Source organism: Garra rufa, chromosome 1 (genome assembly GCF_049309525.1).
Source record: "Garra rufa chromosome 1, GarRuf1.0, whole genome shotgun sequence".
NCBI classification, from domain to species: domain Eukaryota; kingdom Metazoa; phylum Chordata; class Actinopteri; order Cypriniformes; family Cyprinidae; genus Garra; species Garra rufa.
The window spans coordinates 42,892,460-42,964,548 of record NC_133361.1 but is presented as its reverse complement, the minus strand read 5'-3'; the positions used below and the strand labels follow the sequence as shown (position 1 = coordinate 42,964,548).

General features: G+C 37.9%; 1 protein-coding gene across 1 annotated transcript; it reads right to left on the bottom strand.

The window, feature by feature from the left end:
- Positions 1-31,553: 31,553 nt before the first annotated feature.
- Positions 31,554-51,974, bottom strand: gsg1l (gsg1-like). The gene is made up of 5 exons (XM_073832712.1): positions 51,425-51,974; positions 45,737-45,784; positions 40,819-40,971; positions 38,269-38,380; positions 31,554-32,648 (listed from the first exon to the last, which is right to left on the bottom strand). The coding sequence occupies exons 1-5, from the start codon at positions 51,711-51,713 to the stop codon at positions 32,336-32,338; spliced, it is 915 nt and encodes a 304-aa protein (XP_073688813.1). The 5' UTR covers positions 51,714-51,974; the 3' UTR covers positions 31,554-32,335.
- Between the last annotated feature and the right edge of the window lie 20,115 nt (positions 51,975-72,089).

Here is a 72,089-nt window from a genome sequence, read left to right as displayed (position 1 = left end):
AGGAATCAGACTACACTGGTTGAGCTGTATGGTTTTTATTCACTAATAAGAATGTGTTTAAGAGAGTCATTCATTTTGGTGTCGGACTTCACTGGTTGCCCTATATAGGTTTTTAATTCACTAAAACGCACCAGTTAGAGAATCATACATCCAGGTGTCCAACGACTGTGCACATGTTTAGGGGAGAGTGGGGTAAGTTGAGCCAGTGGGTAAGTTGACCCACCCCCTGTATGTTGACAACTGTACACTTTATTGTCATGTGGCCATGTATTTTGGAACCTCCCAGCATTTCTGCCAGACTGTGAAAAGGAGAAACACATGGGAGGAGTGGAAGGCATTTAGTTTAAAAAACATTTTTTGGCTTGTCAAAGTAAAATTTTAACATAACAGATGTAATAACTGTTACATCAAAGGAAATATATCCAGATCTAAAAATATGTATGATGCATATAGGTGATTTAGCAACATATAAAGCCAAGCCAATAAATATTAGCATGAATGTTTGAGCTAGCTATTTTTTCCCAAAATGGCAGCTATGGGGCAAAGTAAGCCAAATGCTTTGGGGTAAATTGAGCCAGCACTTTACCCCACCAAAAGGCACTGAAGTTAAATTAAATCTCTGAAGTAAACTTGTATTTTAATGTGATATTACACAACTTGTTTATCATATATTTACACATTATTCGTAGTTTATTTGATAGGGACAGTGTACATGTACACCAAATCCTTCTTTGATAAAAACCAGAAGATACTTTTCATCACATTATAATCAGATATATCTTTCCACCTGCAGTTCCTAATGGTCTGTTCGACATTGCAGAAAAGCTACCATGTCAAGAATCTTTTAACTAAAATGTTTATTAGTTTTAGTGACATTTATTCCTTCATCATAATTCCTTTTTATTTAATTTTACTCAACAAACTCTCTGTTTAGTCTTTTTTTAGGAAGGTTACAACTTTAGTGTTCAACATATTGTTTCAGCTAAAACCAGTCAACCAGCCTGAGTCCATTGAAAGAACCGACTCCTAAGGCCTGTTCACACCATGGACGATAACTATAAAAAGAATGATAAAGATATTTCCAAAAATCGTTTTTAGTTTTGAAGAATAGCAGAGTCTACACCACAGCTATAACGATAAAGACACAGAGAAATGATCATTGGAATCACTTTCAGAACTATTTTTTCCTGCTGATGAACAATCAAAACATTGACACCCAATCAGAATCTTTATAGTTATCATTCTCGTTGTGAAAAGGCTTTTTTTAAAAGAATCAATCGTTCTATAATCGGACTAAACTAGTTGAGTAATATGTTTTTGATTCACTAAAAAGAACAGGCTCATATGAACCATTTGTTTATTAAAAGCATATTGTATTTTAAAAGCACCCTAAAAAAGTATCAGGGACAAATAATTATATTTGACTAAGAAACAAACACTTGCACTCCTGAGATGAGGTAGAATGTCTATTACTAGAATTGGAGAAACTACGTGAATAATTTTCCTCACACCTACAGATTCTAGATTTATATTTTGCAACCCACTCATGTTGAAGAAAAACAGACATGTGTATAGCTATCTGAGTCCTCCTTGTGGTTGTTATAGTGGTACTACATCAAGGGCTCCTAGATAGCAGATACTGCATGTGTCTAACATCTGATTTTCTGTTGTGTCACTGGTATGCTACTCAAACACCACAGTAATTTAGAGAAACTCAGTAATTCATTCACTTTTTATTCAATAGAATGATACTAAGGCTAGATAGTAATGCTATATTACTTTTGAATACATTTTATCATAGAACCATATTCATGTACCATTTTATTTACATGCTACTTATTCATTACTCAGTGGCTCACTTTAGAACTAGCATGTAATAGCAAATAGTTGTTATATTTCCATTTTATTTTCATGCTATACATTTATTTATTTATTTGCTAAACATTCATCACCCATTGGGGTTTAATTTAATTATACTACTAAAACGTAGCATATTTTTTAAGAAATACCTAGCAAACCCTGTCCCTAAATGCTTTACGGACCTAATGTAACCCTGCTCTCCCTTATGTAAGTGATGTAATGATTTTATATGGACTGTTTCTTTTATTACTCTGAACAGTAGATGGCAGCAGAGCTTTCTTTTTGAATATTTGAACATATTTATTTGCCGGTTACAATGGGCTGTTCAGAAATTTTACATTTACAATTTTTAATTTTTATACAATATAATATTATATTTTATATTTGTATACAAAATGTTTATCATTATTTTCCCTTGCTGTCTCAATCAGAACAAGTTTCGGCCCATCTGTTGAGAACTGCTTTAACATTTCATGCCAGTTTATTAGCTCACTGATGAAAGTTGAGGAACGTTACCACTCCAGCAAGTCTTTTCCCAAATGCAAAAAAGTACCAGATCCATTCCTGTCAGCACTCCCAACAGGATGCTATAGTTCCTCCAGAGGGCAGAATAGTGCAGATGAAGCAAGTCGTGATTTATTGTTTATATAAACCGCCTTAAAGAATATACAGCTTTGAGCCCGAGAGCCTTTTGAGAATGTGATGGTTTGTGTGCAATATGGATCAATGGATGTTTTGGTGTCAGCTTGTGACAGAATCCCTTGTGAGAGTTCAGCATCAAACAAGAGGCTCTTCAAAGGGATGTTTGTTCTGTCATCTCCCAATACTCTGCTCTGTAAACCAAGATCCATCTTCTGAAGCATAGAGAAGAATTAAGGTGACAGGAAATGGTATGAGGTTTACAACAAAAGTGGTTGGTGTAAATGGGCGTTTATCATACTGTGTGGTCTAAACAGTGAGTGTCCACACTAATATAGCTGTCTGTGAATGTATAAATATCTAATGAAAGGAAAAAGAATACACCACAACACAAGAGGCATATGGTTAATGACAGTAAAAGAAAAAAGATGAACCCACAGGAGTGCTCTTCCTGCTGGATATTGAGCACATTCATTACACTGCCCAGCTGTTGCTGAACCGTCTATATCATCATCATGACATTAGCTGTCTCTGAGGGAATATGGAAATCTGAGATCGCTGAAAAAAGGTGTGAAACTAAATTAGTTTAATTGTTGCTGTTCTTATCCTTCATAAACCCAAATATGTTTGCTCTTTAGTTCTTAAAGGAGAAGTTCACTTCCAGAATAAAACTTTCCTGTTGGTTTACTCACCCCCATCTAAATGTTCATGTCTTCCTGTCTTCAGTTGAAAACAAATTAAAGTTTTTTTCAGGAAATAATTCTAGGATTCCTGTTCCATATAGTGGACTTTAATGGAGTTTATTTATAAAATGACTGATGAGTTTCACTATATTAGACCCTTATTCCTTGGCTGGGATCGTGTAGAGCCCTTTGAAGCTGCATTGAAACTACAATTTGGAATTTCAACCATTTGGCCATTATATGGAGAAAATATGAAGAAATATCCTGGAATGTTTTCCTCAAAAACCTTCATTTCTTTTTGACTGGAGTAAACTCATCCCCATCAGGAAATTTTTATTCTGTAAGTGAACTTCTCTTTTAAGTTGTTAGGCTGTTCAGTTTGTAGATAATTATGTTTTTTTTTTTCCTCTGGAGCTTCTGCTTATGAATAAATTAATTACTAATGCTCTTTAAAAAGAAGTTTCTTTTTAAGTAAAAATAAGTCATACATAAAATATGAGTTTAACTTTACATGCTTGATGACCAAGGAAACCATTATAGCAACTTAAGTTTTTTAAAACACAGTGGTTTTACAATTTTCCAAAAAAGTTCACTTTCAGAACAGAAATTTACAGGTAATTTACTCATCCCCTTGTTATCCAAGATGTTCATATCTTTCTTTCTTCAGTCGTAAAGAAACTATGTTTTTTGAGGAAAACATTTCAGGATTTCTCTCTATATAGTGGACTTATATGGTGCCTGTAAGTTTGAACTTCTAAAATGCAGTTTAAATGCAACTTCAAAGGGCTCTAAATGACGCCAGCCGAGGAAAAAGGGTCTTATCTAGCGAAACGATTGGTTATTTTCTAAAAAAAAATTGACAATTTATATAATTCTTAACCTAAAATTCTCATCTTGTCTAGCTCTGCATGTGCTCTGTGTATTCCAGTTCAAGCCAGTTAGGGTATGTCTAAAAACTCTGATCTCATTTTCTCCTCCAACTTCAAAATCGCCCTACATTGCTGCAGAAGTACCGTATTTTAAAGTTGGAGAAGAAAATGAGATGAGAGTTCCCCTTCGGGAACGTCGAGCTGCGTCGAACGCTTTGGGAACGCCTTCAGTGTCTCCTACGCTCTGAATACATGTGAAATCAGTCCAAAGAGAAGCGCGTGTGACGTCACGGGCGGGTGACGTCAGGAACCAGGAAGCTATATAAGCATGTGCGGTGAGCGCGTTCGGCAGCTTCTGTCTTTCAGTCGTGCTCTGTGTGTGTCTTGTATTCCCTGTTTTTCGTGCCAGTTTGCACGGCTTTCTTTTGAGGGAATATGTCCAAAACAAAATAAGCAGGCAATTTAGAAAGTGTGTTCCCCGTTTCCTCGTCTTTTTACGAGCAGGGATTCACGTGATCTCTGTTTTGTCTGTCTGGGAGTGAAGCACAGGAGTCAGTTCTCGAGGGAGCTGACTGCCTATAGTGTTTTCCCCGCGGCTCGGTCCCGTTTTGCTGAGGCAGGACGGGCGCTGTGTTTGCGGGGGTTACACGTCCCCAAATATTGCACGTTCTGTTTCAGGGTCCCGAAGCCCGCATTAAAAGAGGCGGTACTTCGTCCTTTGATTCAGAGCGCGCAGCTTCACTCCCGAGCGCGCTCTCTCTCTCTCTAGTGAGAATTCGCGCTGCTGCAGCTGTCCTTCTCCGAGGAGATTGACGCTGTATGCATATGAGCAGACTATGTATTGATCGTTTGTTTCTCCCTGCTCTCGCCTCTTAAAATGGAGGGCGGGGATTCACGCGATTGATGCGTAGTTTGCTGGGGAGCTGAGCGCTCACAGCCGTTCTTGAGAGAGCGGCTGCGTTCATTCATAAATATGTTCATTCACAAATGTGTTCATTCATAAATGTGTTCATTCAAAATCAATGTCACAAACTTTTTCACTTAAATGTGTGAAGTTGAATGTGTAGCTCTGCTCCCATAGTTTTAATTCTGAGGAATTAAAACTATTTTAGGCTGCTGGTTGGAGCAGCCTCTGCTTTGGCCATTTATTGCACTCTCACCCTACCCTGGAAATCCAGAGGTCTCGCGAGAGCACAATTTGAATTGTCTCTGCAAGACACTCTGGCATCGAGCAATGATGCAGGTTACTGCAATACGTAAGCAATTGTGGGAACCAATCAAATCGGTGTATCTGATGTAGGCGGGCCAGAGGCGAGCTAAGCTGATGATGACAGCACTGCAACGTCCGAATCATATAGTAAACTTTGAAAGATCGCTGTCGCTACAGATGAACAACAAGTTGTTTGAAACGGCTTTGGCCGCTACAATGAACGAGTTAGACTTGGCTTTCCATATAAAAGAGGAACAGAATACCGAAAACTCGAATCGTTCCTCTCCAAGAAGGACGTTTTTGCTGTTTTGCTGACTGGATACGGCAAGAGTTTAATCTATCAGTTCACGAGTTCACGCTTACATATAATTAGCCGGAGAATAATAGCGCATGTTTGGCGTGCTGTCCGGTGAAGGGCTCCAAACTCGGGAGTGGCCCGAACCCAGAGTACGTTACCCCCCAATAAAAGTAGTGAGAATTCGGAGTGATGAGTTGGGGTGGTGGAGGTTTACTGATAAACCATCGAGTGAATTGAGGTGAGTCAGCTGTATTTAAACCTATGGCGCTGATTGACTTGTGATGTTTACGCTAAGCATCTGACGCGCTTCTCCCGAACTTTGTTAATGAAACATCATTTAGCTCTGCTGGTAGCTAAGCGTGTATTGTTGTGATTGGTCGTGGTGTTATCCAATTGCGTGCAGTTAGAGTTTCAAATGCATGTTTGGTGCCGCCCCTCGAGTTAGGCAGTTTTCATTGCTCGATCCCAGACCCATAATCTTAATAGATTAGGGTCTGGATTTTTCCAGGCTACTCTCACCCTGCACTTTCCTATAAGTTTGTGGATGCTTCTCTGGCTCCTTTGTGATTCCAGGGCATCCATATACTTAATTATAATAATTATAATAACTTTTATTTTGCTCTTTCTGAGCATGTGGCAATTCAGCATCGAGATGTTGTTTTTGTCCACATGGAAAGTTGGGGTTAAGACCATAAATACCTAGGGAAGTGTGCTTCCTCCATTACTGAGGACCACTTATCTGGGTGCAATGTGGGATTTGACCACGAAGCAGGCACATTTGTCTCCTGCTCGATTTGAATCGGTCCCCATGGCAGTCGAGAGAGTGAGATAAGGCCAGTCACTCACGGTTATACAGTTTCTAAGTAAACTGTTGGGTCTGGTGGCAGCTGCGTCCAACGTACACCCTTTGGCCCACTGTACATGAGACTCTCCCAGTGGTGACTCAGGACCAATGGTTTTCCCCGAGGGGCAACCTATTTCACATGCTCAAGGTCACGCGGCGAGCCTTTCGGGCCTTAGACATGTGGAAGAAACTATGGTTCCGGTCCAAAACGCTGTGTTGAGGACTCTTGGTCGTCGCATAAGCTAACGACGAGTGCCTCCATCACAACATAAGGGGTGGTCATGAGTGACCACTTCGACTAGTATCCTGGAGCCTGTTATCCAGGAACCTGAAGAAGTCGGGGGCTCCCAAGCCTAAGGTCGGCCTGAGGGTCGTTCTGCAGGCGGAGAAGTCCTTGACGAAGAGGCCCTGACAGATTCAGGGCTTCTGAGGGCAGGCCCCCCAGGGCAGTTCAATTTACCCCGGTGCCCTCCAGAGACTGGCCTGCTAGCCCTGCCACCGCGGTGCTTCAGGGCGCAGCAGTCTCTCACGAGCCTCTCTCATTACATCCGCCCGTTTTACGTAGCGGCACGGAGGGGCTCGCCTCTTCTTATTGCATCAGAGGTCAGCCTCGAGAGACTGATCTCCTTAGTAGAACATTTTGGCAGTGTGAAACTTCTGTCAAATGTGTCAATGTGGGTCCTGCGTAAAAAAAAAAAACCCTGCAGGTTGTGATTTTGCAATAAGAAGTGAAACTCTCTTGAAGTAGGCGGCCATCGAGGTGGCTCCTCTTCTTTTTCAGAGAATTCGCCTTTCTAGTGTTCACTTTTGGGGCAAAAGCATACCTTATGCCAGCCTAGGGGGAATCTGACTACAATGCAGGCACATCTGTCTCCTTCTTGGTTCGGTCATTCCTCACCTCAGTCGAGAGTCAAAATAGGCTAGCAGTGAAACACCGTCGGCTCAGGACCAAAGGGTTCTCCCCGAGGGACAAACCCACTCCACATGGTCAGGGTCTCAAGGCGCTGCTCCGCCCCCTAGACTTGTGGAGAAAAACTTTGGTTCCTGTTCTGGGCCTGGTCATGAGTGACCGTTTTGGCCCTGGGTCTATGCGACACATGCCATCCTATTGGCATTTTTATCGCCTGGAGACTAGGCCGTGTTTCTGCTTGTGAAACATTTCCCTTGACCCGATAAGCCCACTTAGGGTGAAATACTATTGGGTCTGTTATCAGCTGCATCCAACATAATATTTTTGGCCTGCTGTACAGCAGTTCCCTGTAGTGGTCCTCTACGAGGAAAAGCGTACACCGGGAAGCGAAACATGTTTGTTCGTTAGTGCAACTGCACCCAGTTCACTGCCCAATAGGTTCAGTGCTGGAATTACGGCCGGTAACGCACACTTTACGCTGAAGGGCTACGAGGTGGCAGTCGTTGCTTTCCATGCCCCCTTCGGTACTATCTCCCTTAGGAGACTTCCCCCGGTGTCATCCTTCCCCTGGAAGGTAACAGGATTAAGTGGTTCTCCCCGAGGGGCGAACCCGCTCCACATGATCAGGGTCTCAAGGCGCTGTTCCCGCCCCCTAGACATGTGGAAAGATCTTAATTCCTGTTTGGGGCCCGATCATGAGTGATCGCGCGGCCCTGGGTCTATGGAGCACATACCACACAAACACTCTCTCCCAGACCCCATAGACTGCCATGTGTTGTTGTGCACCACATCACAGTGAGCAGTCTCCGACCCTCAAGGAGCTCTGCGGTCGCGCCCCTCATACGAGCGGCACACCAGACCCTTGTGTGGTTCCAGGTCACACTCCTCTGAAAAGAGAGCAGTTTATATCCTGGACATCTCATATGGGAGCAGTCGTCCTGTTGAGACAGGGGCTGAGACCCGGGAACTCTTGGACCTATGGTCTTGTTGGTCGTCCAGCTCCTCTGGGACTGGGGACCATGCTGCAGACACGGTCGAGACCCTCTCTGTATGCCAATCTCTCCCCGATCGCTCTGCTCCAGGGAGTTCTGAAGAGAGTGCGCCGGGACGGAATCCGCTTCCTATTAATAGGCCCCGTTCTGGCCGGATCTTTTATATCTGATGCCTCTCCTAGACGGCCCTTCCTTGGGAATTACCGTCAGGAGGGATCTCCTCTCACAAGTAGAGGGTGCCATCCTGCGCCCTCATCTGGAGTTATGAAAGTTATGGGTTTGGTCCCTGAGGGGGCACAATTCCTAGCTTTCGGTCTCTCAACCGAGGTTGCTGAGACCATCCTCCAACTCAGAGCTCCCTCTATGAGGAAAGTGTACACCGGGAAGTGGAACTAGTTTGTTCTTTAAGTGCATACAGCACCCGGTTCAGTGCTGGACTTCCTGCAAGCCCGCCTCACGGCCAGTAAGGCACACTTATTGCCGAAGGGCTACGTGGCAGCCTTCGTTGCTTTCCATACTCCCTTCGGTACTATCTCCCTCAGGAGACTTCCCCCGGTGTCATACTTCCTCTATGGTGCGCTGAGGCTGGGGCCTTTGGTGCACTCACCTGGCTACGGTGCTGTATATCCTTTTCGAGCCTCCGAGGAGGTTTCGAACAGGCCATGACCTTTTCTTTTGCCTTGATTGATCAAGCAGTTTGCACCAAATATTAGGGTACTTACCCTAGGTGCCCTTTACAGCACCACAGCCCGTAGTGCGCCAGGCCTTCTGTCCTCTCTCTAGGAACCGGAACACTAGAAGTTATTTGTATAAGTGTCCAAGTGTGAGCACTGGATGCATACGACCACAGATTTGCTGTGGAGGAAGACAGTTTCTTGTAAGGTTGGTCCCCTTACAAAAGTCTTCCAGCTTCTAGGTAAGCCTAAGCGGTGATTGTGGATGCCATTTTTTCTTTCTCTGAGTCCTCTGGTATTCCCTTGCTGATGGGACCCAAGGCTCTAAGTTCTTCTGACAGAGACACCTCTGCAGGTTACTTCAAACGCTGGGAATGATCCACGCCTTTGTTTCTGGGCGCCCTGCGCCTCTTTTTTATCTCGGGCTACTTTCGCCCTTCTATACGGGTGGGCTGAGGCCCCCCTCGCTATTCTGCCTAACCAGCAGTTATCTAGCTACTTTCGCCCCCTTTCCAAGAGTGGGCTGAGGCCGCTCTTTCTACTCGGCGGGCTACTTTCGCCCTTTACACGAGCTGGCTGAGGCCGCTCGTTCCTGCCTGTACGGCATTATCTACTCATGGGCTACTTCCGCCCTTCTACCCAGGTGGGCTGAGGCCCCCTCTCTTACCACGGGCTACTTTCGCCCTTTACACGAGCTGGCCGAGGCCGCTCGTTCCTGCCTGTACGGCATTATCTACTCATGGGCTACTTTCGCCCTTCTACCCAGGTGGGCTGAGACCCCCTCTCTTACCACGGGCTACTTTCGCCCTTCATGCGAGCAGGCTGAGGCCGCTTGTTCCTGCCTGACCAGCAGTGACAGTCTTGGGCTACTTTCGCCCCATTTTGCCTCTCGGCACCCATTTTGGCATCTTGCCCTTTTTTCTACCTGCTTCACACATTGCAGGGCTTTGGAATTCTGGCGGCGTGGGTATATCGTTCCCAAAGCGTTCGACGCAGCTCGACGTTCCCGAAGGGGAACGCCTCGGGTTTCGTATGAAACCCTAGTTCCTCGAGGGAACGAGACGCTGCGTCGCCTACCACAATCCCGGCATCCCTGCAAGCGCGCTTGGTGGCAGAAGCTGCCGAACGCACTCACCGCACGTGCTTATATAGCTTCCTGGTTCCTGACGTCACCCGCCCGTGACGTCACACGCGCTTCTCTTTGGACTGATTTCACATGTATTCAGAGCGTAGGAGACACTGAAGGCGTTCCCAAAGCGTTCGACGCAGCGTCTTGTTCCCTCGAGGAACTAGGGTTTCATACGAAACCCGAGGCGTTTTTCAACATACTCTAAATGTCTTGAACTGGAATACACAGAAAATACACAAAGCTAGACAAGATGAGCATTTGAGGTTAAAAAATATATACATTGTTTTTTTGTTTTTAGAAAATAACAAATCGTTTTGCTAGACCCTTCTTCCTTGATTTAGAGCCCTTTGAAGCTGCATTTAAACTGCATTTTGAAAGTACAAACTCGTGGGCACCATAGAAGTCCACTATATGGAGAAAAATCCTGAAATGTTTTCCTCAAAAAAAACAATTCCTTTACGACTGAAGAAAAAAAAGACATGAACATCTTGGATGACAAGGTGGTGAGTAAATTATCTGTACATTTTTGTTCTGGAAGTGAACTTCTCCTTTAAGTTTTCATTTAATTTTGTTTTAGAAGTCTCTTTATGTAATGTCACAGGCCTTGATAATTCCACAGGAAGTTCTACCAGAGAGACTCTGAGGCGATAGAAATTTGAACAAATTTATTTGAATGAATGAATAAGACAGAAGGGTTAATGGTTTCTTTTGGCGTGGGCTCCATCCTTAATCTGTGACTGAGGTAGACTGCATTTCCTGCCTGAAGATGAAGGCAGGGGAGAGCCTTCCCCCACGTGGTATGGATGGTAGCCAACCTGGTGGTGGTGGGGAGGATGGAGGGGAACTTCGGGTACGACACCTAGGGGCAGCAGGATGGAAGAGTAAGTTTGGTCTTTTATTCAAGGCGTCAAGCTGCTATTGGTTGTCGAGATAATCATGAATTAGAGTCATCCTGGTAGAACTTTACGCTAAAGCTTTCATTTCTACCAGAGAGACTCTGAGGCGATAGAAATTTGAACAAATTTATTTGAATGAATGAATAAGACAGAAGGGTTAATGGTTTCTTTTGGCGTGGGCTCCATCCTTAATCTGTGACTGAGGTAGACTGCATTTCCTGCCTGAAGATGAAGGCAGGGGAGAGCCTTCCCCCAAAGAAAAAGAGCCCGAAGTACGAGTGATAATGGAAGGGTTAAGATTGTGTGAAAGGGGAAGCCTTGTAATTTAAATTAAGAAGCCATGGTTGGCTTCTAATAATAGCCACGATAGGCTATGCAGGGATGTCTTTAAGGGGAGGAAGGCAATCTGCGACGGGTTAAAAGCCACGATTGGCTTATTTTAAAGATCTGATTCATTAAACAATATTGATAATAATTAGTAATGATATAGTTGTTCTTAGTAAAAGTAATATGGGCACGATTGACTTTGCTAGCTGAAGCCACGATAGGCTCTCACGGTTAAGCCACGACTGGCCGTTCGAGCAAGTTCCGAACTTTTAAAGCCACGACTGGCCGTATAGCCTCGATTGGCTTGGTGTGAGGGACCACGTTAGGTCTTGGGAAAATAAGCGTGCCACGATAGGCAATGAGTGTAAGCCGGGACGGGCGTCGAGCCTCGGTATTGAAGGCTTATCGTGGATAATAAAATAATCCAATGACATATATAAGAGTGTGTTATTGATAATAAGAGCTAATAATAATTAAGACGATGGTAAAAGCCACGACTGACTTTCGGTAAATGCCACGACTGGCCGTTTAAGCCGCGCAGGCTTGAGTTAGGACCATGCTAGGTCGAATAAATTAGTAAAGATAAACATAAAGGAGCGGACGGCTTCGAGCCGTTATTGCCGCTGGCGTTATATTGAAGGCTTATCGTGCATAATATAATAATCCAATGACATATTGTAAGAGTGAGTTATTGATAATAAAGCTTATAATAATTAAGACGATGGTAAAAGCCACGACTGACTTTCGGTAAATGCCACGACTGGCCGTTTAAGCCGCGCAGGCTTGAGGAAGGACCATGCTAGGTCGAATAAATTAGTAAAGATAAACATAAAGGAGCGAACGGCTTCGAGTCGTTATTGCCGCTGACGTTAGGTTGCTGATTATAGTGTAGGCTTAGTCTATGAGATTACGAACGTTAGTATGATAAAGAAAATGCAAAGACGTCATATTAGTTGTAGGCTATAACGACGACGATAAGTAAAAGCATGATTGACTTTTGGTAACTTTAACCACCATAAGTAACATAAAAGAATTCGACGTAAAACCACCACCAGTAGCTAGCGAATTCAACGTACCTTTATGATGTGAGAGACTGCTGTGCATTCAGGACCTTATGAAATTCTGATCTGATATACGTTTCGTATGCCGAAGAAGACCATCTTCCGAGCTGTTTGTTGGTAGACTCTGGAACCCCTCGTTCAGCTGCCGTAGTGGCAGCGCCGATGCGGAAAGAGTGGCTAGTATAAATATCGGGTGAAGGACCGGCGGCTGTCAAGGTGGTTGACGAATGAATTCTAAACCACCGTTTATTAATGGGTAACCCGCTTAAGAGAAAGAAAAGAGGTGAGATACCAGAAGTGCGCGGCCGTATTTTGAGAAAGTTGAGCATAGAAGCGAAAGGGCATAGAGAGTAGCCAAATTTATTTTGAAATTGAAATTGTGACACCAGACCCGAGGAATCTGATTTTGAGAGTTTAATCAACAGTGAAAAGTAATTAGGTGAAAAGTGTAAATCTTGAAATAAATCTTTTGTTGGATCGAAACGATTACTATCGGAAGTAAACTCACCAATGCGCGAGAAACCAAAGAATGCCGTTTAAAACGTAGCTTCGAGCAGAGCGTTGGAATAGTTGTCAAGTAAGCCGTTACGAAGTTTTGAGACTAAGGTCTGAAGTATGCGGAGTGTGATAGGCTGAAGTTTAGCTTCGAACACAGATTTTGACATACCCTGGAGAAGTAATCACATGCAAGGGGACGAAAATAATCTGGGGCAATTAGGGATATTATACCTTGCGTGGAATGGAACACCAGCCGGAATTTTACATATAGTTGAAATATTAAGTTGGCATGATTCAAAACAGTACGTGAGGAAAGCACACGGTCGAAATTAAAATGGGAAATAACGGAATTTGATAGGTGAAGCAAAACATGATGAACCGGGACCAAGCCGAGTTGTATGCTTTGAGAGTTGACAGTGCTACAGTGCTTCTGATTTGGCAGAATTTAAAAGGTTGTTAAAATCCAAAGGCCTGTTTAATTCAAGAGAATTTGTTGCAGCGTGGGCACGGCGTCGGATCCTTGTTGGCCGCTGGGTAAAGTCGTCGGAATACCTGCAAACGAGAGCGAGAGAGAGCGTCAGCTTAGGCATTAAAACGACCTCGAATGTGTTCGGCTTTGATGATAAAATTGTGCGTCATGGATTGCCAAGTTAGACGTCTTAAAATAGACATAATAGCCGGGCAATGCTAACGACCTTTGTTAATGATGTGGACAGTGGCTTCGTTGTCGCAAAACAAGGTAATACGTTTCCGTAGCCGAGCTGAGCCCCAGAGAACGCTAGCAACCGCGATAGGGTAGATTTCATAGAGAGCGGACGAGGTGGATTTTGAATGAAATAGACAAATCGTGAGGCCACTTTTCTGCGAACCACTGCCCTTGGAAGAATCCCCCAAAATCAATAGACGGGGTTGCGTTGGTAGATAGTTCAGAGCGTTGGATGATTCGGAAACGTCGTTATAGAAGGAAATGCCATTCCAGTTGTTTAGAAGAGACCAAAACCTAAGGTCTGAAAAACAACCGTCATCTAGGAGAAGCGAGTCGCTTAAATTTGCAACTGAATGAGCCAAATGCAGCATGCGAGATATGAAAGAACGACCTTGTTGAATGATTCGCATTGCGAGTTGAGACTGCCGAGAAGAGAAAGCAAGTCACGTTTGGAAGTTAAGCGAGACATGAGGAACGATTCCATAACAGACCTGATTCGGACAAATTTTAGGTGTGGAAGAGAAGCTTGCATCTTAATAGTATCCAGAATTATGCGAGAAATTCGAGACGTATGACGGGACCGATTGTTTTTTTTTTTTTGTTTTTTTTTTTGACGAAGGAACACCTAAGTCGCAAAAAGACTTGTTTTAGAGTATCGAGCACGAAGCTTCAGAAGGAGGAAGGTCGATTAACAGAAAATCGTCAAGCAAATGTAACGCGAAAGGCAGCTTGCAAATATTTAAAATAAGAACAAACAGATTCATTAAAGTTATTGCACAGAGGTATACCATTGAATTCATAATTGGACGGCCTTATATGGCGAGCGCGGGGTTTGCGGGATCAGCACCATGGAGAGCGCCCGGAGCACGGCAAGCATGAACTTTAGGGCAGAGAGAAGCGGAGTGACCGTGGGAGCTACAGACGGCTCAAGTCAGAATTTTTTTTTTTTTTTGGCCTCCGAAAAGGCGAATAAGCAAGTCAGAGTCAACCAACGAAGGCAACAGGAGAAGCAGCTTTTGCTGAAAAAGACTTGTGAGACTCGTAAAATAAGGTCCCACCATATCTTAGATTAAAGTCTGCCATCATGGCTAGATAAAGTTCTAATTCCTCTCTGCGATTGGGGAAAACTAAAAGCAATGACGAATTCGGTAAAAGGCAGGTTTCGTTGTAGCCTGGAATCTGAAGTTAAGTAGGACTGCCACGTCGCAACAGTCAATCGTCTGCCTGTCAATCATGGGTCGTGGTAACAGCAGTGCAGCAGGTTAATGTCTTTACCTGAGATGATGTCAGATCTTATTTTGGGAGACACTGAAGCAGCAGCGGGTGGAACGAATGGTCTACCGAAAACCTGGGCCGTCAGAGCCGTTGAGAGATTGAACGCTGCAGGAGGAAATGACGTAGCGGCGTTTTGTAGCGGAGTCTGAACTGGAGATGTTGCGAAAGTCGACGTGGCAGGAAAAGTGGAGAGTGCAGCAGAGGAAATTGGATCGATGACTGAAGGGGAGACTGAGACGGAGGCGGAAGACGTCGCGGGAATATATGGTTCGGGTGCGCGCGAAGCGAAGGCTGACTGGAAGAAGCCCGACTGGAAGAAGCCCAGACTAGTTTCGAAACATTTGACGGTTTCGGTGAGCTGGAGTAAAGCCTTTAAGAGTTGCGCGTTTGCGCTGCCCGAATCCGGGCTTGGCGGAGGAGAGGAGGATTTAGCCGAGCGTTTTCGTCCTGTTTGAGGGGCTGGGCTGCGGTGCCATGGTCGCCTTGGACACGTCGGATGATGAAGCCGGAAGGCTACCCAGCGTGTTGGAAGCAAGGAGGATGAGGTCATCGTGGGTCAAGTCATTGCTGACGAGGATGCCGGAATCCAGTAAGGTGGCCGCGATATTCTCGGGAGGCCACTGGACCCAGGGAGATTCCTTAGAATGCGCATACTCCGATGCAGGGAGGCGGGCGAAAGAGGAACGGAGTCTTCGTCAGAGATTGCAAGATCAACGAGCGGTTTTTGAAACATCTTGAGCTGCTAGAGGAATCGACCAGACGGAACTTCGGGTACGACACCTAGGGGCAGCAGGATGGAAGAGTAAGTTTTGGTCTTTTATTCAAGGCGTCAAGCTGCTATTGGTTGTCGAGATAATCATGAATTAGAGTCATCCTGGTAGAACTTTACGCTAAAGCTTTCATTTCCCATTGTCAATATAATATTTCTGTAACTAACTGACATCATCACTGAATTAATTATTGTTTATGTTTTGCAGACTTTCACTGACACCTAGTGGCATATGTGCAGCATTAGACACCACTGACTAGTCATGGGATCTCAACATGGGCCCTGTCCCAAATGGCACCCTAAACCCTCACAGTCCTCACAGTCTGCACTTTAGTGACTTTTGTATTGAGGGCGCATTTTTATAAAATATTTTAAAATGTAATTTCTGTGATGCCAAAGCTGAATGTTCAGCATCATTACTTCGGTCTTCAGTGTCACATGATTCTTATTAAGATTTATTCTGTTCATCACACATTCAAATATCATGTCTTGGCTATCACTAAGTGTCAGTGTGCTTGGTCTCTAGATCAAGCCAGTGGTTTAGTTAAAAGCTCCTCTGATGGATTTGATGTCCCAGCCAAGGTAATTGAACGGTAATTAAGGTGGACGTGTTTCGCGGTGGGCCTGGCCTCACCTGGCAAACTAGGTCATTAGAGAGGACAATATGGCACGGCAGATGTTTCACCTGTCACAGGGGTTCAGTCTATGCCAGACTCCCAAACAGCCCTGTAAAAGGTGAGAGAAATATCTCAGACTGGCAGTGAGTAAAATCCATTATGTTTGTCTGCCCTCCATAGCTCAGAGCAACAGAGCTTAATGAGAATTGACCAATGTGAATTGATTGATATCGTTGTGGAGACCCCACATTATTTATTAAGCTGTAATCAACCTCCCCATATGCACAATTTGATTATCGCTAATCACATAAGTGAGTGTTTCTCTTTTTTATATGGAGACCCGTGGACTGCTTCTATTAGTTCTTTGGAAAATCACAGTGCTTTACTAAAAAAATTAACTCTTTGGTAAGCAGATTGCTTGAAAAATGTTTATATAATGGCTTATGAGAAGACTGAAGGAATGGGAAAGAACAATTGAATGTGGACAGTTAACCATCATTCAAGAAGAATTAAAAGTATTGTTCATAGAGTTTTATTTGCAAACACACATTGCACATGTATCACAGAATGACATATATCATGTGATTTGTACTGGTAGCATGATGATAAAATGATCACAAAAAGGTTTAAAATGTTCTGGAAATATTCAGTCCTGACAAATGACTTCTACCATTTGCATTGGTATATAGAACATTGCAGGGAAGCTGTGCAAATGAACTGTGTAAAAGTGCCTTCTATTGAGTGCATTAGATTAGCTGCATACATTAGTGCATTGTAGCTGGTGCTGTGAAAGCCGTAGTTATATGGCTGGGTACGTTCTGTGTATCAATTATATAAATGAGAATGTGTCCGAATATAATGCTCAGAGAATGTAAACACCATGTGATACGAGCTGCAATTTATTGTACAATTGTAACTGCAGTCAAATGAGCACAATTCAGTTAAAGGAACTGTTCTGTTCATACAAAACACATCTTTTGTATTCTGTGTGTAATGGTTTTTCTATGTAGATGGATGACATTGATCGGTTACAATGTCTGGGGCTAGACACAGCGTTCTAAAATCATTAATGTTTAAACTTAAAAATATAAAACAATACAATAAAATACTAAAAACTTCCTAGATCTTTCAACCTGATCTCATGACAAAAACGTATGGGAACTTTTTCACAAGATGCGAAATACATACAGTCAACAGAAATGAACACTAGAGGCAGTACAACAGCGAGCACTTGTAATCGTTTTCATACACAGTTATGATTACAGCTCAATATATTTTGCTTTCTGGACATAACAAGCTTGCACGGTAGCTCAGTCGGTACAAAACTGCACTTAGGATGCAGAATCGTTGGGTATGAATCCCGTGAAAAACATGACTCACGATGAAAAAAACTATAAGATGAGAGATCGAAAAACAAGCTAAAACTGCATTCTTGTGATTGAGTTTTTATGTCACATTCGCTTTTGTTCATACTATCAGGTAGGTTTAGGTGTAGTGCAGATGGTAGATTATTTTAAAACGTCAAGGAGACTGCAGTGACACGTACAAAACCAACGTCACATAAAACTTACCATTTGTAAAAAATACCCCAACACTTTTAGCAACACTCAGTGGACATTTCACAATCGAATATGTCACAAAACGTACATGGCGGTGCGTATTTCACAAAAACAAAAGTTCCCACAGGTTGTTTTCGTCATGAGATCAGGCTCAGATCTTTTGTTTCATTCCATTAAAAGCAAACCCATTCGGCTCCTTAAACATTGTTCACACCAACACAACAAATTCCTCTTGATTTTCGCATACACTGTTCAGACCAATGCGTTAAAAATGCGTAAATGGCAGACGGTCTAAATTAAAATGCAGATTCACTCTTTGACAGTAGGTGGCGCTTACAGAATATCAGAAACACAGAGAAATACCCCAGTTTAATTCAGAAATGCGCAGTTTGATTCTGCTGTGATTTTGTTTGGAACCATTTTCATTGGTGGAGTAAAAATAGACAGAATAATTGGCAACAATAACTCCTTTTGCACATACAGTCTTTACTGGTAAAATTGCCTCTAAATTACTATTAAGAGATCATGTCTGAACAGGACATTGTAGTTGAAGTTGCAACATTAGCCCCTATCAAACACACAGGCAAAGGCATTCGGTCTTTTTACCGGTAAAGCGCCATTCACACATCGGTTTCAAAATACCAGTAAATTAGCCAGAAATGACCTCTAAACAAATGCGACTTCAGGTTTTGTTGATGTTTTCACTTTTGTGTCAAACGTTCACATTCATGCAGCTGCTTTCAGCCCAGAGACATCGTATTAGACAATTTTAAACTGAACTACAAAGTGCAGAGTAAATGCGTCATCTACATCAGAATGTTATGACTGGCCCAGAGTAGACGTCTTATGTCAGTGTGTTCTGAACTTGTACATGCTCATACCGGTAATCTCTTTCTGCGTTCACACAGAGCAGATTACTGGTAATTTACTGGTATTTTGTTACAACTTCTCATTGTTCTGGTAAATTGCCGGAACAAATTTACCGGTATTTTTGAAAAGGTCCTGTTCACACATAATTAATGGTAATTTACCAGTAAAGACTCCATGTGTGAAACAGGCTATTAAATTACACTCTTAAAAATAAAGATTCTTTATTGGCATAAATAGTTCTATGAGGAACCATGAACATCCATTGCACCATTTTACCTGCAGAAAAGGTTCTTCATAGTGGAAAAAGTTTTTCAAAATGGTTCTTTTAAGAACTGTTCACTGAAAGGTTCTTTGAGGAACCAAAAAAACATTCTTCTATAGCCTCACTGCAAAAGCATCCTTTTGGAACCTTTATTTTTAAGAGTGTACCAGTAATGTGCTGTGTGTGAATGCAGAATGAAGATTACCGCAATAAGCACGTAGATCGCACTGACGAATGAAGTCTGCTTTGGTCCAGACTGGCCAATCATTGCATTCTTATGAAATATGCACTAGATGGACATCTTTGATCGCATGCGAGACACAGTCTTCTTTTCAAGTCATCAGTGCTGCACCTCTGCAATTGGATACTTTTATGTACACCTCCTGTTTATAAGACTAAAAATGCATTCTGTTTGATCAACCTCTTATGCCTGTCACTCAGACTTCAAAAATGTTGTCAAATTGGACAGATAGTGAAACTAAAGGCTTCTGCTGATTTGGGCAAATGAAGACAACGGTGCAGCTTTTAAAGATAATTTCCATTGACTGACATCACAGAATTGACCGTTTTTTGGTGCTGATGTTTGAACAGTCTCCTACTGGTAAACAGCCAGAACGCTGTAGCCTGTGTGAACAGCATATTTGTGTATTTACCGGTAAAGCCGCATTGGTAATTTTACGGCAATTTACCAGGATTGCTGTGTGAAAGGAGCTATTGTCTCCAAAATCATACTCAATTTGAACTTGTTTTATAGAACTGTTACTAGAAGTTATAAAAGAAATATCACACCCAGCAAGAGGCAAGGAATGGCAAGAAACACCATCAGGGCTTGTCCAGTCTAGTTAGGCAGATTTTGGACGCAAGCACCTGAACCATCTGTAGCTCTTCAGGATTAATCAATCCATTGATCTAATTGATGGAGAATTCCGGTGAGGATGTCACTGAGACTGCCGTTAACAAATGACAAATGGACTGGGGTGTCATCAGTTCCAATTAAGAAGACAGAGTCAAAATTAATCTCACAATGTGACTCCAAAACACATTTCTTATGACGGGGTTTAATTCATGTGAATAGAGCTATCGATTGCAGACTTCTAAAGATAGAAATTAGCATGTATCATTGCAAATGTTCCTGCACCATTTTTTCCCTAGATAGAGGTTTTTATAGCATCAGTTTTTTTTAGTTATCCATGACATGAATTTACATAGAATTTTAAAAGCTTTTGCTAGACGTCTCCTCTACCATATATTGTAGGCTAATTAGATTTCTTTACATTTGCTGTGCCCTTGAACACACTGCTGGATGTGAATCAGTCTTGCAGTATTTGTCTTACAGAGCCCTTTTTTCGCATCTTTCATCAGGTCAGACATGCATTTAAGTAGAATAAAAAAAGATCTCGACAAGGTTTTTTAAATCAGCCACATTAAAGCAAGTAGCTTTACAATTTTTCTGCCCTCAGCAAATCAGGTACAGCCACTTGAATATTGCCTATTGAATATGAATTTTAATCATGTGGTGAGAAGTAATTCATGTTTTAGAAATCAAACCTTTTATGTTACACAATAACCATTTTTGTTAATTCATTGTAGATTATTTATTTTTTAAATTAATGGCAAAAGTGATGTATCTGTGAACATATATTTTAAATCTCATGTTCTCATATGTGACCCTGGACCACAAAACCAGTCTTAAGTAGCACGAGTATATTTGTAGCAATAGCCAAAAATACATTGTATGGGTCAAAATTGTTTATTTTATGCCAAAAATCATTAGGATATTAAGTAAAGATTATGTTCCATGAAGATATTTTGTAAATGTCCTACCGTAAATGTATTAAAACTTAATGTTTGATAAATAATATGCATTGCTAAGAACTTAATTTGGCGATTTTCTCAATATTTCATGTCAAAATATTGTCCAGTCAAATATTGTCCTATTCTAACGAACCATACATCAATGGAAAGCTTATTTATTCAACTTTCAGATGATGTTTAAATCTTAATTAAAAAAAAAAAAACTTGACCCTGATGACTGGTTTTGTGGTCCCAAACTATTGTTCAGCCAAATATTGTCCTATTCTAATGAACCATACATCAATGGAAAGCTTATTTATTCGACTTTCAGATGGTGTTTAAATCTTAATTTAAAAAAACTTGACCCTGATGACTGGTTTTGTGGTCCGGGATCGCATACAGTATTAAGTAGAGTAATTTAACCTTATCTCACAGAGCTGAAGTCATCTGTATATTACAGTTATGAATAACCAAAAAATAAACAGGGAGCTCTGAACCATTCATTGACGTTTTTGGAGAGATTCATTTAAAACTATTTTTTCATAATGTTTGTTAGTTTAATCAGATGTTACAGACAAGAAGCTGATAATATAGCCTACAATGAAACCAACACATTCTAATGGCAATTCGTATTTTACATTTTGGCAAATGATTGGATAATTTGTATGAAATTGTACAATATTCATACAAAATGAGTACCTTGTAAAATATTGTAACATTTTCCTGTGAGTTTGGGTTGGATGAAATTGCATATAATTGCACAATTATTGTCACAAATGTTTATTTAACTTGCTGTTTGGAGCTTGAATTACTTATTTGTATTCATTTTTTGGTTTGTTTGTTTGTTTTAAATGAGCTCAAATATTTTCTATGTATGCAGCCCTGCTACCCCAAACCTCACAGTTTATTAACTGTGCCTAATAGGGTATGCATGAATGAACAGTCCCTTGAATTGGCATATTCCCACTGAACAAAAGCAATTAAATGTGAAGAGTGGTAGATGATGTCATAATGCCCTCATAAATGATTCAGCATTGTAGATGAGTATAATAAACGACTGAATGTTTCTAAAAAATGGCGTAAGATTCAGAGGCAGCTCTATTGTGTTTCAGAAAGAGTCTGCAGTTCACTTAATATCCTCCAGACTTGCAAAACTATAAAACTGGCACAGATAAAATATATTCAGGTTTTTAGATGGGCCACTCGGAAGCTGAGCTATGTGAGAGGGGTACAGCCCTATTCTTTGTGACTGCTTGCATAAATCTCCTGTATCCATTAAGAAGTGGCCAGTGATGCAGTGCAAAACACGCGTCCTCCCCATGTCCATCCACACTGTACCTCACCAGCTGTCACCCCATTCAACCAAATACATCACGTGTAGGTGACACTGCGGAACAAATCCCACCCACTTAAAAGACATTAAAAACTCAGACGGGTCAATGCAAGGTGAACAGCAGCTGCATATTTTTTTTAAGTAGAAATTGTTTCCTCTAAGTCAATCATTTAAATTAATATTGACATAGAGGGGCGGTGGCCTTGTCGTAATTCGGTAGCAGTTACGTTTTCAGCAGTCAATTATTGTTGGGAAAAGAAAATATAGTGAGATCGAGAGAGAGAAAGAGAGAGAGAGAGAGAGCAAGCTTTCATTCCAAGGCCTATTCCTGTCCTACAGATGGAGTTGTTTGATTTGACCATCCATCAAGCTCTGATAAGACCTTTGATTATTCTCCGTCTGGAGCATATGTCAGGATCTGAGAGACCAATTGAAATCCCATGATGATGGAGAGAACAGTCTATCTTACATCAAATTACAGAGCATCTTGTGTAGATAAAACGTACATGGGTGTTTCTTCAACTGCGAGTGCTTTTAGCCCTGTGGACTTTTCTAAAAGTATATTTAATCTTTTTGCTAACAGTGTCCAGCATTTCATATTTTTTATTTTTCACTGGCACTGTTGTCTCCTTGGTCAATAAGTACAATAATTTAAAAAAAATAATAATTAATACAAATTCTATATCATATTTACAAAACATGATTTGCTTTTGACACTTTTGTAATAAATTATCGTGATTGCAATTATATGTCTGTTATGTTTTTCTTTTTACTGTAAAGAAAAAAATATAGTTAGGTTTATAGGTAGGAGTGGGATTAGCAACTATACAAAATATCTTTGTCCCTGCATATTTCAATCAATTACATTTGATATCTTTTTATATTCACTATAAAATAGGTAGCTTTAGGTTTGGGAGTAGGTTAGGGGGTCTAAAAAGCTAAATCGCTTATCAATAAAAGGTTAAAAATCCGTTGATACAAATATCTTAATGATATTAAAGACTTGTAAATATTTTTTAGCTAAAAATACATAGGAATTTTTACATTTTAAACATTAAAATACGTCCAAATTGTACATTTTCAGCATCAATAAAAACGTACAAAACATAATGTTTTGTGCTTGTAAATGTTACATATTAATGCCCATATAAACAATGAGACCAGGTTGATTTTGACATTTTATATCAGGTAGTGTTTATATATCTTGGTGTTGTTTTTTAAAACTTAAATCCTATATAAGTCCTAAATAAGTATCACACAGTAAATGTTAAACTGAATGCCAAGTTCTGTCATGAAACTCTAGATGGCGCAGGCTGATGGATTGTTAACGGAAACTAATGATATTCACAGCGTTAAACTACTTGGCTTGCTGCTTTACATTTGGTTAGCATTTCAGAGTTTCTCTGAAACCCTCCACCTCCCCAGCTCCACTTGTAGATCTGCTGTGGGTTATTATATATGCTTTTTGTGCAGAAGCACAATTCTTAAAAACTTACAGCATCGTATTAGTGTATGTATCGGCAGTAGCAAGTTCCTGTACTTGCTTTGCAGCAGCAGCAATAATCTACAACAACAGCAATAACCAACAGCAGCAGCAATTCAGCAGCATCGCAGATCTATTTCGCCAAGACTAAATAGATTAACACTGTCACACCCATTATCATGCTAAAATCTTCTGAGGGTTGTCATAATATGTTCACATAATATGTTGCCATAATGTCATAATGGGGCAGGTGTGGCCTAATGGTGAGGGAGTTGGGCTTGTAATCCAAAGGTTGCCGGTTTGATTCCCACACCGGCAGGAATTGAAGGTGGGGATTGTGAATGAACAGTGCTCTTTCCACCTTCAATACCATGACTGAAGTGCCCTTGAGCAAGGCACTGAACCCCCAGTTGCTCCCCGGGCGCTGGAGCAATGGCTGCCCACTGCGTGTGCGTGCGTGTGTGTGTGTGTGTGCACTTGGATGGGTTAAATGCAGAGGGCCAATTTCGAGTATGGGTCACCATACTTGACAATACGTCACAACGACTTAAATAGAAATTGGTTTGTTAGATTCTGTCATTTGATCTGTCTTTTTAATGTTTGTAAACTCACATATACATGTTGTTTGAACATTAATGTGTGTTGGTAGTGTGTGTACACAACCACCCTACAATGATAAAAATCCACCCAGTGGTATTTTTTTAATCTTTAAAAGTAATATCCCCTTTTTAAAATCAGGTCATTCTCAGCTTATTGTCGGTGTGACGAAATAGAGTACGCCCCCACGATAGTTGATTGACATGAGCGCCTTACCTTAGACCCGCCCTCACTGAGCTCAAACAGTCTGACTCTGGTTGCCATTGTGTCGACTCAGGTGCAGGGGAAGACAAGAGTGTCTCAGATTGAGCGATTGAGGTGTTCTGTTGTTGGATGTAATAATGAACATAGCAGTCATCATTTACTCCCGACATCTGAGACGCTGAAGATGCAGAGGATTAATGTTACTTTCGTTTTTGAAAGGAAAGCACTGATTCCGATCTACATATGTGTCTATGTTAATGCGAATCATTCGTGATGCAGCTTCACCCACAGCAGAAGTGAGTATAAGGGTTTTTATGCATCTTTGCAAATGGCCTTTCTTAATAATGTTCTTGTTAGCAAGTTTCACCGCTAAACGTGGCTAAATGCGGCTAAAGTAAACATTTCAGCTCATCCTCCCAGGGCAGAGAGGGGTGGGGCGAGCAGAGCTCATTAGCATTTAAAGTAACATGCAACAGAATAGCTCGCTCTAAAAAGGGCTGATTTTGACCAGGTTAAAAGAGTGTTTTTTACACTACCATTGAGAAATTTCAACCAAAGTATTTTATAGACTTCTCATTAAGACCCTAAAGAATCATCTCAATTTGTGGAAAATTTGCATCCGATGACCCCTTTAAGAAAATTGATTTCAAAAACCATAATATAAATTGCCCAAATAAATGCACATATATTTGAGTCCTAAGAATTAGTTTTAATAGATATCATATGATATTAAAGACTATTATTATTATTATTAATAATAATAATAATATAAGAACACAGCCCATTAGTTTTAAGGACAACTTGTTGCTTTAGACTTTAGGCTACCTGGTCTCATGACGAAAAAGTACCTATTCACATACTTTTTTTCAGAAGATGTGAAATACATACCAATAAGTACATGTCAATGCAGTTTTTAACAGAAATGAACACTAGAGGCGGTAAAACAACGTGTAATCATTTTCGTACACAGTTATGAGCTCCGTATGTTTCCTTTTCCAGTGTTCCGAATTCTGACCCCTGCCAGATTACTACCCTCCTAGTATTGGTAGGTTTAGGGTTAGGTGTGGGATTTAGGATTAGGAAATCATGTAGTGATTTCAACAAAAGGGGGTAATAATTTGGCAGGGGGTCGAAAATGGGCATAACACCTGACATAATAAACTTGCTCAGTAGCTCAGCCGGCACAGAATTGGACTTTCAGAATCCTTGGGTACGAATCCCGTGAAAAACATGACTCACGATGAAAGAGTTGAAAGACGAGAGATCGAAAAACATGCTTGCGATTGCGGTTTTACCTCACAACCGCTTTTGTTCATACTATCAAGAGTAGGTTTAGGTGTATTGCAGATGGTACGTTGTTTTAATACATCACAGCATTAGAGTTAAAGCCCCACTCAATGGACATTTCAAGTCAGAATTGTGGTGACATACAAAACCAACACCACATAAAACGTACCATATGTACGTTCATCTGTTTCTGGGAAAAACAAGTATTCTTTTACACATTCATTTCACATTGAACATGTCACGAAACATACATGATGCGAAAACGTTCCCATCGGTAAGTTTTCATCGTAAGATCAGGTTGACACCTATGGGGTTTATAAACTTTAATTTGAAAGAACTCACAGCATTTCTTTGATATGTCTCTTCTTGTTTTCTTGCAGAAACAACCCATGGGTCTGGAATAACAAGAAGGTAAATAAAAACAAAATGTATAATTTTCAAGTGAAATATCACTTAACATCCTGCAATTAGAAAATGCTTAATATATTCAATCTGGTAATGATTCAAGCCATGTCATTGGAAATGAATCTCATTACACTGCAGCTAGTATCTCTGGTTTCATGTGCAGCATACTGCTTATTTTACGCTTATTTTCAACCTCCGTTTCACCCACTGTGAGGAACCTAATTTATTATAATTTACATGTCTTAATTACTATTATTTGAGCAACATCGGGGACACAAAGCACGAGAGATTCCTCTCATCTGTAAACGAGAATAAAGCTGGATCTCAGGCCAGTCAATAACTTCAGACGTATTCGTATCATGGCGACGGGGACGCCAATCGCTTCTGTCCGCCTAATGAAAATTACACAAATAACCCGTCCAGCGGCTGTCTCGAAATGGCCCAGCAGGTGCACCTCATAAACTCCTTCAGCTGCATTTCATTACCAACCATGACTAAACATTATGCAAATGGAGAATATATGCTCTGAAAACAATTGCAGTCTTGTATGTGGATAAAAGGAAGCCAATTTCAGACCGTTTGTGTTTCATCCTCGCTGTACAAATGAGTTTCTTTGTTTTGCGCATAATTTGCAGAACTGAAAGTTACAATACTGTAAGGAATGCCGTGAGGCGAGAGACACACTGCTGATGCACTTTAATTAGTGACGGCTTCTCCTTGATTTATCACCAAACCGTGATGAATTTCTCCTCTCCCTGTGCGCTATCTCATGCCCCAAATGCCAGCTCATTGTGTTTCATCTCCAGGGCTGAAATTGAGCTTGTACCGCATGACCCTTCCTGTAAAACTTAATGAAAGCAGCATTGTATTGTTTGCTTTGTAAAACTGAATGTGAAAGGAGGCTCTTTTCCATCACTCAACCATCCCGTGTCAAAGGCAGAGCAATGTAGTGTTCATTCAGATCACTCTGGGTGCTGTGAATCCCTTGTGCCATATGGAGATAGATGTAATTGCTTTTCACTTAAGGTGCTGATAATCTATGTCCAATTGTACAATGGTCGTCCACAGGTCAGCAGTCCATTAAAGAGCAATATTATGAAAAAGCCAATCTGAGGCATCACACTGTACTTGAGGCAGATGGCAAGAAAAACCCAGCAGAAACAAATAAATCTGAATGGATGTTGCCCAATGTTGCCAGATGTGTCTCACTAGGCAGCACGTCTTCAATTAAAAAGCACACTATAGATTCTTCCCTGTAGATTTTATCCACTAGAGGAAGCACTACACTGATGAAGGAACAATGGACCAGCAGAGCGCTAATGCATGGTGTTATTTGTGTCTTTAATATATATTGATTATAGAAAGCATTCATTAAGTGTTCTCAGTAAACATACAGGGCTTTTTTTAGTAGGGCAGCACAAAGGGAATTCTGGAAGCGTCTGTAATAGAAATCACAGCAGAAACTTGACTCTGTACTGTTATTAATTCAGGCTCACAGTTTGACCACACAATGGCACAATGTTGTACCATCTGTGAAGACTTTCACAAAATGTCATGAAGAACTTTTTGAGTGTAGTGCATGTGTTAAATTACTGTTTTCAAGGTTTCAAACATTCTCCACATTTTCCTGTAACGGCTTTTGCATGTGCATTCTTTCATTAATGCAAACGGACTACTATAATTAAATAGTCAAGAAAGACCTTCCTGAAATACTTTTGGAATGTGCCACTACTGAATCTACTAGCACAGCTACTGAATCTAATGTCCTTCTAAAGTTCTTCTAAATCAGTCTCAAACTCAATTCCTGGAGGGCCACAGCTCTGCAGAGTTTAGCTCAATCCAGCTTCAACTCATACCTGCTTGGAAGAGTCTAGTAATCCTGAAGACCTTGATTAGCTGGATCAGGTCTGTTTGATTAGGGTTGGAGCTAAACTGTGCAGAGCTGTGGCCCTCCAGGAATTGAGTTTGAGACCAGTGTTCTAAATGAATCATAAACATACAGCACAACCAATGTAATCCATTTTGCGTAAAAAATGGCTCTTTTGAGCTGGTTCTGGTTTGTCAGATTTTGATGAAGTAAAACAACATGTTATACCCTCGGTATTAAGACTTCTATGGCTTAATATAATGTAAATGATGTCTCTGAAAACCCATGAATGATTTATGTAATTTACAAAATTCACTTTTTTTTTTTTTAAATATTTTGGACTATGGTGGCGCCATTATTTTCGATTACATCAAATGGTTGCACTCGGTGAGCTACTGGTGCTACCTGTTGCTATTTTTACTGCAACACAACTCAAAAGTGGTGTGAAAAAGTGTTGGCCCCCTTTCTGATTTTTAAAACACTTTGTTTCAGCTCATCAAACAAATTTAAATATTAATCAAAGATAACACAAGTAAACACAACATGCAGTTTTCAAGAAATCATGAAATCAATTAAATAGGAACTGTCTGACAAAGTGAAGTAGACCAAAAGATGCTCAAAAGCATCATGTTGACATCCAAAGAAATTCAGGAACAAATGAGAAAGAAAGTAATTGAGATCTATCAGTCTGGAAAAGGTTATAAAGCCATTTCTAAAGCTTTGGGACTCCAGTGAGCACAGTGAGAGCCATTATCCACAAATGATGAAAACATGGAACAGTGGTGAACCTTCCCAGGATTGGCCGGCTGACCAAAATTACCCCAAGAGCGACGACTCATCTAAGAGGTCACAAAAGACCCCACAACAACATCTAAAGAACTGCAGGCCTCTCTTGCCTCAGTTAAGGTCAGTGTTCATGACTCCACCATAAGAAAGAGACTGGGAAAAAATGGCCTGCATGGCAGAGTTCCAAGACGAAAACCGCTGCTGAGCAAAAAGAACATAAAGGCTCGTCTCAGTTTTGCCAGAACACATCTTGATGATCCCCAAGACTTTTGGAAAAAATACACTGGACTGACGAGAGAAAACTTTTTGGAAGGTGTGTGTCCCATTACATCTGGCGTAAAAATAGCATTTCAGAAAAAGAACATCATACCAACAGTAAAATATGGTGGTGGTAGTGTGATGGTCTGGGGCTGTTTTGCTGCTTCTGGACCTGGAAGACTTGCTCTTATAAATGGAACCATGAATTCTGCTGCCTACCAAAAAATCCTGAAGGACAATGTCCGGCCATCTGTTTGTGACCTCAAGCTGAAGCGAACTTGTGTTCTGCAGCAGGACAATGACCAGCAAATCCACCTCTGAATGGCTGAAGAAAAACAAAATGAAGACTTGGAGTGGCCTAGTCAAAGTCCTGACCTGAATCCTATTGCGATGCTGTGGCATGACCTTAAAAAGGTGGTTCATGCTCGAAAACCCTCCAATGTGGCTGAATTACAACAATTCTGCCAAGATGAGTGGGCCAAAATTCCTGCACAGCGCTGTAACAGACTCATTGCAATTATTGCAAATGCTTGATTGCAGTTGTTGCTGCTAAGGGTGACCCAACCAGTTGTTAAGTTTAGGGGGCAAACACTTTTTCACACAGGGCCATGTGGGTTTGGATTTTGTTTTCCCTTCATAATAAAAAACTTCATTCAAAAACTGCATGTTGTGTTTACTTGTGTTATCTTTGATTAATATTTACATCTGTTTGATGATCTGAACCATTAAAGTGTGACAAACATGCAAAAAAAATAAGGAAGGGGACCAACACTTTTTCACACCACTGTATGTAAAAAAAAAAGTTGCTTTTTTAAAATAAATGTTTCAGGGGTTTTCAACTACATATTTCAGTAAGAGATAGTGACTGTCTGTAGTTACTGGTTTAAAAAAAATCCTTTTAAAGGAACTACATTAATGTGCAATGAAAAAAAATATGTTTGCAGATGTTTTGATAATGGGAAAATGGAAGTCCACTCTCCTTAATAACACAAATGAATGGAAGTGTGCTCACTGTCTGTCTAGTTTCACACAATTACATGAGTGTTAAAGAGTGTTGCTAGCTTTCACACTAGATCAATCCCTTTTAATTTGACTGGCTGTTTGATCTTGGCTTTTGCTGAAGGCAGGTTCTAAACCATGCAAGCGCTTGCTACAGCAAGCAGTTTTATGGCTTCTAGTAAATACAGCGTAATTCAATAGCTTGAATAGCACAAATTCTGAACTCACAGAAAATGATTGACTGAGAACGACTGTGCTCACAGACATGCTATTTAGCTCCAGATAGGAAGGGCCAATGATGACATTCCCTATAACAGCAAACGCAGAATGTCTTCTTTTTGCCAGGGATGTATTCTTTACACTTTAAATAATATTTTTTAATTTCATTTTTTTTCTTCATTTTTCTTTAATTGAATACGTTTAGGCCTGTTTTTGCCTCATAATAAAATTAATGCATTAAATAATTAAATAATAGATAAAATGTCAACTAAGTCACAGTTACAATAAAGTAAAATGGTACTTGTGATATATACAAATTTGCAATTAGCTTTTTGGTTGAAAACGTAAGAGGCTTCCATTATTTATACTGAATGAAACATTGTTCATGTCCTTTTTACCAAACTAAACATTTAATTTTGTGAGACGGTATAAAATTCAATTTGGCACACTTCTGTACTTAAGTAGAAATGAAATAATTCACAAAAAGTAAACTATATGGCCAAGGTGGACTATATACACTAGCAGTCAAAAGTTTTTGAACAGTAAGATTTTTAATGTTTTTAAAGAAGTCTCTTGTGATATATTTTTACCATTTAAAATAAATCCATTCTATTTTAATATATTTTAAAATATTATTTATTCCTGTGATAAAAGCGAAATTTTTAGCATCATAACTCCAGTCTTTAGTGTCATATGATCCTTCAGAAATCATTCTAATATGCTGATTTGCTGGTCAAGAAACATTTTTATTATTTTTAATAATAAACAAAAAGCTTTTGTAATATTATACACTATTCCATTAAAAAGCTTGTAGTATTTTTATCATTATTATTATTATTTTTTAAAGAAATTATGGAAATTACTACTTTTATTTAGCAAGGATGCTTTCAGTTGATAAAAAGTTATAATAAAGACATTTATGATATCACAAAAGATTTATATTTCAGATAAATGCTGTTCTTCTGAACTTCAAATTGATCACAGAATCCTGAAAAATTGCTACTCTGCTGTTTTCAACATAATAACAGATGTTTTTTAGTAGCATTTAAGAATATTTAAATGATTTCTGAAGGATCATGTGACTGGAGTAATGATGCTAAACATTAAGCTTTGAAATCACAGAAATAAATTACCTTTTTAAAAATATTCAAATAGAAAACAGCTCTTTTAAATAGTAAAAAAATGCTCTATTTTGGATCAAATAAATGCAGGCTTGGTGAGCAGAAGAGACTTATTTAAAAAACATTAAAAATCTTACTGTTCAAAAACTTTTGACTAGTACTGTATGTTTCTGAAGAATAATAAAACAGTGCTTAGTTTCTTATATCTTCTAGTCTAAAATCAAACTAAAACGTCAAGATGACAATTTTGTACCTCTTTTATCAAATGAAAAAGACAAGATTATAGTGCATACATAGATAAATATACAATTTAGTACATTCATTAATAGATAGAATTCCATTCATTGTATGTACATGAACATGATCTTCAAAATATTACAAAAAAAATGAGGATTTGGGGGGTCGGGGGTTTACAATCTTGTCACTGACTGCTGCTAATCAAGCCAGTAATGCACGACAAAAGACAGAAACAGGCAAAATCCAAATGGCAGTAACCTTGTATACCTAGTGGATGTTGCAACTGAAATGGGCTGTGCTTCTTCTGTGTTCAGCTGCAGCAGTATTGAAGGCAGGATTTAAACGGTACTCTACTCTGCTGTTTGTAACATGAAGGCATATTCAAGCAGATCTCACCAAGGGAGGAGGGCATTTCACGAACTGTGTAAGACCGGTAAATACTCAGGAGCATGTCTAGCTGTCAGGGCGAGGGACCGACAGATGCTTTGATACGGGTTTAGCAGCGTGCACCGCTCAGTCTTCACGGCAGTGTAAATCACTTTGTTTTCACACCTGCCCTTGTAGACCTCAGCTATCTGTCTGCAGAATTAAAACGCTCCCTTTCCACATGATTTTATTTACAATCACTGATTCTCTTCGCTAAGGCTCAGCTTATTACCTGCACGCCTCGTTCATGTCAATTTTTTTACCCTCATAAAGGGAATTCAACATTTCATCCCCTCGCATCCCAGTTCTTCAATATTCTGAGTTCTCCGGTCCAAACAAGGCCACCTGTGCAGTACCAAGTACACGTCCTCTCAGCACTGCTCTTCTCCCAGAGACTCCGTATTGTCGCTCTGGTCCACCGGAGCAGGCGGGGAGCGCATTTTCCCACGACTGCTCCCATGGCTGCTTCCGTGGCTTGGGTAAACATCTATAGAGCTGGAGATGGACTGGACGGACCTGTCTCGAAAGTAATGGAAGGCCTCCGGGTCCAGAAAGGTTTGTTCCTCGCGCAGGCCTTGCTCAAAAAGCTTTCGTTTGTGCCGGAACTCAATCACCGTTTTTGTGTAGGAGTTGAGGGTGGTGACGGAGGCAGCCATGCAACAGGTAAATGAGCCCCAGGCCATACTGTGAAACAGACACATGAAAAAATAAGAGATTTACATGCCATACCATAAGCATATTGGGATTTTTTGAGGATTTTTCTCCATATAGTGGACTTCAATGGGGATAAACGTGTTGACGGTCTAAACTGCAGTTTCAATGCAGCTTCAATCGCTCTACATGATCTCAGACGAGAAATAAGAGTCTTATCTAGTACACACTTTTTAACCACAAATGCTCGTCTTGCACTAGCTCGACTTCAGGCATTACATAAACACATTGGAAAAGTCATGCGTAATGTAGGCGGAACCCTACAACCCAGTGTTTACAAAGCAAATGTGCAAAGAAAGTCAAGCACCCTTTACAAAAAAACAACGATGTTGGACGATTTTGAAGTTGGATGAGAAAATAAGATGGAGATACCTTACCTTTTTGAACTGAAGTACACAGATGTGATTACGTAATGCGCTAGTGCAAGACGGGCATTTGTGGTTAAAAAGTGTACATAAGATGCTTATTCCTCATCTGCAATTGTGTAGAGCCCTTTGAAACGCAATTTGGACCTTCAACCCGTTTATCCCCACTAAAGTCCACTATATGGAGAAAAATCCTGGTTTTCCTCAAAAACCTTAATTTATTTTCAACTGAAGAAAGACATGAACATCTTAGATGACATGGGGGTGGATAAATTATCAGGAAATTTCTGGAAGTTCTGGAAGTTAACTAATCCTTTAAGGGTGTGGTCACACTTGTAAGTCGCTTTGTTTGGTTCATTTGGTCCAAAAATAAAAAATTATACATTTGGCCCTGGTCCGCTTAGCGTTCACACTGGCATTTTTAACAGCGAACCTAAAGATACAGAACCTAAAGGCATAATAATATGCTCACAACCTGATTGGTCAGGTTGAATGACGTATATTTCTTGATTGAAATCACGAAACACTCCAAACAAAAAGAAAAGGCATGTACGACTTAAATGGGTCATACACCCTCAGCGCTACTTTAAGCCAAATGCACTTTACCTCCACGTTTGCCCTCTGCTCATTTTGTTTTGTTCCTTTAGTGAAATCATGTCACATTTTGGTTGGTTTAGAAGTATTTGTTCCGTGTTCCATTCATATTTCATTCGAACCGCATCAGTTCATTTGGAAGGGGACCGAGACCCACAGAGCAATCATACCAAAGTTTGTTTTAATCAAACCAAACATGACAAGTGTGAACACTCCCTTAATCACATTAGTTTAATTATTACACTTTTTGTGATGATAGGACTAACTGATAATTAGCTGAGTGATAAATCTGTAAATTAATTAGGTAGGTCAAAAATATAATCATCCACTTAAGAAAGAACATTTATTCTCTTAAAAAATGTGTTAAAAAACATAATTTGACTACAGAATGAGTCACTACTAATAATATGCACATATTAAAGGCACAATATGTAGATCTTACATATTGTTCCTTTAATTCATCATGTTGCTTTTAGGTTTTTCTAAAAAAAATAAAAAAAATAAAAAAACCTGTGAGAAAGAGGTTTTACCTTTATTTTTGTTTAGCAGGAGTATAAAAGTTGCATTCCCCAAAAAGTCTCTGTGATTTATAAACTGCAAATTAGCTTTAGTTTCCAATCAAAAACCATAAGAGTTCACTACTTGTACTTGAGCTGGGAAAATTAAACCTTGAAGCTAAAGCTTCAATTACTCTTTCATTTTCAGGTTCTTACCATTCAGTAAGGTAGTAAAGGTAGTACATAAATAGAGGAGAGGGGAAAAAAAGAAATTGGCCAGATGGCAGAGGACAAATGAAGCAATTTTAGCCTAGACTAATGGATGCCAGGCAAGCATCTGTGGTAATTCAGCCAATGTAAATACCACTTTCATGCCTGTCAGAACCCCAATGCATGTCTCTTATATCCAAGTGCCAAAATAACACAAATCATTTGCTGGGAGATCCAGTGCAGCCATTCCCTCTCTGCTCTAACAGACAGGCATGGTCCCAAAAAATTAAATGACAGAGACTCACTCCAAAAATTCACTGCTGAACTGACACGCAACATAAAACACCAATGGAAAAGTTTCTATTTAAGACTTACTTTACATTTTCATGAAGGCAGTAAGAGCACTTCTAACTTTATATTTACAGTAACTGGATTTTCACCAAAAAGACACTCTTTGTCAGTGTCTACTGATACTACTAACTGTTTTTTTTAATCCAATTTCCAATCCAACTATTTGGAATCCAATCCAAGTGTTTGACCTGCAAAATCATTCTTCTCAATTAGTGATATAAAAATGGCAGCATTTCAGAAAATATAAGCTTATAAATTCAAATAATAAAATTCCTGACTGCTGAAAATTAAATAAAAACAGGCATAATTGCAATAACATTTCACATTATTGCTGTTACTATACTTTAAACTAATAAATGCAGCCTTGAGCAGAGACTTCTTTCTAAAAAGAAAAATTCTAAAAATCTGGCATTTGCTATGCTGTAATTGTTTGGGTAGGGGTTGGTATATGGGTCAATGTGGCCTCATAGTACATAGAGAAACTGAGGAAACCATTTTCAAGTTTAGATTTTTTTTTTTTCTGTAGGTTGTCAGTTCTGTTGGAAAGAGAGCACTTATATTGGAGAAAGTGAACCTGAAATGAGAAGGGTCTGCGAGAGCCAGATTCATTTGTCGCAGAATGAGAACCAGACACCCGCACATCTGTGACTTCTGAGAAAGCCTTGCCTCTTTGCCTTGGTGAATTATATAACACAGGATGGATGTAAAAGCACCAAGTACTGGGAAGGGACTTGGAGCTACTGCTCTAGAGAAATCCATTCAATTATTTATCAGGAACTACTAAGAATCAAAATATACAGAGTTTGAAAATATATCAAGTTTAGTCACAAATTAGATGTCGCTACTTCTCGCTAGCTGAGCAAATTTTCAATGAATTTTCAACATCTACACTCACAGCTATCGTATGACTTCAAATGACTCAAAGTATGACTCATGGATTACTTTTACAATACTTTATAGTGCTCTTTTGTCTCAATTTAAAGGGATAGTTTACCCCAAAATCTAAATTCTGTCACTAATTACTCATCCTCATGTCGTTCCAAATCCGTAAGACCTCTGTTCATCTTCAAAACACAAATTAAGATATTTGTGATGAAATCTGAGAGCTTTTTTGAGAGCATTGTTAAAATAATCCATGTGATATCAATGGTTCAAACATAAATTTATGAAACTAAGAGAATAGTTTTTGTGCGCAAGGAAAACAAAAATAACAATTTTATTCAACGATTTCTTCTCTACCAGAACAATCCGCCGCCATTATTGAGAGTACCATGGCACATACCATAGTGTTATTTTTGTTTTGTTTTTTCAAACAAAAATTATTCTCGTACATTACCAGTCAAAACACTTTACTGATTTTAATGTTTTAAGTCTTTTCTGCTCATCAAGCCTGCATTAATTTGATCCAAAATACAGCAAAAGCAGTACTATTGTGAAGTGTTTTTACTATTTCAAATAACTGCTTTTAATTTGAATATATTTTAAAATGTAAAATGTAAATTTTCAGCATCTTTACTCCAGTCTTCAGTGTCACATGACCCTTCAGAAACATTCTAATATACTAATTTGCTGTTAAAAAACATTTATTATTATTATTTAAAACAGTACTTTTTTAGGATTCTTTGATGAATAGAAAGATCCAAGGATCAGCATTTATTTGAAATAAAAAGCTTATACCATTATAAAACATTATACCATTCAAAAGCTTGGAGTCAGTATATTTGTTTAAAACTTTTATTTAGCAAGGATTCTTTAAATGGATCAAAAGTGATGAAAAAGACATTTATAATATTACAAATTTCTATTTCTAAAACTTCTGCTGTTCTTCTGAAATTTCTGTTCATCAAACAAACCTGAAAAAATTCTGTTTAGCTGTTTTCAGCATAATAATAATAAAAAATAATAATAAATGTGTTTGAGTAGCAAATCAGAATATTAGAATGATTTCTGAAGGATCATGTGACTGAAGTAATGATGCTAAAAATTCAGCTTTAAAATCACAGGAATAAATTGCATTTTAAAATATATTCAAATAGAAACTAGTTATTTTAAAGGGGCTATATGTAACTTTCTGAAATTTAAACTCGCGACTGACACCTGTGGCCAAAAAACGGAACTGCTCTTCATTTCTGCTCACTCTCGTAGGTACACACTTCACAAGTCATCCGCTGCAAAGAAGTCAACATTATGTTTACAGAGGTAAGAACAGTCAAATACATATGTGACCCTGGACCACAAAACCAGTCATAAGGTAAAATTTTACAAAACTGAGATATATACATCAATAAATAAATAAATAAGTCAATAAATAAGCTTTCTATTGATATATGCTTTGTTAGGATAGGACAATATTTGGCCGAGATACATCTATTGGAAAATCTGGAATCTAAGGGTGCAAAAAAATCAAAATACTGAGAAAATCACCTTTAAAGTTGTCCAAATTAAGTTCTTAACAAAGCATATTACTAATCAAAAATTGCATTTTGATAGGTTTACATTTGGAATTTTACAAAAAATCTTCATGGAACATGATCTTTACTTAATATCCTAATGATTTTTGACATAAAAGAAAAATCAATAATTTTGACCCATACAATGTATTTTTGGCTATTGCTACAAATATACCCCAGCGACTTAAGACTGGTTTTGTGGTCCAGGGTCACATATTGTTTGAGAAACTAAGTTTGTTTGCAATATATATGACTAGCGGTATGAACGCGCTTGACGTCACATCCGCAGACAGCGCACGAAAAATCCGACCCGACAGAAAATAGGAAAAATAGGATACAGGCTTATAGGTGCACCCACTGTGAGCTGACAAGGTGTCAGTATGCTCATCAGGAGATGTTTGAGTCATAAATGGTCAAATAAAAAGGCTATTGTTACATTTATTTTGGGGAAAAAGTTACATATAGCCCCTTTAAATAGTAAAAATATTTCACAATTGTACAGTTTTTGCTGTACTTTGGATCAAATAAATGCAGGCTTGGTGAGCAGAAGAGACTTCTTAAAAAAAAAAAAAACATTAAAAATCTCACTGTTCAAAAACTTTTGACCAGTAGTGAAGCTTTGTAAAAGTATGATTGAACCACTGATGTCACATGGACTGTTTTAACCTTGGTAGGACCCTTGCTGTCTATGCAGGGAAAGAGAGAATGAATGAAGGTTTAGCATGACATGAGGGTGAGTAAACAATGACTTTTCATTTTTGGGTGAAACTAACCCTTACCCCTGGTTTCACAGACAAGGTTTAAACCTAGTCCTAGACTAAAATGTAAGTCTGAGCTGTTTCAACTGAAAGAAATTTGCACTGACTGATCCAAAAATATATCAGTGCCTTTGTTTTGTCTCAAAATGCACACCAGTAATGTTTAATTTCTAAGCACATTTATAAAAATTACTTAAATGTCCAAATTGAACTATGACCTAATTCTGGCTTAGTCTAAGTCCTGTCTGTGAAACCGGGCCTTAATGTCCTTCCAGAATATAAGCAATCATTTTTTCTTTCTTTCACTGAATATCCATCAGTTTTAAACTGATTATGCAAATGTGATTGGAAATATCAGAGACGCTTACCAGAAAGACCAGCCGTAGTCCCATGTGTGAGGCCTCCAATCCTCTGGTCCCAAACTGACTGTGATCTGGAAAACTTGTGTGTACATCATGTGAGCCACCATTCCCAGAAGACCTGTTGAGGAGTCCACACACGCAATTGGTAATTGCTCATACCGTTAAAAATGGTATTGTCATTATTTAGTCACCCTCATTTTATTCCGAACCTGACTTACTTTTATTCTGGGGAACACAGCACAGCTGTCAACTTCTGAACTGCTGAGACTGAATGATTGAGTCATGAATCACTTCCCATTCTTGACTCAATGATCCAGTACTGTGTGAGCATTAAAAAAAATCCCCTTTTGTGTTTCAGAGAAAAACAGCATGGATTTGGAACGAGGGTGAGTAAATTAGGACCGGTTTATGGATCTGTTTGTATATTTATGGAACTGTGTGCACAGTTTACGTCATAGAGATGATATAAGCACACTTACTATACAGATTTACAGATTTTCTCTCAGACAAACACTGTTATTAACCTTTGATCCTCTGGATTACAAGACAAAATCCCTGCATTGTGTGCAGGTAGAACCTGTTCCCAATCACATACAGTAGGATCAGTATGTCTGGCGTATCTAGTGCCTGATGGATGAATACGGTGCAACTGTAATGAAATGTGTAACTGTAAATCCTCACTTTTTTACCCTATGTTACTTCGAGTACAAGTTGTTACTCAATTGACAAATATTTCACTCTGTTATAATTTTTTTAAACACAATTTCCTCTAAATATTGTTTTTACAACTGTTTTATAATAGATTTTACATTGGATTATCTGTTGACAGCAACAAAAAAATGCTAAAATCAACTGAAATTAATTTATAGAAATTGGTTTTTAGTTTTTATTGTAACACCAGTCATATGCTGGTGTCCATTTTGGCATGTGACTAATCTGGTGCAAAAATATTATAGTTTGATTAGACTGACAACCTGTGATGTCTACAACTTAAGAAGAGGGAATATTTTTTCTTCCTTTAAAAAGTTCAAAGCCTATTTAGTTTATCCTAACTTGTGTTTAACCGCTGTCAGCTAACCACATGAAGGCTCATCTCTGGATGGGTGATTTCACTCTCTCTCTCAGCTGGAGTTGGAATTAAAAAGCATTAAGACCCCAAATGAACAAGACTATTGGGTATTCAGCAAATCAAATAATCAGAAATTCAAAAAGCAGCAGCTGTTCTGGCTTAGGTTTACCCACGTTGCACTAGACTGCACAGCGAGGGAGATGTAGTCCGGAGAGACCTGTTTTCTTCACATCATATCATTCTCAAGTCAGTGTGTCTTGAGTGTGAAATTATTGGTTAACAGATTTTCTGATTCTTAATAAAACATTAACAACAAAAATTAACATTTGTATATCAAGGACTTTTTAGGTTAATCTGCTCATAAAGTATTATTCTAGTAATAAACAGATTTTTAATGATTCAGTAATAAACAAAAGCTTGTTATTGTTTTTTTTAAAGAAGTCTCTTCTGCTCACCAAGCCAAGTAAAATTGTGAAATATTTTTACTATTTAAAATAACTGTTTTGTATTTGAATATATTTTAAAATGTAATTTATTCCAGCTTTACTCCAGTCACATGATCCTTCAGAAATCATTCTAATATTCTGATTTTCTCAAAAAACATTTATTGGAGTAATGATGCTGAAAATTCAGTTTTGAAATCACAGGAATAAATTACATTTTAAAATATATTCAAATAGAAAGCAGTTATTTTAAATAATAAAAATATTTCTTGCTGTATTTTGGTCAGCAGAAGAGACTAGTATAGTATAGTATAGTAAAAAAATAAATAAATATATATATATATATATATATATATATATATATATATATATATATATATATATATTCTAATCAAAAATACAGTATATTATTATTATTTTATTATTATAATATTATTAAAAAAAAATTAAATCTATTTTAATGTAATATTGTAATACATTGTAATTTTCCTGTGATGGCAAATCTACATTTTCTGCATCATTACTCCAGTCTTTCACCATTTCCTATTATTATCAGTGCTGAAAACAGTTGTGCTGCTTAATATTAATATAAAGCATATAATTTATTTGAATTATAATTTTTTGTAACAATGTAAAGACTTTACTGTCACTTTTGATCAATTAAATGTGTCCTATAAAGTATTTCTTTCTTCATTTCAAAAAAAATATTACTGACCTAAACTTTTTAACAGCACTGGATAACTTAGTGTTGCCATTTTAAAAACTACTCAGGTAAAACTGTAGGAAATGTCTTTTTTTTTCTTTGGTAACATCATTTAAGAGATCTGTCAGCACTATTGCCGAATCACTAACTTGAAAAAGTTCCTCAGGGACATTGCAAATAATACTTTATAAATGATACAAGCCCAAACCTTTCTATTGTCCTCATTTATGACTGTGGTGAGACCAAACAGGCCGTGTTTCTTTGTATGGGTGATAAATGTAATGAAGTAATGCACAATTAGTTTCTCTAAATGTGAGGTGGGGACAAGGGTGGAGGCTTACCTGACAGCACAGTGAAGACTGCGGCGAAGGCGTTCAGTTTGAGTCCATCGATCACGTTACTGGAGTGAAAAAGCTCTAGGCACATCAGACTGAAGCCAACGACCAGCAGCATGATGTATAGCACCTCAGACACAACTGACAGCCAAAGGACACCTGCAATACACACACACACACTGGTGAGCAAACCGCTCTGCTGTTGCCTCATAATTCTCTCTGTCGCTTTTATTCACACTGTCAGATTCAAGCAGGAATTTAACTCACCCCATGCATATAAAATGGACATGCATTGGACACATTTTCGCACAGTTCTTTACACTGAGTTGAGTTGGCAAAGAGCAGATGGGTGTTTTGAGTTTGGATATGAGCATTCATCTATAATAACTACTCCATGGTTTAAATCTAATTTAAACCCGAAAAATTTTTGAAAATGTTAAACAGTGAAATTATACTTGAAAAATGAATAAATATTTAAGATTATGCACTATTTCTATGTAACTAATCAAATAAAATTTGTAAAATTGATCATGTGACCCTTTATACAGAGAGTCAGATGTACAAGATGCTCTTTCAATCAGCTCAAGTCATGCTGGAGAACGTGTCAATCATCAGTAAGATTTTTAAAGAAGTCTCTTATGCTCACCAAGGCTGCAAAAACACAGTAAAAAAATAATTATAATAGCTAATAATAAAAAAATATTTTTTTAATTGTATGGTGAAGCTGACTTTTTAGCAGTCATTACTCCAGTCTTCAGTGTCACACGATCCTTTAGAAATCATTTTAATATGCTGACTTGATGCTTAATAAATATTTTTTATTATTATAAAACTGTTGAAAACAGTTTTGCTGCTTAACATTTCTTTTGTTAGGATTAAAAAACAGCATTATTTGTATTAATATGTAACATGTAGTATGCATTAAAATTATTTTTAGTCAAATAAAACGTATTTTTTTTTAACTTCAAAAAAAGTAACTTTTGCAGTCAATATTAGACCACACATATTGTCAAATATTATTGAAGTTTAAAACAATATTATCTATATGTGACCCTGGACCACAAAACCAGTCTTAAGTCGCTGGGGTATATTTGTAGCAATAGCCAAAAATACATTGAATGGGTCAAAATTTTTGATTTTTCTTTTATGCCAAAAATCATTAAGAAATTAAGTAAAGATCATGTTCCATGAAGATTTTTTGTAAAATTCCTACTGTAAACATATCAAAATGTAATTTTTGATTTGTAATATGCAGTGTTAAGAACCTAATTTGGACAACTTTAAAGGTGATTTTCTCTTTTTGATTTTTTTGCACCCTCAGATTTCTGATTTCAAATAGATGTATCTCAGTCAAATATTGTCCTATCCTAACAAACCATACATCAATAGAAAGCTTATTTATTGAGCTTTCATATGATGTATACATCTCAGTTTTGTCAAATTTAACCTTATGACTGGTTTTGTGGTCCAGGGTCACATATTATTATATTTTAAAATGTATTTTAAAGCTTTTTTTTCAACAGTAATTACTCCAGACATGATCCCTTAGAAATTATTCCAGTATGCTGATTTGATGTTTAATAAAAAATTGTATTATTACAAATGTTGAAAACAGCTTGACAGATGCTTGACATTACACTATAACTTTTTATCAGGATTAAAAACACCATTATTTGTATTAATTTGTAACATGTAAAAGTCATTACAACTGCAACTTTTTCTAAATTAAAATAATCCTTTCTGACCCACAAACTTTTAAACTGTCATTATATTAAAATAATAAAAAAGAAATAAAAAGAAAAATGCAAAATAGAAGGATTTAGACTTTGTAATGGTTGGAAAACTCCAAAAAGGAGTATATAATGCATAAATATTCCCCAGTACTAGAAGACTTTCTCTTTAACTGCAATTTTTTTAAATGATGTTTAATCTTTATTTAATTGTATTTACATTTTATTTCATTTAATGTATTTTTGAGAGATTATGGAAACATCTAACTGTATCCATCAGACTGACTCAAGGGTGTTTCCAAAACAGCAATCAGCTTCTCCTAATTAGCAGAATCCCCATTTGCCCCGGAGCTTCCTCAAAGCAGAACTCTGCAGAGATAGCATCGGTTGTTTTGGTCTGAGAACAACACTATTTTGCTTACTTTCAACATTCAGAGTTCACCTAACAGTCTGTTTGCTGCTACACCTGTGCTACCCATTATCCACTGTGAAATCTGGCTTCATTTAGGGTTTCCCAACGCATTCCCTCACACACGTTGAATAAAAGATGACAGACTTTGAGAGAAATGCAGGTGGGGAGTGATTAAAGCATCTTAACCTGAAATATGATGGCAATATGCAATATTAATGTCTGGAGTGTTTGTCTTCAAGAGTTCAAACGCAACAGGGCACCTTTGAAAGTCCAACCTACATTTTTCAGAGGCAACTATAAACAATGTGTCAATTTTCTAAGGGGCTCCTTGAGGCGGTCCCAGAGAAAAGCGCAGTTTGAGGGCTTGATATTGTCTGAGCTGTGGCGTCATTGAGAGAGGATAGAGATAGAAGCACTATATCTTCTGTTGGCCTGACCTGAGCATATTCGGTAGTGATAAATCAAATTTCTCATTCTAATTTTTGAACAAACAATGTTTGACAAGACAACACTTAGAGAGAGGGGTGAATCTGAAAACACTTCTGCAATCAAAATGCACTGCCGTCACTTTTCAGCCGATTCCACGAATATCAGCAGCTTTGTGTCAAATGTGATTATCACTAGAGACCTTGAGAGTCAGTCATGACTTAAAAGATAAAAACCGGGGTCTAAAGAGAACAAGGAATGGTGTAGTTTGCCTTGCAAATGTTCTCCCCTGAAACTGTGGCAGATGTAATTTGCAAGCAAAATTCATTTTCCTTTTTGATTGCGGAGTGTTATCTCAAGATTTGTTCAAGGCGAGATGTATTATGCAGTAGTCCCCTGAACTGAAAAAAAAAAATCCATATTCAGAATGATATTTCCCCTGTGAAGGCTTTGCCACTGCGAAGAAAACATCAACAATAAAGCATGCCATTAAAATGATTTTTAGTACAGGAACGCATTACGTTATCAAATGTAACTTCAAAGGAAAGTAAAACTGGTAGTCAATATTGGATCACACTTTCGTTTGTGGGTGTTTCTTTAACTACAAGCCTTGTGGACATTTAGAAAATACAGTCAATGTTCACACTCTTATTGTTTAATTTGTATGCAACATTGGACATAGTTTTACCATCTGCAAAACACCTAAACCTACCAGATAAACAAAAGCGAATGTAATGTAAAATCGCCGTTTTAGCTTGTTTTCTGATCTCTCATCTTTCAGCTCTGTCATGTGAGTCATGTTTTTCACAAGATTCATACCCAAGTCCATTTCTGTGCTGGCTGAGCTACTACTGAGCAAGCTTGTTACATCCGAAAAGCAAAACATCTGGAGCTGTAATCATAACTGTGTACAAAAACAATTACAAGTGCTCGCTGTTTTACTGCCACTATAGTGTTTATTTCTTTTGGAAACTGTGGTGATATGTACTTATTGGTACGTATTTTTTTGCGAAAACGTTCCCACAGTTACATTTTCGTCATTAGATCAGGTAGATTCTGTGATAGAAATGTCTCTTTTCACATTTTTGAAAAAATAACTTTATGTAACCTAAATATCTCCAAACTTTTTTAATTACGAGGCTGACTGGAAGTTATGCACTGAAAATCTATTCACAAGTGATATTTCCTTTTGTTTTAGATAAAGCTTTAACCTCATTTATAATGGATTTACTGTAAGAATAAAGGTCTTAGCCTGGGACAAGAATAATAGTATAAATTATACATAAAAGGTATTTGAAAAGCATGAAAAAAGTTCCCCAGGTTAAATGTGACCTTCATAGAGAACAATATTAAAATCTGTTGCACTATACTGAAGAAACACCCTCAACCTCTACGAAAGAGTGACATTGCAGTGTCCTTTTTGTTATTATAGTACTACACACTTTTTATTCATAGAACAGTGGAAAGAAGAAAAGAAATGAGGGAGAAGGAGACAGGATCAGGAAAAGTCCTAAGCAGATTAAAGCATGTCAGAGCAACAGCTCACAACTCATATCTAATATATTTTTCATCACAGTTGCCATATCTAGAAGGTTAGTTCATCTAGAAATGTCAATAATTATTCACTTTCATGTTGTTCTAAACCTGTAATATCTTCGTTAATCTTCAAAACACAAATTAGATATTTTTTGATGAAATCCAAGAGCTTTCTGACCCTGCATAGACAGCAAAGCAACTGACACTTTCAAGGCCAAGAAAGGTAGTCAGGACGTCGTTAAATAATCAATGTGACATCAGTGGTTAAACCATAATGTTCTGAAGCTGTGGGGATACTTTTTGTGCACAAAGAAAAACAAAAATAACAACTTTATTCAACAATTTCTTCTCTTCCATGTCAGTCTTTGATGCATTTGGTGCTGCTGACACAGGCGCCGGCATTTTTTCCGTTTTCTTTGCGCACATAAAAGTATTATCTTCATAAAATTAAGGTTGAACCACTGATGTCACATGGAGTATTTCCTTACTAACCTTCCTAGGTCTTGAACATGTCAGTGACCTTGCTGTCTATGCAGGGTAAGAAAGCAAAAATAACTATATTTGTGTTCTAAAGATATTCAAAGGTTTTACAGGTTTGGAACGACATGAGGGCGAGTAATTCATGAACTCACTCTTTAAAGCATATAACCTGTACTGGCCTGAAACATGCATACATTAGCTAACATACCACATATGTATCATGCATCAAATAATAAAGCAGGGATGCTCCAAGGCGGACATAAGAGATCCGTCATTTGTAAGTTTCGGTGTGTGCTGTCGGACAAGCCTGAACAGCACTCTAATGACAGCCATTACTCACCTCTCTCAGATGCTGGGGCCAGATCAATAAAACTCCTGCATTTCTCACCTGGAAAGACACAAGACGACCGAAGAGTTAACATCTGTGCTCTACAAGCTCTTTTTGTGTACTGAGAGTCAAAGGGCTCAGCTTCATCTTTACAGTGCTGTTTTCGAGTGATAAGACAGCTTTAGCAGTCTGCTTGCCTTTGGATCAATCCATCACTTGAGTTTTTGTCTAAAGACATTGTGGTGTTTCTAAGTGTTAACCTCCATGTGTCATTTTCGTATCAGATGTTTTAGACTGTGATTTTTTTTTTCACTTGTTGCTTGATGTCATGTTAAATTGATCGCTTTTCCTGTAACTAATCACTAGCGATCATATAAATGTGTAGACAGTCTGTACTTCCCTCGATAAAACAAGTAAACCAATTGTCTGTGCTCTAACCAAAATAACTTGCAATTAAGATTGTCCTATGTGTCTCTGGGCTAGAGCATAAAGAGTTTTTGGTGCATTCTCTCAAATTGGACTTTTAATTAAACTGGCGAGGATAATTGGAGACTCAAGGCCATTTCTTCATAGACCTTCACTGCAAACTGCAAGTTTTAATAATAATCTTGCCAGTGGAGGGGTGAAAGAAGATGCTAAGCTTTGCCTAAAGGACAGAGGTCAAAGAGAAGTGAGAGATATTCCAAAATACCATGATTATGCAAGGCCAACAACATATTAAAGTATACACAGAAAACATTTAAAATTATTTCATATTTTCATTTTCCTTTGTGTCTATCCACATTATTGTTCAATGCAGAAGTAAGCTGTTTTCTGGTAATGTGTTAGACCTCCAGTTCATAAGCTGAAAAGAATGACGAAGTGCAGTAAATGGTAAAAATGTTTGCACTACAAATCATTGTGTTCATAATTAAAGGCACACTATGTAAGTGTTCACCAATATTCAAAACAAACACAGAAACAAAGGCGTAGTTTGATGATCTGTCGGGACTCTGGCAGAAATCATGTCCATGGGTGAGCTAATGTATTAAAGACTAATTAAGGTCACTGTAGCATAAAGCAGTGTGGAAAGTCGTGGAAGCGAAACGAGAACGCTGGAATGATTGCTAATGAAGGATGCGTGCGATACATGACTCAAAAGCAGCAGAGCTTTTGTTATGCCACAGTCAACCGCTTCCGCTTCATCTGGTCATGCTTATGTAGGAAAAAGCAGTGCTGTTTATCATACTAGATACAACTGAGTGTGTTGAAAGCTCTGCTGTAATGCTCTGTGCTTTCATCACCTGTCTAATAAAATGCATATAAAAGTGTCTTTAGGGTTTCAATGTTTTCTACAAAATAAACCGGAAAATGTATGGCATCATTGGCAGGCGACTCAATGACACGGTCCGTTAAACTAGTTAAAATTGCCTATTTCTCTGAATTGAAACATTCATCGAAACATTTGGGATAATGTAAGTACAAAATATATAACACTGTTCTAGTGGGTTTTGTATATTTTAATCTAAAAATCATACATATTGTGCCTTTAAGATAATACATTATATGGTAAGACACACCAGTTTGCAATATCAAGCAGCTAAACTAGCTGTTTTGTATAGCTAAAAACTTAGCTGGATATGTGGCTCAAATTTCTCTGAAAATGTGGCCTAGTTCAAAGAATGTAATGAATATATTGGCACTACTGCGTGAGTCTGCACACACAACACTAATAATTTCAAGCTTGTCAGTTTCAACAAAACTTTATGTACTGCATTGTCTACATTACAGATCCCACAAGACTTTCAAAGTTTTACTACCTAAGGAAATCAAGATTTAAAGTAGCATTTATAAACTTGGCTAAAGTACAAAAGCAGTCCAAATGAATGGCGATAAATTGCACTGCCAAACAGCCAGGAAGAATCAGATTTTTGAAGGTTCAATTAATGAAACCAAAAAGCAAGGACATACAACTTGTGGCTCCTTACAGAATCCTGCCCTGTATGACAGTAGAAGTAAAGAAAAAATCTAACAGAAAGTAGTTTGGAGTGTGACTGATCACACATTAGGCTGCCATTGAACATGACAGAGAGTCATATTCAGGATTTCATATTCTGGACCTTCTAAGTGCACTGCTTTTCTCATTACATCTCCCCTGAGCATTTTCCTTCAGTAAATAAGGTCCCTGGAGGGAGTTTAATCCTTCTGCCAGGCAGATAAGTGGCCCATGGTAACCTCTCCTCAATTTAAATAAGGAATCTCACTGCACCGGGAGAAATACATTAACCGATTCCAAAAACGACCGGTGATGCAAGAACATGAGTAATTGAATTTCTACTGGGCTTTATTTCACCAGTTAGGTAAGGCACTTGTGGTAATCATTTCATTTATATCAATAACATGGACTGTCTAGAATGATTCATTTATAGTTCTTTTTTTGGATACAGACTTATTTGTAAACTGGTCACTCATATGTTTGAACAGAGCTATTTTAAATCTTAAAAAGAAAAGCTTTTGAAATTGCTTCAATGTCACTTCAAAGTTTTCCAGAGACGACTTATTTAAGAAGTCTGTGCTCAATCTATATTAATCCATATGCTTTTAGCATTTAAATACTATCTTAGGCACAACGTGATGCAATTGTAACACATACATATTGAGAAGAATATCCAATTCATTTTCCAGCGCCTACCCTGCAGGAATCAGAATGACATGGGCTGACTCACTCATTATGGATTTAAAAGCTGTAATAATCTTCATTCAACCCATTCCTGTTCTTCCAATATTCCATACGAATTAAGACCCCTGGCTTTTGATCAACCTCTAATGTGTTTAATCTGCTATCTGAGGTTGGTGGAGGGTAATTGCATCGGTAATGAGAGTGAATGATTTGGTTTCCATTAGCATTATTATGTGGTACTGTATGATCAGGCAATAGGCAAAGAGAAGAGATCTTTAAGTATGATTTATTAATTAGCACTCTACGAGTTCGTGCTCTCGATGAATTGGCTTTGCTACTTCACCGTCAGAACAATCAGTCAAACTCTTGGATGTTTTAGTCACTTTATAAATCTTTACAATTATTGATGGCTCTGCAGTTTAGCCAGTTATACTTCTGTAATAAATGAAAGGGATTCAAACATAACCAAGATTTTAGAAGAACTGAAAAAAGCAACTGGCAATACCAGTTGTCAAAACCATACCGATAAGTCTATAAGATGACATTGCGTGCACAAATGTTATAGGTTTGGAATATTATGTTAATGAGGACGATAAATCATTATGCTAAGATTGAGCTGAGCTACCTGTGTGGATGTGTGATGAGTTTTCAGCACAAAGCCTGTCTGACACTGTTGTCAGATTAATCACAAATCCCATTGATCACTAGACAGAAGGGGGTGTCAACAGAAATGCTGACAAAAATAGAAAAAGTCACATAACTTAATCCTCTTCCAGCGTAACACACACTGACCTTCTCACACTCCCTTGACAAAGTCTGTGGGATTAAATTGAGTACAATACTAAACTTTCTGTTTATGTCTGCGTATTGAAGATATTATGTCAGTACGTCTGAGACCAGTGATCTGCACCTGCCAACACTTGCTCCTAGATTTGTCTGTTGACCTATATGAAGTGCACTGTCATAATGAAATGATCTACAGAATTGACCTTTGACTTATTTTTTTCTTTTCAAGCTTTGCATAGCATGTTTATGTGGGAAATAACATAATTTTGTTTCTTTTGGAAATATATGTGCCCCTAGACCACAAAACCAGTCTTATGTAGCACAGGTATATTTGTAGCAATAGCCAACAATACATTGTATGGGTCAAAATGATTGATTTTCTTTTATGTCAAAAATTGTTGGGATATTAAGCAAAGATCATGTTCCATGAAAATATTTTTGTAAATTGCCTACAGTAAATATATCAAGAATCTCATCTAAACAACTTTAAAGGTGATTTTCTTAATATTTTGATATTTTGCACCCTCAGATTCCAGATTTTCAAATAGGTGTATCTCGGCCAAATGTTGTCATGTCCTAACAAGCCATACATTATGTTTTGTGGTCGAGGATCACATATGATTAATGTTAGGTAAGCATTTCTTTACTTCTTTATTCACTGTGTTTTATTTCTACTTTAACGCACTGGTTTACTCTCTGGACATAAATGTGAAAAATTATTCTGTAAACCGATTTAATTAAACATGTGAAGAAGCAAAAAAATAAAACATAGTGACATTAAGTTTTTTTCATATTCTATTCCTTTTGCAGGATAATCTTGATGTAAGTTCACTAACCAATAACTCCAGATGATCTAACAAGGAATTTGTGACAAAAATAACCTAAAAGACATTTTAGAGAGAGCATCCTTTAAAAATATGAGGCGATCCAAGAGCTGCTTATTTCACTGTGCTCCATGGGGAATGTGGTTATCTAATGGTGCCTCTACCAAGTTCCTCAAAACTCATTGAGAGTACGTAAATCCTGACAGATGTTTTCAAAGCTGCTGGCACACACAATCATTCCCCTCCAATCCATTGCGCAACACATTCACACTGCATTACACACGACCTGTTGAAGTTTCCCCACACTGCAAGAACACTCTATGTAATTTCATTATATTTAATTTGATTTGTGATTATGTTAATGAATTATAATGGATATCAATTGACAGATATCATCTGAATTAGCAGGTTCTTTTGTTTAACTTGTTTAATAATGCACAAGATTTTCCCTAAATCATTAGAAGACCCTGGATCACAAAACCAGACTTAAGTAGCACAGGAATATTGTAGCAATAACCAAAAATACATTGTATGGGTCAAAATTGTTGATTATTCTTTTATGCCAAAAGTCATTAGGATATTAAATAAAAATAATGTTCCATGACAATATTTTACAAATTTCCCGCTGTAAATATATCAAAACTTTTTGATTAGCAATATGCATGGTTAAGAACTTCATTTGGACAACTTTAAAGGTGATTTTCTCAATATTTTGATTTTTTTGCACCCTCGGATTTCAGATTTGCAAATAGTTCTATCTCAGCCAAATATTGTCATAACAAACAATATATCAATGGAAAGTAAGAAAATTGACCTTCAAGACTGGGTACAGTGACTAACACAAACACACCATCTGTTATCTTTTAGAGGTTTTTTTGTGTGTTTTTACCATACTGTACATGTTGTAAATTAAAACGTTTCAGTAACACTTTTAGTGTTTTAGTTTCATTTCTATCAACTAGTTGTTATAAGCATGAATATTACTAGAATATTGGCTGTTTATTAGTGCTTATAAATCACATATGAATGCCTTATTAATGCTTTAACCCTACCCAATACCTAAACATAACTACTTTACTAACTATTAATACACAGAAAATTAGAAGATTGAATTGTGAGAATTAGTCCCTAAAGTAAAGTGCGACCAACGTTTCATACACATTTTCCAAAAATAAAAAAGCCCCCCAGATTGTGAGGTCGATAGTATGTAATACAAACACTCTTTGATAATAATTTACACAGTTAAATGATACATTTCAAAGTACTTCAACACGTAGAAGACACATGGGAATATTATATCAGAGTTTGACACATAAACTACCCAAAATCAAAGAGTTACACACAAATTATCAATAAAAGCCATGAGTCTGACTAAATGCCGTTAGGACTCAATTTGAAATTTGAAATGTAACGGACTTAACGAACTCTCACCTCCTCCATGGATATTCTCCTCACAGGAGTACCAGATCCCCGTGTGAAAATGCCTAAAGAGAAATCGGTCGTCACCCGTTTCCCAGCTATAGTGAACTTTAGTCGGGTCTGTCTCGTTCACCCCATAGTCAATACAATTATGCCGTCTTTCCTTACTGCAGTTGGGTTTGGGGACCCTCTGAGTGCCTTCGCACCAGTAGGTCGTGATGAACGCCGTCGTTGAGAATAAGAGTGCCAGAAGATTTAACCCCACAGACAGCAGAGCACGGCATTTTCGAGTGGTCTTCATAGTCCTGTAAGAAGTGGCTCTCACACTTGAATGAGTTCATTCAAAGCGGGCTGAAAAATCTTGATTGGTGTGAGGAAAGCGCAGCGGTTGCGCTCACCTCACCTCTGCTCACCGGCCCGAAATGACAGTGACAGGTTCGGTCTTCACACATGTATATGAAATGATCGTCACTCCTCTGGTGCTCGCAGGTGGATCCATTCGCATGGAGACAGACGTGACTCAAGTAAGAAAGACCTCTGAGGCATCTTTGAGACAGGCACTCACGCTGCCAACTGTTGGGACTCTCTCTCTCTCTCGCTCTTTCTCTCTCTCTCTCTCTCTCTCTCTCTCTGCGCGAGTGTGTGTGTGTCTCCCTTTCCTATTATATATTTCATTCTTGCACTGCTGTCTACTAGGCTACAGATGTGAAACTGTTTTGGGTACTTATTAGGATTATCAGTCTATTTTGTAAAAGTAATTATGGGTCAGTGACGTCAGTGTGCGAATTATACAAAGACTTGCAGAGGGTTAACTTTTTTGGGACTTATTTTAGTAATTTTCACTGCATGGGTAACATTAGAGTTGTTATTTGGCGGCTCAAGCACAATAGCGGTGATGCGCAACCTTTATCCAGGTTCTACAAAACAGCCTTAACTACTTCCGGCCGTCGGCTACTGGTACAGCGAAGTTATGGTCACCTTCTATAGCCGGTGTTTACAGGAGCTACCACAAATAACAATTTCGGATGTACACCGTATAGCCAAACGGACGTCCAGAGCCCCGAGTACTAAGATAAGGGATTTAACTCGGACCGCAAAAAAAAAAGAAAAGAAAGAAAATATTGTACCCGACCCGCATGTTTAATATTTGCGACTGACAGAAGCGATTATATGCGGCTATGCGGTGGAGATGCGTTCACTGTCAAACATCATTCGGCATTAATTATGACATTTTGTCGAAAGAAATGCTCTTGATTACAAGAAAAATACAGATTGTTCTTGTTGTGATTTATTTTGTCTTTCCTTTATACAGATTTAAATAGTTTCTTTTTCGAAGTACTCTAAATTATCAGTTAATAAATTAAATTGTTAAATATGATCAAGAACTATTTTATTTCGATCTACAGTGTAATAAAGGTTAAGAAAAAGATTAGCCTATAGCCCTAAATATATATATATATATATAGACTACAAGCTAATTCCTTTTTCTTAAATTTTAACTTCTAAAAATTATCAAGAATATTAAATCAACTTAATAGGCTAGGTTAACCAATTTTCTTATACAAACATAACGAATGCACTTCAAAACGAAGTTTTCATATATAAATTCAGGAATCACGAATATGACAAAATAATATTATGTTATATATATGGGTCATTGACATATAAGGATTTTCAACAAGCAAATTTTAAAATGCAAAAACTAATAATATCTTTTGTAGTTGTTCAAACAGTAAGAATGTTAAGAATGTTAAATTCATATAAAAATTTTAAATTAAGTGATTTTATTGTTTTTTCGGCTTGATGAACTGGCCGCAGCCTTGAAAAATGTCATGTGGTGCGACCATGATTTATATTAAAATTAATTTATTCCCTTAACGTGCTTAACATTTCTTTTATATGTTCTCAGTAATTGAAGTGTTTAGAAAAAGTATTTGCCTTTCTTTAGTTTTTTTGCAAATAACGATTTCACATATTTGTTCTATAATTTCAGAATTGCCGCCTTAAATGTATTTAGCAGACTTATTTTTTTCTGTAAATTGCATAAAGCTGATAAAAAAGTTTTTAAAATACCATTTACTTAAGCATATTGTGGCAGTGATTCATATTTCAGCCACAGAAATTATATATATATTTTTATTTATTTAATACAGTTATTGCTGTTATTGGTCGCACCACATGATGAGTGGTCGCTCCAAATGACACAAAGACCTTACATCGATTTAAAGAGATCTTATACAAAAAAAAAAGATTTAAACTTTTACATTTTATTCAAATTTCACAGAAATTTTATTAACACAAACATTAATAAACATTTTATAAAACATTTTATGTAAACATTCTTTATAAAACATTACAAATACTTCTTGATCGGAACAATCATGTATCAGTATGACAACGATTAGTATGATCATAACTAAACATCGTAAAACATCAAACAGATTTAAGTAAACACTTGCCTTCAGATGTAACAGTACAACTGATGAACAAACAAAAACTGACAGCCGACAGCCGAATCAACCTCATTAAAACAATTAGGTCCGATCAAACTATTCATTAAGTATCAACTAATATGTGGATGGACGCTAGCGTTTCATTCAGCAGTGAGACATATCATCCTGTTCATCCTTGTTCGATAACATTTCTCGCCACTTCTTTTTTCTGTCGAATGCTATCTGGCATTGCCCGCTTCGGATCTGTTCCTCTTCGTGGTCGCCAAGTTGCAGAGCCAAAAGACCGTATTTCCTCGCCTCTTTCACCTGGTCCTCCATAAGGGCGATCGACGGCGAGACCACAACCACCAGTGGGTTTTCACTAAGCCCCATACGCTTAGCTACCAGCGGAGATAACTGATAGATTAAACTCTTGCCGTATCCAGTCGGCAAAACAGCAAAAACGTCCTTCTTGCAAAGGAACGATCCGAGCGCGGTTTTATATGAAAAGCCGAGTCTAACTCGTTCATTGTAGCGGCCAAAGCCGTTTCAAACAACTGTAGTCATCTTTCAATGTTTACTAAATGATTCCGGACGTCGCAGCACTGTTGTCATCAGCTTAGCTTGCCTCTGGCCCGCCTACATCAGATACACCGATTTGATTGGTTCCCAGAACTGCTTACGTATTGCAGTAACATGCATCATTGCTCGATGCCAGAGTGTCTTGCAGAGACAATTTAAATTGTGCTCTCGCGAGACCTCTGGATTTCCAGGGTACTCTGCTCTTGCTGCAGGGTCAGAATTAACATGCTGCCTATGGCGAGCGTTTTTTTCCTTGCTTGACAGTGGCACCTGGTAAAATCAATTAAAATAGTTAAATGAACGAATGAATGAATGCATGCATGTATAATTACCAAACTGAAAGTACATGCTCTAAATGTTCTTTTTTCCCTCATATTGTACACAGATTAAATATAACCCATCTAAAATACAGATGTTTAAAAAATGACCCAAAATTGCATAAACTCTATTCCAAATTAGATTTAAATAAGTACTTTATGTATTTAACCCATTAATTGAATATAAAATTAGAAGACCTGCCTATCTAGGACATATATCTATCATGAAAAACACTCTGCAGTGGTCGCGCCACATGATATTTGGTCGCACCGCATGATGTTTTCAAATTCATTTAAAATTTACAGGCACATGACTGGCCACCTAAAAAAATAAGCTAGCTTTTCCAAAAAATGCTACTATGAAATGTATAATAAAAATATATATTTGAAGAGAAAACTTAATATTCATAGTTTTTATGAGGTCATACCACATGATATCCAAATGTGGTCACTCCATAACAGCTGTTAAAAAAGTATTCTTTTTCAAAATTTGAAAGAGAGTTACACACCTGCTTGCTGCTTCAGTTGCTCCTTGGCAGAATTGCAATATGATGCAACATCCTGTCCTTGAATGGATTTCAACATAAAAGTCCCAAAATGGTAGTTTCTTGATGGTCGCACCACATGATATTTTATATAATGGAAACCATCGGACAACGTTTGTTTGTATATTATGATGGAAATATAAATACATATGCTTTGCAATTTTATACACAATTACAAAACACTGCCAAAATCATGCCAAATAGTGCAGAAAATTCATTTTAATAAATTTTAGGTGATTTCAAAGATGTTTACCAAAAAAAAGTTATGGCCGGACGGTCGCACCACATGATGTTTTGACACTTCGAATAACAAAAAAATTACAAATAACTTATGTTTTTAGAAAAGTTAAAGTTGATCCATATTTGGGAGAGGTACTTCTTACATATGGCATCTTTTTTTGCATTTAAACCAATTTTTTAACAGAAAAAAAATAAATCGGACAAAAAATGTAGGTGTCACGTCAATGACCCATATATATTAATTGTATAGCTATAGCTATAATAGTTGTATCAAATGAAGGAATGAGGCAAATGAGGAAATTATAGCTCCTTGAATTTATCAAATAATGTTTAATTTCGTTCGGTTCGCTCTCTGGAAATGTAAAGAAAAAATACCATTTTTACTTGGAATTCGTTTTTAATCCCTGGTTTTAAACAAGCATATACATGAGATAATTTATATATTATTGCTTGAATAAACGTTTAAAAATAGTGCTAAAAATTTTATAATTAAGGAAATTAAACAGACCTAGGCATTTGAAAAGACATAGTGAAATGTGTCTAATAATTCCAAAAAGAAAGAGAAGCATTGGACATAATCAAAATATTCAAGACATTTATTAGGAATACAATTTTCTGAACAATGAAGATGCTGCATGTGTTTATCCAGTCTAATCGAAGTGTGCGTCTCTCCCCCGACTTTCCCCACAAAAATCCCACCCCCTCTCAGAAAATACATAAAACTGACATTACTGAGCTATATGCGTTTAAAAGTAGCCTATTAAAATGGTACAATGGCATTGCTCAGTTCAACGTGTTGGGAAATCGGGCATTTTGTCCCGCGTCAGCATTTATTCAACAGTTAATAACGCTCAACATTCAAAAGGTAAATATTATTCAGCCAATAAAGTGTAGGTCTATGTATTTCATAGAAAATTGTGTCTAGTACTATATAAATTACAAAGGTTTAATTAGCATTTTTATTTCAACCATCGTCGACCCCCTTCAATTATATCTTCTGGCGTAAAATGCAGACTGCAGACAGTGGTGTGTCTCCTTATAACTAAATTATCACGTCTAATATTTCGGACCCAAATCTTCCTGACTGATTCATCCTTTGGGAACTGGTGGAAACTTACCCCTGAGTTAATTTTCCCCGAAACAGAGCATCTTGGCACACAACAAAAACTGCTGTTCGGATATTCCCGTTTCTGATATTTTAACATTCCTGACATTTTAATTAAACCAAATAGCCTACACAAAAGTTTGATCACAAATAAGAAGTGTATTAATAATTAAGCGAAGCAAAATTTAACAGTTACATAAGAGATCACCTAGGCTACTGCTGCAGCTGTGTACAGAAGTGAAAAGCGGAAGTGATTAGTCCTGTTTTCTGGTTCGAACGCTGGGCGCTTCGCATAACCCGAATTAGCCAACCCTTAACTGCCTTATAGACTTAATAAATGTGATTATCCACCTTTTTCTTGCTGTAAGAGTGGGTGCGGCCATTTGTACATTTTATGGGTTTGGCTTCCAGTCTCATCCGCGTCCAGCTATTTTTAGCTGTACAAAACAGCTTGTTTTGCTGCTTGATTTTGCAAACTGGTGTGTCTTACCATATTATTCTAATGTATTATCTTAATTATGAGCACACTTGTTTGTAGTGCAAACAGTTTTACCGTTTACTGGACGTTGTTATTCTTCTCATTATTTCCCTATAGCGACTTATGAACTGGAAGTCTCACCCATAGGCTTACTTCCTTGTTAAAGAATAAGGTGGATATATGTGATGTGAAAATCTGTTGTACTATCCCAGCAGGCACCGGAAGTCAGCAGTCGACAGAACCCAGTCAATCTAAGACGTTGGCGAGATGTTAGATTTTGGTTAATTAATGCCACAACTTAAAGCCAACAGAAGATCAATGTCTATTGATATTCGAATTTTAAGTTGTGTGGATGTTACCATTACATTGTTTAGAAGACGTTGGGTTTTTCGTCACCATACCTCAAAAGTAAATGTCAGTATTTGACATCAATATGATGTTGGCTTGAGACGTTGGCATGATGTTGGATTTTGGTTAGTTAATGCCACAAACTTAAACCAACAATAGATCAATGTCAGTTGATGTTGGAATTTGACATTGTGTGGATTTTACTATTATAACATTTAGACGCTGGGTTTTGGACACGTTGAAAACGGACACGTCAAGTCGGACACTTTCTGCTCTCGATAGTGACGCTCATGCTGTTTACTCTATCACAGATGAAATAAATACAATGCAATATTTGTCAAATACACAGACGTTTTCGTGAGCAACAGAAACACTTTATATACTGCTTAATACAGTGGCATCTGTTCAAGAATAAAGTTTAACATAATCATATACTATTTAAATACTAATAAAGTGGGGGTATATATGCTTTTATTGGTGTTTTATGATAAACATGACTCAATATAACATTGCGACTACATGGCGTCTGCATTTATCTGAAATAACAAGTCAGACAAAATTTTTAACCGGCATTCATTGCTTCAAGTCAGAATTTGATTGGTCTGCGCAGTGCCGCGTTAAAATCGTTATTAGACATTGAATTGACATTGAATATTGGTCACCTGACGTCACAACCGAATAACAATGTCTTATGACGTTGTGTGCCTGCTGGGGTTTCTATGGTTACCTCCAAATTAAGGCAACTTTTGTGTATGTACTGTATACAGTATATATACAGACACACTGGTCATTATGGGGACATTCACATACACTGTAAAAAGTTTTCGCCAGTTTCAACTTAAAAACTTAAGTTTAGCAGCTGCCTTAAAATTTTAAGTTAAATCAACTTAAGTCATTTCAACTCACAAGTTAAATCAACTCATTTTTATTTTAATAAGTTAAAATGACTTGTTGTTTTAAGCTGATTTAACTTAAAATGTTGTATCTGGTGAAAACTTTTTACAGAGTAGCCGTAATGGTTTTTCTACTGTACAAACTTTATTTTCTATCCCCTTATTCTAAACCTTTTTCTCATACAAAACTTTCTGCATTTTTAGATTTTCAAACCACTTCAATCTGTATGATTTATAAGCTTTATAAGCTTTTCTTCATGGGGACCTAAAAATGTCCAAAATTTACGGGTATTATTATACTTGTGGGGACATTTGGTCCCCACAATGTAGTAAATACTAGTAACACACACACACACACACACACACACACACACACACACACACACACACACACACACTTTTTTCAATCGTATATTTACATTCATATGATTGCATAGAGAGATTACATTTATAAGAACTTAAATTAGATTATATATTTGTTGGGGGGAAAACTCTTTTTATAATCTTGGACATCTCATTGACCCTTATATAATGATTACGCTGTTAAGCATTCAATATTTGTGGCTATTTGGCTCTTTTATCCAAACTTAATTTTATGGGCGTTTTATATGCCCAGTAAGAACTTTGAATCTATGAATTCTTTACAAAATTAGTATGTATAGAGCAAAATCAGCTTTTATTGACTGAAACCCAGACCTCTGTCTCAGACAGACCACTCACAATAAGAATTCATCACATATAATTTTATGGTTCCTCCTTAATCAATAAAATGGTGTATGAGTTGCACTCTGCTAAAGGGTGAAATATCTCACAGGGCTTAGGCTTGTCATATTGTGAACATTATATCTTAGCATTATTTCGTAATTCATACAACAGGAATCAAATTTAATATCTGGCAATAAACCTGCCACAACTGTGACTTTTTAAATATGAAATATCAAGTGCTTTGCATTTACAGTTAGAGATGCCATGGTGGTAATAAATTTAAAGGGTTAGTTCACCCAAAAATAAACATTTTGTCATTAATTACTCACCCTCGTGTCGATTCAAACTCGTAAGACCTTAGTTTATCCTCGGTTCATTTTTGAGTGAACTATCCCTTTAAAACATATAAACTTTTTTTTTATCATGTCAAGGGATCAGCTGCCACGTGTTACATGTGTGTGTGATTTGTGTTTACTGATTACTGCGGGTTAGAGCTTCTGATGTGGTCATCTCCATTAGGATGGAGAGCATGGCCCAGCTGTCAGCTAATGTTTTCTTCATGGCAGGAGGTTACAAAGCCTGACCCTGTTTTGCAGTCAACTTGACATTCATAGAAGAATTCTCATCATCGTGAAATACCATTTCTAACCCACACACATTTAGCAGAAGGCTTGAAATCCATATTTCTGTCATCTTACACAAGCATCCCTTAATCATTGCAATACAACAATACACTGTGTGTCTGTCTTGAGATTTCTGAGCACAAAAGACAAAAAAAAAAACCTCTTGCCATTGTTTATTTTACCATATTTATCCCAATGCTGAGATGAGATGGGAAAAAACAAAGACGCCCTTCTTGATAAGCCATAGCAAATTGAGCTTAACACGCTGACAAACAGGCAGGTGGTAGCGTCGCTTCTCCGGCTGTCAATTCGAATTAAATTTTGCTCAGTCATGCCTTCAGATCCCACTAAAACACACTCGACAAACAAGATCTGCAGTAGCAAGGGACGCTCTGCGTGCTCACTCAAACACTTGATACAATGTGACATTGACATCTGCCATTCTGACCATGGAGCTTGACAGACAGATTTGACCTCTCTTCTGTTGTCAGCTTAATAAAAACAGACAATGTCTTGTTCTTTGTCAGCGCATTCATTCAAACCCCTCCCTTTGGGTTCTAAGGTTTACTGAGTTAAGAATGCCGCAAACCATACGGTCTGGACTGCATCATTATGTAAGAGCAGTCCATGTCACCGCCAACAAATCACGCCTCGATTTGTGCACGACGGCCAATGAAATGCTGTTTGCTCTGAAAGTAATCTAGGAATCCATTCCAGAGTCAGGAGTCATTTTCAAAATACCATTTCCATCACATTTGTGTGGCATAAACTGGGGAAGTCCATTATTTTGAGAGGTTAATGATATTTATGCAAATTAGAATGTGATGGATTTGGACAAAAGGATGATAACCAGAGTTGTGTCTAGAGGCCTGGTCATTCCCATTTCATAAAAACTAGTGCAAGATCTGACAACATCGGGCTTAGAAGGCAGCCCAAATTCATGTTTTGCAGGCCGTTCTGATAATTGTTTTGAGTTTTGCCAGTGATGTTTTTCTATTTCCGAAGTTTAGCAAGCAGAGAGAGTACAATCCAGCCTATTTAACGAAGTTTAAACCTTAATTGTGCTACATTATGCACTCTCTATGTGCTATGTATTCAGTTTATTAATAGGTGGGGAAGACTCATTCATATTCTGTTCATACAAATGCAGACTGTCTCCCCAGGTAGTTCCCAGAATTGCCGTGATTAACCTAACAGCATGATCAGATGGCTCTTTTCCTCCTCTCATCTCCTCGTTCATGACCATTAATGCATTAGCAACTCTTGAACTCAGACACAAACTGTTAAGTTCACTCTGTGAGCCTCTGATATCCAAGATACCTTAAATCTGGATGCGTCTGGAGGTTAGCAGAAGTCTGTGATATATAACATACATTTTCTTATCATTAAATTTTTTCCCCCACTTTTATGCCGATAACAGTCATAGTTTAGTTTCCATCAATATTTTCCATACTCTCTGCGACCTCTTTTTTTTCTTTGTTGTTCTAAAATATTGGCTGTGCATTTGCTATCTATCTATCTATCTATCTATCTATCTATCTATCTATCTATCTATCTATCTATCTATCTATATATATATATATATATATATATATATATACTTATATACCAGTGGTATAAGGTGGTGTCCTGAAATAAGGAGGCAAAGTTTTTTTTTAATCAAATGTAAATTAATGCCTCAGTTGCATTTTCTTAGTTAAATTAGCATTACTTACACTATCAGAAAAAGAAAGCAAATCTATTTGATATTTTTACATTAACAATGTAATCCATATTCTATATATTAAAGCCAAGTATGAATCTCATCAAGTTTATAGCATTTTACATTTATTCCAAAATAATTTTTTTTATCTAGGTGTGTGTGAGTTGTTTACTTTTTAACGCCATTATATTTTTCATTCAGACTTTTTTGCAAATTAGAAGCAAGCACAAACACATGGATTTATTGCATGAAGCAATGTCTTACATGAATTTCCCCCATTCATTCCGAATTACCGCCCACCAAACCCACTGCACGCTTTAGGGTGTGTTAAAACTCATTGGGTTCAGGGGAGGCGAGAGAAACGCGGACTCCCACTGTAACTTTACCTGCTGGTGTTGCTGTTGGACAGTTTTACTAAAAAAAAAAAAACCTTATTTAAACACTTTATAATGTTATTTTTTGTAATATTGGCATTGTTTTATTTTTTACTACACTTTTTTCTCATCCAGTATTGAGAAAACACTGCCTCCCTTGCCTCCTTGGAGGAATCGCCCGTGATATATACTCTTTCTGGATGTTAAGTCAGTAGATGTCAGCAAGTGACTGTCTTAATGAGTGAGTCATTGAGTTTAAAACATTGAATCATACAGGAACAACTCAGTTTGGAACTGTTTTGCCAGAGCAAAAATACACAGTAATTCACAATTGTATGTAAATGCAAGTTTATAATGTGCCATAATACTGTAAGGATCAGATTCAAAACTGTTATTGCTTATTCTTCTAGTGTTTAGGAGTAATATCATCTATCCTGCATTCTCTGTATGAAGGCATGTTTTAATGCAACCTGATGTAATAAAGTTGTCATTTTTGCAGCTGGTTTAAAAATTTCTCTTTTTCTACTTGAGAGGCAGTTTTGAGTGTTGAAATTCACAGTACACTCTTAAAAGTAAAGGTTCCAAAAGGGGGTTTTAGCAGTGATGCCATAAAACAACCATTTTTGGTTCAACAAAAAACTTTTCAGTGAACAGTTTCTAAAAGAACCATTTTAAAAATCTAAAGAAACTTTTTCAACTATAAAGAACCTTTTCTGCATTTGAAAAGTTCCATGGATGTTCAAGGTTCTTCATAGAACCACTTATATAATATCAAAAGATTAATGAAATTTAGATTTGACTTGTTTTGACCATGTTTGGACTTAACAACATTCGCTCTGATTTGAGAGTTGGTTAGTGCCTGAACGGTGGGTGTTTTTAATCTGCCATGAGAACAGCTGTTGGCCTGTCTTATCTCATAACCTCTGAAGGGGCAGAGAAAAAGGTGTTGACAGATGTTTATGTGTCATCTTTACACCTCTACAGATGCCCTAAGTCAACAGCTCAAATTCATGTCCTCCCTGGTGCTTCCTTCCTGCTGATTGTGCCTGGCATTGATTTCATTTTTACATCTGGATATTAAAACAGTTCACTTTGTGTCGATTTTAAATAAACAATTGGATTTTTTAAAAAAGGAAAGAAAATGTCTCTGTCTAAATAGCAGCCATATGGTGAGAAAGAGCAGACTATAACATTATCTAACAATCTACCGCCACAGATGGACCAGGAATCTGTAGTCATAGGGATGATACGACAAAGAATTGTTTGCCCCTCATATTTCTATTTTAAAGCATCTGTGAATGTCAACTGTTATGAGCGTGATGACTCAGCTTCATAAACACTTCATATGGGAATCTTATTGGGTTCGCAGATTAATGTGCATAAATTTTATCCCTTGTGATGTTTCAGGTGCACATGCTGTTCTTCATCCTCCTTTAATTAAAATCTTTTGAAGTGTCGGCGTACAAAAGTTCCTCGGGAGGCTTTTGCGCTGTCTCATTTCCACAGTTCCTCAATGACTCGTCAGATGCCCTTGCCCCGGCCATTCTCTGAACCTCTATTTCACAGATGGTACGGCACACAACAAGAATGATCTTCTGCTGGGCCGTGTTCATTTCTGATTTAGGAAGCGAGGGAGCAAAGCAAACAAGCTCGGTGGCATCCATCAGCGCTTTGGCCTGAGAGTGGAAAGGTGGCGTAAATCTGAAGCCTCTTTATGCCGAGCGAAACAAGGCTATTACAATATACCTCTCTGATGAATGCACGCACTTCTCTGTGCGATTTTTTTTTAAATCCAAGAACAGATACTGTATAAGGAGGATGCAAACAGTCTGTTTGCTTCAATGGTGTCTATGCTGATTATTCTGGGGGATTTATATTATGTAACACGTTCTATTGATTTTCCAATTGGAACATGTGGTTGCTCTCATTAATAAAACAAAAGCTGCAGCATTAAATATGTAATATTTTGGTACCCAAATCTTTTGAGAATTCAGGAAGCCCCTTGGTGCGCTTGATTCAATTAATAAATTTATTTACTAGAGCAACCTTAACCAGGAGTGTCTGATAAAATATACTTCTGTCACCAATTACTTTCAAATTTGACTTTGTAATGAATGTGTCAGGGATATAAACCTAAATCCCAGCCTGGAATAATGTATTGGGTATCTCACTCGCTTTGAATCCCACATGCGCCAGCTTTACTTTGCCATATTTTATTCATTTTTTCAGGTTATGTGAGATTGCGCTTGCCTTCTACTCTCTTGTTGTTGTGTGTTTGGTTCTAAAAGTTATAAACCCACATCTGTACTGCGTTCCATGGGTTACTTCAAAGTACATTCTCTTTTAGAAAGAACTTCTGTTCTTTCAGAAAAAGCGCCGGTGATATCTTACCAGCTTGTCAATTCCAATTATAGTTTTCTCTCCCCAGCTGAGGCTTTGGAGCAGAAATCTTTACGAGTCATCAGATGCCTCCGCTGACTTTTTGAGCAGACCCTCTTGCCAGACTGAGGGAATGAGAAAGGGATTGTAAAAAGACTGATAGATGGCCGTCGAGCCCCTGTACAGACGTGCGTCTCTGTCTTCTACACGCCGACTGATGTCTTAAAGCGTTCCAGTGGCGGTGGGAAATATGACACACCAAAGGACTGTGAAGGATCAATATTTAATCTTTAATGTGCCTCTCCCAAAAACCTGCGCCTGAAGACTTTGTTTACAATATATTATCCAACTTAAAGAGCCCTTGTTCCACCTGGGTATATTGACAACATCGGGTACACAAATCACGCTGAGTTTTTACAGCGGTTGGGCATAAGCGAGCTGAATGTAGAGAAGAGCAGATACAAAGTGCCAGAGAGAAACGAGACAGTATTCAAACAGGTTAAGAAGGCCATTGTTAATGACAAGAGAGTGATTAATAGCCAACGAAAAATGCATTAATGAGCTGCCACTTGAGTTTTATTATGCTTCCAAAAAGAGTGTGCTTTTGAAGAAAGCATGTGAACTTTCTGTGGAGATTTTAACCAAAAACATTTTTTATGAAACTTCAAAAATGAATAAATATGAGCACACCTGTGATGTAGCCTACACACAATCATGCATAACTCTCAACATGTCAACATGACTGATGGTAAGCTGCAACTCCTGCTTGCTCTTGATAACAGATGCTTTTTTGAGAAATGATACAATGAGTGTTTCTAAGATGTATCATTGGATAAGGTTTATTTCAGTAAAAATGGACTACGAAAGATGGATTTATGAAGATTATCCTCTGCATATTTCCAAATGTGATCATATCTCATGTTTCACAGGGGTATTCCCTTTAAGTAGGCGAGGGAGACAGACTCTTAACATCACCACATTTTATAAAGTGACACTGTTCAACAGCACCAGCAAGGTAGAAGTTCTCTTGCCTAATAATGTGAATGGGAAATCTATGATTGGCCTACTCTGTTGACACCCTGAATCCTGCTTTATATATTGTACATATATAGTGCAGATCAAAATTAGATAATTTATACTGTAAATACTTGATTTTTTTCTGAAATAATGTTAATTCTCATTAGCTGTAGGTATGCCGCCATTCTTCTAACGTTTTGCAAAATTTCTAAGGCATTTTAAGAAAAATCCTTTTTTGTGGAAAACACAGTGATCAAAATTAGAGAACAGTAACCACTGTAGCACAAAGGTAGATTACAACTAAAATTGTGAAGGGGATTACAGATGTCAGAAATTAGTAGGAAATGTAGAGGCCCCCTGCTTTGAATGACTTCACTAGTTTCTCACACTTCGCTGGTGTGATCTTGGTTCACTCTTTTTCCCACTCACTTCCATTGTTTGGTAACTGTAGTGGGTTTCTTAGTCATAACTGTCACTAAGGATTTTCCAAAGATTTTCAATCGGGTTTAGATCAGGATTCTGCCCCAGCCATTTCATTATTTCAGTGTTCTTAGCTTCAACCTGTTTTGCAGTATGACGGGGGCATTGTCTTGCATGAAAATTGCAAGCTGACTGGAAGATGTTGCTGAATGAGGTTCGGGTAAACATTTGCATTCACCCTGCCATGTATCTGTATAAGAGACTCCTGCTGCAAAAAACATCCCTCAAACCATGACAATTTCTCTTCCACGTTTCACTGACTTTCTTACACACTTGGGGTTCATTCTTTCCTCAGTTTGAAGCCGAACAAAATGTTTCCCATCAGATCCAAATAAATTAAGCTCTTATCACTAAAGTGAGCTTTAGACCAGTTCTCCTCTCTCCACAAAACATGCTCCTCAGCAAAGGTGAGTTTAGCCTATTGATACTTTCTGCTGATGAGAGGCTTGGTCACACTTGGCAAAGTGTGCTTTTAGTCCAACTTCTCTTAAACCTGCCAAGACAGATCCAGACCCTGTTCAGCATTGAACTGGCAAGCAATTCCAGCTGCAGTGCTGAACCGATTTCCCATTGAGGGTCTTTGCATTATTCAGTCTTTTTGTGCATTTGTCTTACATGAATGACCAGCCTTTTTGGGGACTTGAATGAACTAGTGTCATTGTAAACCTGCAATATTTGAGAAATCACAGATTTGGAATGACCAACTTCTCTTGCAATGGCTGAAAGGGCATCCCTTTACCCTTCATCTAGACAACCTCCTGTCTCAATCACCTTAGAGCAGCCCACCATCTTGCAAAGTCAGTGAAAATTGAAAGGAATGCTTCCAGTTAGGGTTTGTCATATAATTAAGGAAATTAGCACCAGGTGCCATATTAACACCAATAACTTGGAGGAATCTGTATGTGTTCTCAAATTTTTATTAGTTATTTTCAAGTATCTCATTTAAGTTTTATTAATGCTGTGCTTTAGAATACAATTAATTTATGAAATATGCTTAATAAACTGCCCTTTTACTCCTGATTTTCAAAAGAAGTGGCCTTGGAATTTAGGAAATTATAGGTTGTTCTCTAATTTTGTTCTCCACTCTATATAATAAAAGACTATATAACAAAACAAAAGGGACATCCTGATGCCATAAAAGAACACTTTTAGGTTTCAATAACTTTTTATTGTATAGTTTTTAATTGTCCTTTTCTTTATAAAATCATGTGACTGTGCGTTTAATAACCCTAAAACGAATGTGGTGTTGTCACGTGTATGGACTTTGTCTTTGTTCCTGTTTGGTTTCTATTTTTCTCTATGGTCATGTTCTTGAGTTGCCCTGATTAGTTATTCTGGTTTACCTGTGTTTGTTAATTATCCTCATTAGTTCCTCATTTTTTGAGTATTTATAGCCCCTAAGACGTTGCAGTTTTCTTGTTTATTTATAAAATAATCAGTTTGTTTTGGACTTCCTGGTTTTGTCGTCTTTCTCACTCCAACAACCTTTGACAGGTGTAGGCTGAAATCTGAAATTTCTTAAAGGTCCCATATTGTCAAAACCGAAATTTCCTGGATTTTTTCATGATAACGGGGGTCTAGGGGCTATGTAACTACCATATAAGTTTCAAAACAGTCAATCCACAGTAAAATGCACACAGCCTGCATAAAGTAGCTGTGCCTTTTCACGAGGCGCTGTGACTTCCGTAAAAATGTGACGTCCGATCTACTCAGTCACCACCTTCAGTCACCACCTCGAGCATGAACCATCGTCCCACCCTCCTTTTGTCAAACCCCCGACAACATCGCGTCCATTCCATTGCTAAGCAACAACAACACAAAAACAAGTCGAGGAAACGCTGTTCAGTCGATGGATGTCAGGAAACTACATCATTGCACAGGCTTCCGAACAACATTAATATAAAAGACCAGTGGCACGTCAGCTTTAGCCTCTTTCACACAGCCATTCCGGAAAATACACGGATAATGTGTCCCATGATTTGTTCCGGAATTGTTTGATTTGGTTCATTCACAAAGTAATTTTCCGGAATCTGTGAGTGCTTTACCCACAACCCGTAAAGACATGTAATGCAACGCCTACATTGCACTAAACTGAAAGTGCCGAACGATAGTCAGTTTTCACATATTTTTTCGTTGTGAAGAGTTGCACGATAACGTGCATCATCACTACAACGCAGCCTTTATGGCAGCCGTTCTGGCTTTGTTCACACAGCGCTCGTTCCGGGACTGATCCCAGCAGCGTTACTTGGTTCCCAACCCGGGATCGTTCCCGGAACTTTCGGGCAATATTCCAGAATCAACGCACAGTGTAAAAGAGGCTTTACTAAAGCAATAGTTACATAGCTTACTGCAATCGTAGCTTACAAAAAACATTAATTACCGTTCTGAAACATCCCGTTGGGTATCACAAGCCACAGCAGGCCTGGCTGTGCGTCACTCAGAAAACAACAGGCCAATCAGAAGAGAGGCTCATGATAAATATTAATTAGATGGGCCAAAATCGACCTGTTCTTGACAGAGCTCCTAAAAGAGGAGCTGTAAAAATATATTGAGATGGGTTTTGGCACTTATACCTCAAATATATATTCTTAAGGACATCAACAGCTAAAATAAACCTCCAAAAAGGTGTACAATATGGCACCTTTAATCTCTGAAGAAGCATGTATCAGCTCAAGAACCCAATACAGCCAAAATATGACTGAAGAACATTTCTATTTGAGACCATTTGATTTCTTTATTTTCCCCACACGCGAGTAAACTAAATCCTGGCTCATGTGCTGCTCCCATTGGAGGAGCGTAATAGTGATTTATTGTAATGGGTCTCGCTTGAATTCAGTGCTTCTTAAGTGTTTGACTCGGCCAATGCCTTAATCTCTAGGCAGCAATTAGACTATTTAGCTCCGGAAAGAGCATAGTGTGACCTCCTCTCTTGTTTAGATTTACTTGGTGGTCCACTGAGACAAATTAATCAAATTACGATTTGACTAATGGCCTCAGAAATGGCTCCAGCTTTGATGCTTACAACTAAATGACACAAACGAAATCTTTAAACCAAAACACTGCTTTGTTTTTTTTTTGTTTTTTCATCTCAAATATGTCTTTCAAACTCAATAAGCATTATAAAATGTCTAAAAAATTAAATAACCTAAAAGGTTGCAGATGAAATCAAAATAGGTGTATAACACATAAATTAAGTTACATAAACACATCTAGTTTTTATGCTGCAGAACTCAACAGTGTAGATTATACATGCATTTATGATGAGGAGTTGTTTGAAAATGACATCTATCCTCTAGTTCATATGTGTTTCACTGAAACAATGTGAACATGTTGCATTACTCAGTACAAAATGATTTTATTTGCTCGGATTATATGAAATGTGTAGCCTGGTTCAACCTGGTTTAACCTCTGTGCCTGAGGTTTCTATGTTTGTTTTTTTTTCTTTTACCATATGCATTATCTTTTGGTATATTCTTCTAGTATTTAATGAAAAATCTATTTCTGCCATTATATCACATTCTGCATTAATGATATCTTTACACTTTCAGTGCAATAAACTCATCTGGGACCCCAGCATATGCTCCTATAGAGCCTCAAACAGCCTTTTGTGTTGTGAATATTGTTGTACTGTTGTATGTAATATATTGTAATCTGTGGATTGTGGTTTATCCTTGTTTCCTTCCATGTAGCACATTTTGTTTCCGTTTAATGTGCATGTGAGCCCTAATCCTTCGGTTCAATAAAGTGACTGTTTCAAGCAACATGTTCTGCACTGGTCAAACACTTATGAGATTTGATTCCCATGGGTTTACCACAGACTTAGTGTGTCGCCGTCCTCTGTAATCTTCTGCTCAACAGCGAGGCTTGTGCCCATTAAACACTGAGCTTTTGATGTATATGTATTTTTGCTTTACTTTAATGAATATAAACTCAAACGTCCTATAATTTCCTTAAATAATAAAGGTTGCCTAGTGATGAGGTCTATAAACTGTAAACCACCTAATTGAATTATATTGTCTGCCAATTACAATTAAATAAGAATTGAAAAAACACACATTAAAAGGAAACCTCACAAAAAAGAAGCATTTTTGTTGGGTGTCTTGTCCTAGATGTGTCTCTTAAAACTGTGATGTGGAACTAAGCTCTGTTTTTTTTGTTTTGTTTTGTTTTTAGTGAAAAGATTTGTGCATGTTTAATACAAAGACAAGGCCAGCATCTTATCAAAAGTCAAGCACATTGCTTCTTGGCTTAGAACTGATCTGCATGAGGAACAGATGTTAATGTGTGTAAGAGCTGTCAACATGATGAGCCAGTTCAAAGACCGGCATTTACCCTCTAAAGCTTGGGTCCCCTCCCTAGAGTGAGTACGTACAGATCAAGTCAACAGCATGGTCCATGATTCTGGACTCTGGGCAGGAAACCGAGTGTAGAGGCCAATGTGAATGTTTGGGCTCTGAAGTAGATGTAGGCCAGATGGGGCCAACTTTGGATCAACATACAAAACTGTCAAATAAAATCCTGATATTGTAATATTATCCTTATGGATTGTGCAAGCACAAGTTGTAATTGCTGTCTAACACATTTGTTGTGCCTGCTTAAAGGGATAGTTCACCCAAAATGAAAACTCCTCATGTCGTTCTAAACCCATAAGACCTTTGTTCATCTTCCGAACACAAATTACACGCATAGACAGTAACACAACTGACACATTCACGAGTTCGCCCTTACATCTAATCTGCTTGAGCGAGCATTAAGCATATTTTGGCGTGCTGTCCTGGGGAAGGGTTCCGGGCCCGGTATACAGGCCGGACCCAGAGAACTCCCCCTGCTAGTTTAGGATAGAAACAGATTAGAAGTGGGGAGTAGGGGTGGAGGAGGGATGCCAAGAAACTGTCGCTGGATGGAGGTAAGACGGCTGGCAATATATAGATGATGCGCTAATTCAATGATTGGTTAAACGAGTTGCACCTGTGCCGAATGGATTGATTATCTGATCGTGCTCCTCCCGAACCTTGTTAATAAAACATAATTTCACGAGTTCGCCCTTACATCTAATCTGCTTGAGCGAGTAATAAGCATATTTTGGCGTGCTGTCCTGGGGAAGGGTTCCCGGGCCCGGAATACAGGCCGGACCCAGAGAACTCCCCAAAAGAAGCTTTTATGCATGGGACAGCTGCCATGAAGCAAGAATTTTTGGTTGCCCCCCAAAATATGCGTAGAACTAAATTTATGTAAAAAAAAAAGGAGGAGAGCGCCAGAAGGAAGAGTCCCCCTTGCGAGGCGAGGGTTGGCGCGTCGGATGGAGGGCTCCTACTGCAACCGAAGGGGGCCGCGACTCTGCTGCACCGGGAGGGAGAGCCCGTCCGCCGTCGAGTACGCAGCATAACTCGTGTGACAGACGGAGGGCTCACACTGCGACCGAAGGGAGCCGCGGCCCTGCTGCACCGGAAGGTAGAGCCCCGTCCGACGCTGGATAGGCAATAAAATAGGCAATTGATGAAGGGACTCTCACTGTTTCCGAAGGGAGCTACAGCTCTGCTGACTCGTGTGACAGAATTGAGTTTATATCCGCAATTCTGACTTTATAACTCGCAATTGCGAGTTTATATCACGCAATTCTGAGAAAAATGTTAGAATTGTGAGTATATATCTCACAATTCTGACTTTATAACTTGCAATTGTGCGTTTGTATCATGCAATTCTGAGAAAAAAAGTCAGAATTGTGAGTTTATATCACGCAATTCTGAAAAAAAGTCAGAATTGTGTTTTTATATCTTGCAATTCTAACTTTATAACTTGCAACTGAAAGTTTATATCACACAATTCTGAGAAAAAAGTCTAAATTGTGCGTTTATATCACGCAATTCTCAGAAAAAAAGTCAGAATTGTGAGTTTATATCATATTCATATTTTATAACTTGCAATTAAACGTTTATATCATGCAGTTCTGAGAAAAAAGTCTAAATTGTGAGTTTATATTGGAATTCTGAGAAAAAAAAGTCATAATTGTGAGTTTATATCACACAATTCTGAAAAAAAGTCAGAATTATGAGTTTATATCTCGCAATTCAGATTTTATAACTTGCAATTAAACGTTTATATCATGCAGTTCTGAGAAAAAAAAGTCAGAATTGTGAGTTTATATCTCGGAATTCTGTGAAAAATGTCAGAATTGTGAGTTTATATCTCGGAATTCAAAAAAAAAAGTCAGAATTGTGAGTTTATATCTCGGAATTCTAAAAAAAAGTCAGAATTGTGAGTTTATATCTCAGAATTTAAACTTTATACTGTAACTTGCAACTGCAAGTTTATATCATGTAGTTCTGACTTTATAACTCGCAATTGCGAGTTTATATCATGCAAGTGTGCGGGAAAAAAAGTCAAAATTGTGAGATAAAAATTTTCAATAACCTTTCAAAAAAATTGTATTCAGTGCTGGAAACAGGCTTCCATAACT

Coding starts and splice junctions, on each gene's coding strand:
- gsg1l (XM_073832712.1), bottom strand. CDS start 51,713: ATGAAGACCACTCGAAAATGCCGTGCTCTGCTGTCTGTGGGGTTAAAT. Junction 45,785..51,424: donor GGAGAATATCCATGGAGGAG/GTGAGAGTTCGT, acceptor GTGTCTTTCCAG/GTGAGAAATGCAGGAGTTTT. Junction 32,649..38,268: donor GACTACGGCTGGTCTTTCTG/GTAAGCGTCTCT, acceptor TCTGTTTCACAG/TATGGCCTGGGGCTCATTTA.